At 45.9% G+C, this 71,846-nt stretch overlaps 2 protein-coding genes across 2 annotated transcripts; both read left to right on the forward strand.

The window, feature by feature from the left end:
• Window positions 1–17,951: 17,951 nt before the first annotated feature.
• Window positions 17,952–19,746, forward strand: LOC105293643 (interleukin-3-like). Its single transcript, XM_011362455.1, has 5 exons — window positions 17,952–18,140; window positions 18,239–18,274; window positions 19,277–19,369; window positions 19,490–19,528; window positions 19,648–19,746. The coding sequence occupies exons 1-5, from the start codon at window positions 17,979–17,981 to the stop codon at window positions 19,744–19,746; spliced, it is 429 nt and encodes a 142-aa protein (XP_011360757.1). The 5' UTR covers window positions 17,952–17,978.
• Window positions 19,747–30,476: 10,730 nt separating this feature from the next.
• CSF2 (colony stimulating factor 2) lies at window positions 30,477–32,747 on the forward strand. The gene is made up of 4 exons (XM_011362272.2): window positions 30,477–30,647; window positions 30,761–30,802; window positions 31,503–31,628; window positions 32,435–32,747. Exons 1-4 carry the CDS (start codon window positions 30,489–30,491, stop codon window positions 32,528–32,530), a joined length of 423 nt encoding a protein of 140 aa, XP_011360574.1. The 5' UTR covers window positions 30,477–30,488; the 3' UTR covers window positions 32,531–32,747.
• Window positions 32,748–71,846: the final 39,099 nt, after the last annotated feature.

The following is a 71,846-nucleotide window of genomic DNA, read 5'->3' on the forward strand; positions in this document are numbered from 1 at the left end:
GTATATTCTCTGCTCACAATACAATTGAGAAGAAATTAATAGCCAAAAAGAAAGAAAAAAAATCTAGAAATCTCTAAATACTTGGACATTAGAAAACATACTACAAAAATGACCCACATGTCAAAGAATTCGAAATGGAAATTAGAAAATATTTGAACTGTATAACAAACTACAACTTATCAAAACTTGTGAGATATTGTTAAGGCAATACATAGAGCAAAGTTTAGAGCAAGTATTGGCAAAATCCAGCCCACAAGCCAAATCCAACCCATGTAAATAAAGTTTTATTGGAACACAGTCACACTTCCATTTATTTATTGCCTGTTGCTGCTTTTGTGCTACAATGGCACAAAATTGAGTAGTTCTGAGATATCTTCCAAGCCAAATATATATATTAACTGGCATTTTACAGAAAAAAAAAATTGGTTTAGAGCCTTAAGTACATATATTAGAAAAGTATAAAGAATGAAAAGTAACAAGTTAGTGATACATTTAGAAGTTTGGCAAAAATGGCAAAATAAGCCCAAAGAAAATATGCGGAAAAAAAATAGGAGAGAGCAAACAGTAATGAAATAGAAAACGAGTATACAACAGAAAGGATCAACAAAGCTCAAAGTTGGTTTTTAAAAAAGACTAAAACAATTAACAAACCTCTATGAAATAATAAAGAGAGAAGAATTAATAACCAATATCAGAATCACCACTACTGATGCTGTAGACATTAAAAAGAGCATATTTTTAAAAGCCATATGCTAACAAAATTTAGAAAAATTGACAAATTAGCATAAAATTAGAACCTCAAAACTGACTCAAGGAGAAATAGAAAACATGAATAATCCTATAACCTATAAAATAATGGATTTGGTAAGAAAACTCTGACCCTAAATAGGAATTTCCACAGTAAATTCCACCAAATAGGAATTTCCACAGTAAATTCCACCAAACATTTAAGGGAGACATAGTGCCAATTTTATACAAATGCTTCCAGGTAGTATAAAATGAGAAAGCATTGCTGTGATACCAAAATTGCACAGACAATATGAGAAGGCAATATCATGCCATTCTCACTAGAGTGATTATGTACTTTATCACCCAAACCAGGGAGATAAAGTGCTATTAATGATGATGCCAGCATGACGATTATAAACTGGGGTGTACCAAGCAAATCAGGACATATGTTCACCTAACTCTCACTCATAAACAGATGTATTTTTTTTTAAATTAGGATATGCAAAGTAGCAATACAAAAAAAAATAGTAATAATGTATGATAACCATGATGGGTTTACCTGGACTACAAATTATTTTAACATTAGAAAATAAATGAATGTGAGTTACCACTTTAGCAGATTAGAGAAGAAAACACACATGATTATCTCACTACATATGGGAAAAAAAATCTGATAAAATCAACATTCATTCATGCTAAAAAATGCTGAGCAAATCCAGCAATAGAAGGGAACTTCCTTAATCTGATAAAGGATATCTGCAATGTACTTAGAAGAAACATCATACTTAATGGTAAAACAAATCTTTCCTTTCGAGATCTGTACCTAGACAAGGATGCTTGATACCACCACTTCTATTTGACAATGTACAGGATGTTTTCGCCTGTGTAGTAAAGAAAGAAAAAAGAAATAAAATATAAAAATAAGAAAAATAAAAGTAAAATGTTACTATTCACAGATTATGTATTTATATATGTATAAAATCTAAAAAAATCTGTAGGTAAAGTTTTAATATTGATAAGAGAGTTTACAAGTTTGCTGGATATAAAATCAATCTATAAAAACCAATTATATTTCTCTATGCCAGAAAAAGACCTTTCTTAATATGAAATTTTAAAAAATATACAATTTTTATTATTACACCTAAAAACCAAGTTCCTAGGAATAAATCTAACAAAAGTTCTCTACTGAGAAAATTTAAACTTTATTAGAGACATCAAAGATATATAAAAAAAGGACACATTATATTCATGGATTATAAGGATGCCATTTTACTTAAATTGATTTATAGAATTGATGCAATCTCAAAATTCCAGCATTTTGGGGAGTGGAGTAGGGGTGGGGGGGGGAGAAATTGACAAACAGATTTAAAACTAATGTGAATAAAGAATAGCTAAGTCATTTTGAAAAAAAAAGTCAAGGTGGGAGAAACTGCTCCACCAGATATCTAGATATAAAATCATATTATTTAAAACAGTATGGTAATGATTCAAGGAGAGACGAATAGTCTAATGGAACAGAACAGAAGCCCCAGAAAGAGACATACACCACATACATATGAATCCTCGAAAAACAACATAGATAATGATGGAAATTAATAGAGAAACGAACAAATGATTGTATGAGGTGAACAAATGATTGTATGAGGTAGAGCTCTGCTTTAAATTATTAATATGGAAATAATTTAAAGCAGAGCTCTACCTCATACAATCCCAGGTCAATTAAAGACATCAATGTGAAAAGCAAAATTATAAAGCTGTTAGTATACAAGAAAATCTCATAGTCTCAAGGAATTCCTAAACAAGATACAAAAGCACTATCCAACAAGAAAATATCTGACTACATTAAAACGAAGAACTTCGATTCCTCAAAAGATACTGCGGGGTGACAAGATAAAAAAAAAAGAGCAGAAGAAGACATGTGCAACATATATAATCCACAGAGCATTAGTATCCAGAATATTAAAAGAAATTCTACAAATAACAAAATTGCAGAATCTCAGAGAAAACTGGGCAAAATATGAAAAGTTACTTCACATTTGATGGAATTCAAATGGCTAATAAACATATGAAAAGGTTCTTAACCTCACTGATAATCAAGACAAGGCAAATTTAAACCACAATGAGACAGCATTTATGTTTACTAGATTGGTATAAATTTTGAAAATCTGACCATTTCTGACAATTTCACATGCTGGCAATGACATGCAGCAACGGGAATTCTCAAATACTCCTGGTGGGAACATAAATTGTACAACATTATGAAATCATTTAACATTATCTAGTCAAGTTGACTGTATTCCATAACCAAGCAATTCCACTCCTGAGTATGTGTATATACCACATAGAATAACAGACTTAGTGGCTTAAAATAACACAAACTGTCTTTCAGTTCTTGAAGTGAGAAGTCCTAAAATCATGATATTCATAGGGATGCATTCCTTCTGAAAGAACTTTTTCCAGCTTCTAGATGCCTCCTGCATTCCTTGACTAGTAGCTCCTTCTTCTAACTTTAATACTCAGTGTAGCATTTTCAAATCAATCTCTCTCTCTCCCTTTCTCTCTCTCCATCTCCCTCTCTCTCTCTGGCTGTCTCTCTACCTCTCTGATTTCTGCTTCCCTTATTTTATTTCCTCCAGATCTGACCCTTCTGATTCCCTCTTATAAGGACACTTGTGATTCCATTGGAACCACTTAGATAATCCAGAATAAATCTTCCCATCTCAAAATCCTTAATTTGTTTAATCACTTTTACAAAAGTAAGATAGCATATTCATAGGTTCCAGTGATTAGGACACGAAGAACTTTCACAGGGCAGAGGTGCATCATTCTGTCTAGTAAATATACGCACCAGAATAATGTTCATAGCATATTTGTTTGCAATACAAGCTGGAAACAACTCAAATCCATTTAACCTTTAAAAACAAGTAAAGCCAAATTATATTATTTAAGAATGTTTATGTTGATGATATACCAAAAAGAAAATCAAGAAATAATCATCATAAAAGACAGGCTAATAAGTTACCTCAAAGTGGGAGATATTTTGATGAGCACTGGTCACAGGAGTGATTGCTTTATAATTATTTGTTAAGCTGTGCATACATGTTTGGAACCCTTTTCTGTATGTGTGCTCTATTTCCATTTTTTAAATGTAAAAAATAAAATAAAATTTCTTGCACTTCAAATACTGAAAAATCAAAGAGAACTAGAAAACTTTTAGAATGAAGAGGGTTTGGCAAGATGGCAGAACCACTGCCTTTTCCACCAGCCTCTCTTCCTCCCACCCTAAGAGTGCTCTGTGGGAGATCTAAATCTATTTAGCTGATTTTACCAAGTGTCAGATACACAGAGTACAAATTTTCAAGGAGAGCCTGGGGCTGCACCAGATCTTGCTGTGAGCTATAGGTTCACAGCCACTAGAGCCATCCTCACATGGCACTTCCACCTACTTGCCACCCTACTGCCCGGTGTCTGAGCCCAGGATATTTATTATCCCAGGACTCCCAGACCAGTCAGTCCCTTACCCCTCCCCCACACCCAGGACTCCTAGGGCTCAGGGAGGAAGCTGACATGGCCTCATCATGGAAATCTCTGGGTCTGGTACACATGGTCTCATAAACGGGGAGAGGACTACGGGCTAACCAAGACACACAGGAAGGCAGGCACTGCCCTCTGGGTAAGTGAGGAGGCTGGGAGGGCCACAGAGAGGAGAAACTGAGTCTCAAGGTGAAGAGGCATTCCCAGGTTGGCAAGTGGCCAAGGTCTCCTAGGCTGAGGAAGGACAAGGGATCGGGGTAGAGAGAATGCTTTCCTTGGCACTCTGAGGGCCTTGTTGCTACACTGAGAGACCTGGGTAATGGGAAACCTCAGAAGTCTCGGACTCTATTGAGAAAACACCTAGGCTGGGCTTTTTATTTTATTTTTTTTTTGTGTGGAAAGATACATATGATGTTTTATATATACTTATATATAAAACATCAGATTTACCATTTTAACCATTTTTTTAAATATACAGTTCAGTGGTATTACATACATTCATATTATTGTGTAACCACCATCACCATTTATCACCAGAACTTTTTCATCTTCCCAAACTGAAACTGTACCTATTAAACACTAACTCCTCACTTTCCCCTTCCACCAGCTTCTGGCAACCACCGTTGTATTTTCTGTCTCTACGAGAGTGCAACATATGTCCTTTTGTGTCTAGCTTATTTCATTTAGCACGTAAGATTCATTCAAGTTGTAGCATGTATCAAAATTTCCTTCCCTTTTAAGGCTGCTTAATATTCCATTGTATGAAATCCACATTTTGTTGATGGACACTTGGGTTGTTTCTACCTTCTGGCTATTGCAAATAATGCTGTTGCTACAGACTGAATGATTTTGTCCCTCCAAGATCTAATCCCCAATGTGATGGTTTTTGGAGGTGGGGCTTTTGGGAGGTGATCAAGTCATGAGGGCAGAGACTTCATGAATGGGATTAGTGTCCTTATAAAAAAGAACCCAGAGAGTTCCCTTGCATCTTCCATGTGAGGTTATAGCGAAACACCGCCGCCTATGAGCCAGGAAATGATGACTCATCAGATACCCAATCTGCCAGCATCTTGATCTGGAATTTCTCAGCCTCCAGAACTGCGAGAAATAAATTTCTGTTGTTTATTAGCCACCCAGTCTATGGTGTTCTGTTAAAGCAGCCCAACAGACTAAAATAGGTGCTATAAACATTGGTGTACAAATACAGACTAGATGTTTCAAATAAGGAGTTAAGGCAACTTTGGTTAAGAAAACAACTATGAGAGAGACCAGTACCATTGCAACAACCAAGATCAGAGAGATCGTAGGCTCCAAATCCACTTCCTACCTGCTGTCAGTGACCTCATGGTCCTGTTGGCACAGACATCTGGGCAGAAATAAAGTGTGACATTCCTGGCCATGGATCTCCTGAACTCATCCCAGGCTCATGGAGTACTGGACAGTGGAATGACAAGAATGACAAGAATATGACACAGTAGTTAAATCTGAAGACGTTGAGTTGACAAAGTCCCTTGCAAACCTATGAGACTAGTACACAAGGAAATGTTTGGAAAACGTCAGTGCTCAATAGTCAAGCAAATGTTTCAACCTCATCTCCTGCAGATTTAAGATAAGCTACATAAGAAGCCAAATGCAGGGTCCCATGTGCCGAGGGGAGGAGGAGAGGAGGAGGGATAGGACTCGCCAGTCAGAGATCCCCATAGGGAGTCTGTGGGAGTTACCCATAGAGAGGTGAAAATGCACCCAAACCGTCCTCTCTCAGTCTCAGGGAACTTTCTCCTCTTCTGCAGGAGTGCAGTTTTATCCACACTTGACAGATCTCCTACAGAAGTTAGGGCATTTGAATTGGGAGGCAAATACATGGAAATAATTGGCTTTGAGTGAAGGGCATGGAAGGAACTTTAGCAGGGGCCATAGGCAGGGCTTACAATGCTCTATAACTGCAAGTGTCTGTGGAATGACTGCAACGTGGTGGGGACACGAATAAAACATCACGTTTAGTTTTGCCAATTACTCCCTTCAATTATGTCCCTTCCCACCACTCATTCGTGACTCCAGTCAACTTTTTGGACAGATTCCCAATTCTGGAGTCACTTGCAATATAAAAGAAAATCTAGCGCAGCTTAGAGACAGTTTGACACCTATTTCTTCCCCTCTCCAGGGCTGGCCAGCTCTGGCCACAGAGAGCTGGCATGGTGGGGGTAGGGGAGGGCATGGTCTTATCTTTCTCTCCTCTCCTCCCTCTTCAGGGCCCTTTCCTCACTGGAAAGAGATCTCTTACATGATAGATACTATTGTCATCCTCTTATCTGTTGTTAAGTTTCAGATGGGGCTTTTCTAACTGCGGGGCTCTCTGTGGCACCCCATGGAGCATGTACACACATTCTTCAGGACATGAAGCAATCTCCTGACTTCACAGTTCCTCATCAAGGGAAAACCCCTTGCTCTAGTCCCTGTGGTCGTCCTATAACCCTTCTTCATGGGTCCCCTTACCTGGCAGGTGGCCTTCTTCATTGGGGATTTAAGCCCTTCTAACTTCTCAGTGCCTACTTAGGCCATAGGAAACCATATATTTTTGCTCCATGAAACTGTGGGAGGACAGAAGGCTCCAGGGCCCTTTGTCCTAATGGCTGTCTTCTTGGCTCAGAGAGAGGCACAGGGTTGTCTTTTCCAGGGTAATGGGTAAGAGCTTCCTCAGCATCCTGTTAAACTGTCATTTAATCTTGAGGGGATAGTAAACAAGTAAATGCCCTCTAGGTGACAGTTAACTAGGTAGAAGGCAGCATTGCAGTTCCTTAGTGTCTGTCTACTAGAGTCTGATAGAAGGGGTTTAGAATATGAAAAATGGAAGTACGTTTCATATCATGTGGTTTGGGCTACGCTCACCTCATCCCAAAGACCTCCAGCTATGGCTCCCAGGAGGTGGAAGAGGGCAGGAGGGGTGAGACAGAACCAAAGGCTTAAATAGGAGTAAAGGGATTTGGGGGCGGGTGTCAAGATCCCAAACTAACAAGGACTACCTACTTGTTTCTTAGACTGGAAGGAGCCTTATGGATCCTTAATGGGGATTTCCTTAGGAAGAAAACTGGGCTGCATTTTCCCTGAGGCCTGGCCCAAGTGGGCTAACCACAGTCACCAACTGGACAACGGCAGGGGTGATGTGAGTAGAGACATGTCCAAAAAGGCTGCTCTGACAGTGGCAGGAAACTGGGAGCAGTGGGAATTTGGGCAGCCAGGCTGGAGTCAGAATGGGGGTACTCCTGGGAATGACAAGAAGCAGACAGAGCAGAGAGGTAATGGAGGCAGTGTGGGTAGTGGGGAGAGGGAAGAGTACAGGGCTGGGGCTGATGGTGGTGACTGAGCCATGGAGGAGGAGCAGGGTCTGGGTGGGCCCACTCAAGAGACGGCACGGGAAAATACCATGGAGACACTCAAAAACAGAGTCCCAACAGGAATCAAAACCACAGCATGAAAGAGGCTAACTGAGGAGTGTGGACACTGCAACCTAGGCCCAAATCTGGTGTCAAAAGCCTCTAGAAATGCAACACTGGGCACAAACTGACTCTTTATAAAGTGTTTTTTTGTTGTTGTTTTGTTTTTTTCCCAGAGAAGAAGGAACCCTTTTCAAATCCGAGTTACATGTGAAGATGACTTCACTCTCTCTCAGAGCTCTGCTCAGGGGCTCCTGAGAGGACTCCAATATTAAAATAAATAACTCTCCAATTGGGAGGGATGATTAATAACTGAATTGAAACCAAACTTGAGCAGTCCAGTTCAGAAAGGCAGACATTCAACAGCTGAGATCTGCGACAGAGTGAAGATTATCGAGGAGGCGGGTTGAAGACCAGGACCCGAGCCCAGCACTGAGCCCTGGGGGGTGTGAAGGACTGGACTAAGGGTGTCCACACAAGGCTGCGAGAGTTTCTGGGCAGTTCAGTGAGGACTTCAGGGCATCACCCAGGGTTTTAAGGGAGATGCTCAACTTCCTTGAGAATTCGTTACAATGTTCTGCTAGGATGTGCTCTTCTCCCTTTGAAGAAATCAGAAATTTGGGTCAGGTGTAGGGAAGGTGGAAGGGGCGTGGCAAGTGTCAGGCTTATCCTGGGCAGTGGGCCCCCCCAGGCCCCTGGCAGCTTACCAGGGATGTGGGCGTGGGTATGAGAAAGGTTTGCAGGAGTTCCTGCGGGCCAGAGGCAAGAGAAACCAGTCAGCCTTCTGAGGAAGCCAGGAAGGTAACAAGGGTCTCACTGGGAACTGCAGGGTCTCTGCGACTAAGAAGGTACTGGTGGTAGCTCTGGCCCCAGCTCTGGAGGGGTTGGTGGCAGAAGTGGAGGTAATGTCAACCTAAGAAATGTCCAAACTTATAGAGAATTTTTACAAGAGTTCATTTGAGCCAAACTGACAGACAACATGCTGGAGAGCAACAGTTTTGCAGCTGCTTTTATGCATTTGAAATTAGAGGGAATTTAAGGAAGATTACATGAAGAGGGGAAAAAAGGCAAGGCAGGGACTGGATTACAGGATAGTTAAGATTATGTGCTCCTAGTATTTCAAAGATGTGTTAACCTAGATGCCAGAAATAATGGACAGGACTTGCTTAAGGCAAAGATAAACCTTTCAGGAAAGAAATTATGGGCCTGGCGCATTGACTACCCACCAGGACCTGCCCAGTGAGGAATTTATGACCAGATCACTCTGTGAGATTCTTTTCCACAGAACCCACTTTTTTCATCCACAGTAGGGACTGAGGGGTGAAGGTGAAAATGCTGCTCCTGTTTGGGAAAGAGCAAGGCAAGGTCATGCACTCTTCTGGGTACGTGGAGACTCCAATGCTAGAGGAACCCTTCCCAGCCTCACATATCTCAAGCTTCTTCAGGTATTTATGACGGTTAAAGATGAATTAGAGAGACTGATGGAATTTCTCTAAGGTGTTCCAGAAGGCAGCAGGTTAGACTTCCGAAGGGTCTTGTTTTGCAGGGACAAAGTGTGTATAAAGTAAAGCTGGGGAGGAACTGTCCTTCTTGTGGTCTTATCTGCTATCCCTCCTTCCTCCTTTCTGGGGAGGCCTTCACAGCACTTTCCACCATCTCCCCCAGCCCTCTGCCTCACTAGTTCCGTCCTGTCCCAGACTCCGAGAAGTACCCAGCTGCTTCAAGAGCGCAGTACCTGAAGCAATCACAGCTTATTCTGCTAAAGCCTAATCAAGGCAGGGCCAGACTCAGCTCCTGTCTCCAAGTGGGTGGTGGAAGGGGCCTGGATGAATGGGGAAACTTTCTGAAGCAACCACCAGAGAACCAAAAGGAAGGAAGCCAACTTTGCCAACATAAAATTTTAGCATTCCCAAACTTGGGAAAAAACAGCTACTACACAACCTCCACATGAAGCAAAGAACAGGCTGATGGCAGTATTTGCAGTGAAGATGCCAGATAAAGGGTTAAGACAGGCGTGGCCATCCAGGCATGCCTGGCCCAAAAAGCAACAGATAATGGCAGTCACCCAGTGGGAGGCAGTGGGCCCTCAGGGCTGAGCTCTCACTTTGGGCACAGGCTGTTGATTAAAGTCTCTAGCTTCCTGCAGGTGAATAGAGAACCAAATAAGTGCTGTTGACCTGGGGCCAGCATGGCCCCAGGTGCTCACAAAGGTGAATTTAGAGATGATGCACCGGGAGCAGCAGATCTCAGGTTGAGTTCCAGAGGTGCCTAAGGGCAGGGGGTTTGGGAGGCTGAGGGGAAGAAAGAGGAGGAGAAATGGGAGGCAAGAGGATCTCCACATCTCTGACCTGCTGGGAGCTGCAGTGATCCTCCCTGACCCTACAGAAATCTGAAGAGGCCTGGCCTGCATCCTCTCTTAAAGGCCCAGTGGTGGGGGCAGGGTGGGAAATGGGGTGATTGGTGGGGAGAATTTATTTGAGCCAAAACTGACCACAATTGCCAGGGAGCAAGTTCTCAAATGCTCCAGAGGACAATTTTGCAGTTTCTTTTATGTATTTGAAATTAAGGAGAGAACTTAAGGAAGAGTACATGAAGGCGGGAGAAAGCAAGGTGGGGACTGGATTCCAGGATGGTTTACAAGATCATGTGCTCTCTTGAGGGCAGTTACACCTATTTCAAGAAGCTGTTAACTTAGATGCACAGAACCAAGCAGTGCCATCAGGTTTCACGTGTCCACCTGAGCAGAGAGCTTAGGAAAAAGCTGCCTGGGTGGGCCCAGATGGAAAGGCCTGGCCTCCTGTTCTGACCAGCTCTGTCTTTCCCTAGAGCCTACAGAGCCTCAATCTGTACACCCTCAGCTTTCTAGCTCATGCTGCAGGGACATGGTCACCTTGGGGCCCATCCATGCAGAGAGGACCTCCTCCCCACGTCCAATCTAAGAGAACATAGATGGAGAATCTGAGTTTAGAATGATACGCCTGGGGATGGTAGGGGAACCCAGGAATGGGGCAGCCTCACCAAGCCTGGCCTATCGGGGAAGGCTGAAAGAAGGGACAGCTAAGACCTGAAGAATGGTCTGGAGCCAGGAATGTCACAGAGGAAGTGCTCCCAAGCAGAGCTGGGTTTGAGGATGCAAATGTTCTGTCTGTTGACCTCAAGCCAACTGGCCACAGCTCTGATACTGGGAGTGACCATGTTCTTGTTATTAATAAATGTATGGGCACTCAGTGCCCGTAACTCTATTGTCTCCCACTTGGGACACAAAGATTTGGGACATGCATTCCTACTGTGTTCATCATATTTATCTCAGACAAAACTCAGAGCCAGGGGAGGGACAGGCATATAGCCCCATACTCTCCATTCTCAAAGAAGCTATCCAAAAACTGTGAGGTGACAATGTTGGGACTTAAATGCTAGTAACACAGCACTCCTGGCTCTTAAGAAGTAGTCTTCTAAATGGGTGAGACTTCACACAGATTATTAGCCATGAAGATGATATTGCCAGGTAAAATCTTGTCTGCCTCTCGGGAAGAGAGTGGGAGGCCAATGGGAGTGGCAGAGGGTCAGAGCTGTGCAGGGGATGGCAGGACCAGATCCTGGTGGAGCAGAGGCACAGACAGGCCCAGATTGAAGAAAGGCCCAGTTGGGACCCCTGTAGTAGAGATCTCACAGCATTCTCAGCTTCACTTTTGCTTGCCCTACAGTTTAACAATAGATTGTCCCCAGCAGCTTGACCCTAAGCTTGGAACATCCCCTGCCATAGAAAGTTGCCCTGAAACTTATGGTTAATGCCTTTATGCTTCCTGATCACAATCCTTCTGGTCTAGCATTCTTTCCAGACTGCTTCCATCTTTGTTCCCGAGTTGCCAATGCCACCGGATGACCACACTGCCAGAGAAACGGCTCCATGAAGCACAACAGACACCCTCATTACTGCCACGTAGCCCCTGGAATAATGCGCAGATTTTCCCTTAAATATCCTAAACTGGACTGAGATGGCAAGGCAGTTTTTGAAGGTGTCAACCTACTGCCTTCTCAGATTACCAGTGCTCTGACAATAAATGCTTATTCTACAACTCCCATGACAGTCTATTGGTTGACACAACAGGCAGCACAAGCCCTGGACTCAGTTGCCCTCCAGTTACAAGCTGAGCTCAGAGCCAGGCTGTCCTCCTATCTGTGCCCACTCTGTCCCGTGGGCAGTGGCTCTTATCTTCCTTGGTGAATGAGGTGAAACCATTTGAGAATATTTTTTTTCAAGGTTTACGGATCTTGAGTTCTAGAAAATCATGAATAAGTTGATATGTTTGTCATAGAAGTTCTGTGGATAAAAAAGGGTGTCTACAAAGAAGGAACCTCACAGAGTGATCTAATCATAAATTCCTCACTGGGCAGGTCCTGGTGGGTAGTCACACCCTGGCCTATAACTTCTTTAGTGAAAGGTTTATTTTTGCCTTAAGCAAGTCCTGAGCTGCCTTCCGTATTGACAAAAGCAGGCGATGTGGTCAGGGCCACCAGCGGAAGTGTGACTGAGATCATGGGCAGACTAAATCTGACCCATGATGCCAAGGAGAGGGAGGCAGGGGAGACTGTCATGATGACTGAGGCCTGGGGCCCCCCTGGTGGTGAGCACTCCAGAAAATCCCACTAGGTCTGTGGGGGTGAGTGACAGGAAGCAGCAAGTGTGCACCTCCGGTTGGATAAGCCCCAAGGGCTAGGACCTTGGACACTGTGCCCCACTAGAGAGAATCCAGGCCACAGATGGGACAGAACCAGGCCTGTAGGTAACCATCAGATAGGGCCCAGAGACCCTCAGGGTCTCTTTCCTACAGACCCCAGGCAGCAGTCCTGGGCTGGCTCTCCTGCCCCAGCCCTAGGAGGGCCTCTCATGCCTGCCCAGAGCTAGACACCCTCAGCTCATTTCCCTTCCTGACTGCAATCAGTCCAGCTTGTGGAAGAGGCTCTCCCTAGGCTGGGCTGATGAAGACGCCAAGGTGGAATCATTTTCATACAGAGGGCCGGGCCTCTCCCAAGAGTCACACAGGACTATGGCCTGTGGGGAGAGAAGTGAGGCTTTCTGTGATTTCACCCAAAGCATCTTCTTTAGAGTCAAGGCCAACCTCCAAGGAGATAACCAGGGGGAGGCCCAGAGTCCCCTGGTCCTGTGAGATCCCAGAAGGGCTATGGAAGGTACCCAGTTGTCCTCTACAGCGGCAGCTGGCAGTCCTCTCTGAATCACATTTGCGTGGTGGTATGTGACTCTCTGTTCCTCACACAGGAATAGGTGTTGGGTTGCACTCACTGGGCCTCTCCAGGGTGGCTGGGTACACCACCTCCTACCTCCCTTGCTCTGGCCGTCCTTGCTCCCTTCCCTGCCCATCAGGGCCTCCTCCCATGGTCCCATCATTCTGCCTCAGGGGCCTTCCATTCTACACTCTGGCCCAGTGAAGCCCTGAATTTTCCCAACCTCTTCGTACTTTGACCCCAGGCTGCCAGCCCTCAAGGTCATCCCCAGGCAGTCAGCTCACAGATTCCCAAATGTGCCACCTAGTATGCTTCTAATCCCATGTCCCCAAACCCTCAGGAGCTGACTGCCTATTTCACTGGGAACAAAGAAGCCATTGTCCACTCCTGCCACCAAACCCATAGACTCAAGCCACTGCATCTTCCCCACCAGATACACTGGGCCCATTCAGGCAGCCTTTCCCTGAGCTCTATGCTCAGGTAGGCATGTGACACCTGATGGTGAGAGCCCTCCCTGTGTACGTCCCCATCAAGCACCCACTATGCTGGCTCGCCTTCCAGCTATCTCACCCACTCCCAGCTCATCTCCAGCAGAGAGATATTCAAGCCTCAGTGTTTGGATAGCTCCTTCTCTGACTCCTTGACTCTTCCAGTTGCCCCTGTCTCTCTCCTTCCCTTCAGAATAAAACGTCAGTCTTCTACTCTCTCTGTCTCACCCTCACTCCCTACTCAGCCCATTGCCAGTGGCATCTGCCTCCATTACACACTAAAACTGCTACCCCCGACGCTCCAGTGGCCTTCCTGTCAATAATCCCAGAGGCCATATCTTATCCTCACCCTACTGTCCCCCTCCCACCAGCCTGCATCAAACCCTGATCTGTCACTTTCCAGTGCTGTTGAGGTGAGTGCTCAGCCTCTACGATCAGACAGACCTACTTGCAATCAGTCCTGGTGGTGTCACTTCCTGGCTGCACGAACGCAGCCTCCCTGAGCCTCAGTTTCCTCATCTGTAAAACGGGGATAATAATAGTACCTGCCTCATAGACTTGTTATGAAGATAAATGAGTTAACCCATAAAAAGAACTGAGTGCCTGGCATTTACTGAGTGCTGCTCATCCAAAGTTAGCTGTTAGAGTCTACCCTCATCCGGTTCTCTCCATCTCCACTGGCATCAACCAGATCCAGCCTCCTTATCCTCTATGGTCCAGAGACCCACCCCCACCCACGGTCCCCTCACTGGCCACCCTGCTGTCCTACCTCTTCCCAGCCTTTCTCCCCATAGTAGCTAGAGTGGGCTTCCTGGACCCAAACTTTCAAGGGACCACAGCCCTCCCTGGCTGAAAGCTCCCCAGTGTTTCCAATGTTTCTTGTCGGAAGCCTACATTTCCTTCTCTACGAAGGTCAAGATCTAAAATAGCACTACTCTGTGCTACAACACAAAGTCAGGACTTCTAAAGAAACATTTGCTGGAATGTTCAGCTTTCACTGCTTTAAAATTCACTGAGCTTTAAAATTCCCCCCAAAAGGCCATTTACATGGAAAAAAAAAAAAAAGAGGCTTTCCTCTGTAAGAAATCACATTTTTTGTGCACAAGTCCATAAAACTTTTATATAGAAGGTAACAGCGAGCCACAGTTGAGTAGTCAAGAAGACTTAGGTCTATTTATATGGGCAAATAATTTTCGACAAAAAAAGCCAAAAACATACAGTGGAGAAAGGAAAGCCTCTTCAATAAATGGTGCTGGGAAAACTGGAAAGCCACCTGCAAAAGAATGAAACTAGACTGTTGTCTATTACCACACACCAAAATTAATTCAAAATGGATTAAGGACCTAAACATAAGACCTGAAACAATAAAATGCATAGAAAAAAACATAGGAACTAAACTCAAAGACCTTGGACTTAAAGAGGATTTAATGAATTTGACCTCAAAAGCAAGGGCAGTAAAAGCTAAAATAAATGAATGGGACTACATGAAACTAAAAAGCTTCTGCTCAGCAAAAGAAATCATCAACAAGGTAAGGAGAGAACCATCCAAATGGGAAAATATATTTGCAAGCAACACCTTCGATAAGGGCCTATTATCTAAAATATACAAAGAACTCATATAACTCAATAACAACAAAAAACAAATGATCCAATGAAAAAATGGGCAGAGGACCTGAACAGACACTTCTCCCTAGAGGACATACAAATTGCCAACAAATATATGAAAAGATGCTCAACTTCTCTAGCTATTAGGGAAATGCAAATCAAAACCACAATATGATACCATTTCACACCTGTTAGAATAGCTATCATCAACAGGACAAGTAATAACAAGTGCTGGAGAGGACATAGAGGAAAAGGAACCCTTATACACTGCAAATTGGTACAGCCACAATGGAAATCAGTATGAAGGTTCCTCTAAAACCTAAGAATTGATCTACCATATGATCCAGCAATCCCTCTACTGGGTACTTATCCCTAAGACTTGAAAACCCATATCCAAAAAGATATTTGCACACCGATGTTCATAGCAGCATTATTCATAGTGGCCAGGACATAGAAGCAATCGAAGTATCCTACGATAGATGATTGGCTAAAGAAGCTGTGGTGCATATATATAATGGAATATTACTCAGCCATAAGAGGAGATGAAATACTACCATTTGCGACAACATGGGTGGACCTCGAGATAATCATGCTAAGCAAAATAAGCCAGACAGAAAAAGTTGAAAATCACATGATATCACTTATATATGAGATATAAACCTAAAAGCAACAAATGAGCAGGACAAACAAACAGAGATTCATGGACATGGACTATAGGCTAGTGGTTACTAGTGGGGTGAGGAAGGAAGGGGGAAGTAGACGGGGTAAAGGGGGTCAAATATAGGGTTTGGGGGAAATTAAGTGAGTAAAGGGGCTCAAATATATGGTAGCTGAAGGAAACTGGACTTTGGGTGGTAAACACACAATAGAATATACAGATATCAAACTATAATGTCCACCTGAAAATTATATAATTGTATTAACCAATGTTACCCCCAATAAACAATAAATAAATAAATAAATAAATAAAAGCCCTGGGTCTCTAGAGCCCAGACCCCTACCCATATCCAAGCTCAGTGTTTAAATCAGAACATCTTAAACATCACATGAATTGCCTGATGATCTTGTCAAAATGCAATTTTCGATTCAGAAAGCCTGGGTTAAAGCCTGAGGGTCTGCACTTGTAACTATCTTCAAGGTAAAGCTAAAACTGTAGGAATGAAGTCCCAGTTGAGAGTAGCAAGGCTTTCAGTCTGTTCCTCCCCATAAGACTGTGAGATTCTTAAGCAGAAGGACATGTCTGTTTCATTCACAGTGCCTGCACCCAGCAAGCGCTAAATAAAAGTTGGCTGAATAAATTGTGCCTAGTGGGTCCCCAGTCCTAAGGCTCCCCATATGTGGCCTCATTTCATGTGTGCCTTTGAGATACTCTACATGCTTTTTGAAGATGGTCTGGGCCCAGATCCCAGGCTCCTCCCAGCCCAGGGCCTGGCCCACAGCTGAGCCAGGAGCCATGTGTTTGGCTACAGGCCATTATTCTCACAGCAATACCCTGGGTCACAGCCTCTTCACCTGCCTCCTCTGCAGCCACATCCTGGTCCTTGTCTTACCAGATCAGCTCCTGCTCAGAAGTCTGAAACACCCAAATTCCCCTGCCTCAGCATAACCTGCCCCACCTCCCCACACTGAGTGCGTCACAATGCACTCCGACCCTGGCTTTTCCATCCTGCCTCTCTTCTTCCCCTTACCCAGTCCCAGTCAATTCAAAGAACTCTTCCCACGCCCCCATCACACTCACACCTTCACCAAAACTCCTGTCCTGGGCCAGTGTCAGGGCCTGACAGCCCCACGGGGCAAGGGTCTGCCTCTTCCTTCAGGAGCTACCCTCTGAGCCCCCACCTGCCTGGTTTTTCTGCTTCCAATCTGGCTGCTGCTTTCCTGGTCCTTTATGGCCTTCCCCAGGGTCAGTCTCTGCCTCTTCCTTGCTCTGCAAACCCTTCCCACTGGGCCTGCATCCACCAAATCCAGGCTCCAGCAAAGACTGGGATCCAGACCCCTGCAACACTGGCCCAAAATTGGCCCCCAACACAAGCCTAAAACCAGGGGGTTGCCTTCCTCTCTTCCCTTCCTTCACCCCTCAGACCTTGCCAATCCCGCCATCTAAACCTCCTCAGGCCAGCCCCCTAGCCCTATCTCCCAGTGATAGCTTCTTCAAGGATCCCTATCCTCAGGTCACTGAGCCCAGCTCCTCTGTGCCACCAGAGGGACTGCCCAGCACCTGGAGCCAGGCATCCAGCAGGGGCTAAGATTCCACAACACAGGACAGAGTTGGGCTGTGCTAACAGACTTTTAAAAGAATGGACATCTGGTGCCTGGGTTCCATCCAGGAACAGAAAGTGTCAAGGAGAAGCTGCCCAAACCCCATGAGGCAAACCAATGGGGGCTTTAACCCCAGTAACTCAGTTTTGGGAGGGGTGTCAAAAGGTGTGCTTCTTAGTGGATGAGCTCACACATGGATGGTTAGCTGTGTGACAGGCTGCTGGACAAACTCGTCTATTCCAGTGGGCCTTCACCTGGCCACCCACACAGGAGTAGGCTGTGCCAGTCGGGGTGGGCAGCAGGTCAGGGCTTTCCAGGTCCCACTGAGCAGGAGGCTCAAGGATGCTCAGAGTTAGGCAGTCCCTCACTTGTAAGAGAGGTCCTCTCACCTACCCGAACTCTGCCCAGTGGCTAGCCCATCTCTTACCCACCTTGGCAAAACAAGGAGATACCCTTTGAGTAATTTCTTCCCAAGTTTCACTGATCTCGAGTACTAGAAAGTGATGAATAAGTCTGTGGTTTGCTGTGGAGGTTCCATGTTAGATAAAGATTCTTCCGATGCCCGCCTCCCCCTTGCCTCATTTGTGGGCACTCTGCCGCTGTGCATAAAAGGAAGGAGGCTGTCTCGGACACTTCAGAATACCACGAAGGACCAGGACAACATAGAATACATCCTACCAGCCCAAAGATGAGCAGCCTCCCCATCCTGCACCTTCTCCTGCTCCTGCTCACAGCCCATGCCCCTCAAGCACAGGGGCTGCCCTTGCCAACGAGCTCGACCAAGGAATACGTCAACATGATGATGAGGGAAATTGAGAGCATCCTGAACAAACCGCCTTTGCCTCCACAAGTGAGTAGCTGGGACAAGGTTGGCACAGGGTGGGGACAGGCAGGCAGGTGCCACAGTCCAGCAGGACTCATGGGCTTTCTCTCTCTCTTCCTTTACAGGAACCCTTGGACGTAAATGAGATACACATCCTGAACGTAAGCTCAGCGCCGTACTTGGGCACATCTGGGTCCCAATCCACCCCCTGCCTGGCATACCTCAGACATGTCATGCCACTTTGCCTAGCCTCAGTTTTTATATCTGTAAATAGGGTTAAAGCACCTATTTCAGTGGGGTTATTATGAGAATTAAATGGCACAATGTGCATAAAGTTCCCAGGTCAGTGTGGTGCTTAACAGGTGTTCATTGTATTTCCCAGCCATAGCTATAATATGAAATGGTTTTTTTGTTTTTTGTTTGTTTTTAATTAAAAAATGAAAAGGCAGCTCTAGGTGAACAATACCAAAGGCTTTAAGCTCACTTTTGGGGGACGGGGAGCAGCCTCTGGACTGGCAGACTAACATTCCTCCGTGAACTTGCCTGCTTCCTTCCTTTCCCTTAAAAACTGAGTTATGTTTCTGCTCTCACCAGCCCTGGGCACTATCATTTATAGTTATTTTTCTAGCTGCAGTTGGCTTTAGTGATTATCTCACTTGCGTGCATTTCTTGGGTCAAACAGGAGGCTGAATCTCTGCTGAGTTTATTGGCCGTTTGTGTTTCCCCTTTTAGGCACGTGCAGTTCACATGCTGCACCCACTTCCGTGCTGGAGTCTCTGCGATTGTCTTCCTGATTCCTAAGACCCCTTAACTCAGTCAAGGCTTTAACCCTGTTATCTGGCCTCTGGGCTGCAAATATTTCCCTTGGCCAGCCCTCTACCCTTTGTAGAGCTCCTTTTGAAAAATGCTGTTTCCCTAAGTGCAGAGAGGTCCACCTAGGCCCTCTAGAGGCTCTGGCGGAGGGAAGTATGCCTTGCTATGGTATGCTCTCACCTCTATGCCGGTGCCCTTTGAGGGGATAACCTGGGCAAGGAGATGAGGAGGGGACTGTCCAAGGATGTCCTTGAAAGAAGTCTTAGAAAGCTGTGGGGACGACTTCAAGCAGGCCATGGGAAGGATACTCTCTAATTTCCCCCTCTTACATGTATTCTTTGTCCCCTTAGAATGAGGCCTTTCTGATGCTAAACCTGGATACCTTCCTGGAAGCTACCAAGAATTTGCAGGATAAAGGAATGAGAATTGGGAAAATTCTTGAGGTCTGTAAAGCTGTCTGAGGGGTTTTGGGATTCATGCCTTGGCCCTGCCCTCCCTCTGGGGAGGAGGGTAGCAGGGCCTGCTCCTTTTCTCTGACTGTCTGCCTTGGTCTCTTCCCACAGAAACTCAAAGAGACAATCTCATCCGCCCCCATGACCACGGTAAGCTACCCACTAAGATGGCCCTGCAGGTGGTGCTACCAGCCATAACCTGACCCCCAGCCTGTCATCTGTCTTCCACCCCAGCCTCATCTAACACTACTTTCCTGGTTTCTTTACAGGAAGAGCCAATCTATATCAAGAAAGGTAACTGGGACGATTTCTGGAGGAAAATGACTAAATATCTGAACTTCCTTCAGAACTACCTCAAGAAGTCCTAGAATTTTTGGTTCCATGTCCAGCTACCCCTCAGGCCTTCTCACCACAGGGCCTTGGGGCCTCGGGAGCAGCAGAACACGTGAAGACTCTGGGGTGTCTCTCACACAGTCCGGGACTGGAAGGGTTTTGTTTTCTTCTGTGGAGTCAGAGGAATTGTTAATTATTAATTTCTGAAATGTGCAGTCCCATTTAGCCTTTTGCGATTATCTTCTCGGTTTTATTCTATCAAGATTATTTATTTATGTATGTATTTATTTATTACCTTATGCAATGTGAAGTGTATTTATTTTAGCAAAGGAGCCATGTCCTGTTCCTTCTGAATAAGAGTCAAGAGGGGGATTCAAGGGCATCTTTATCTGTATCTCAGATTTTGAACCAGTTTCTATGCATCTGTGAAAATAAACCATACTCTGAACAACTGCTTTGTTGTGAGTGTCTCAGTGTGACTCAGGTCTTAATAAGTTTCTTGCCTGATAATTTAGCAGCCCTCTCCCACCTCCTCCCACCTCCTCACCCCTCGCCCCTCAGGCTGGTCAGATACTCAATGTTCCAGGCCTCAGGATCTGTGGACCTTGCCCATATCCTTAGGATAGGATAAAGGCCTTCTTCCACCTGTGCTTCTCTTTCCTTACTCTCACAGCTATGGATTTCCTCAATGCTCCAGCCAACAGAAGCAGAGTGGCTTCCTATATGAACCACCTGTTTCCTACCTCTAAACCTTTACCCATACTGTCATCTCATCTCACATGCTCTGATCCTGACTCGGCATGGTGAATTCCTGCTTCAGAGACCAACTCAAATGCTCTCTGACTGAGTTGTCCACACTACTCCAGGACGGACGGCACTACTTTCCTCCCAAAACTTGAAGTTCATACACTCAGCAAACAGTGGCTGAGCACCCATATACCAGGCCCTGTATTGGATGCTGGGGATCTGGCAGTGAACTAAACAGGTGCAAGAGGTCCAAGGAAGGTGCTTTAGACTGAATCTTCTGGGAAGGAGGTGACATATTGGTTTAAACCTGAATGACAAGAAAGTGTCAGCCGTGTGGCAATCACAGAGGATAGAGCTCTAGACAGAGGGAGCAACACAGTGTAACCATCCGGAGACTGAAATGGGCTGAAAGCATTCATGGAACAAGGGAAGACCTGTAGTAGGAGTGAATTTTGTAGGGGGCCCACAGCTCCGCCTCAGCCTCTCTCCCCTCCCTCCTCAGGCCTAAGTCCTGTGTTAGTGGCCGATCACTACAGGAGGTGAGGGTCAGTGGTCAGGCCAGACACAGACCTGATGTGGGGAGATCAGAGGGAGTGGGAGAGGGAGAATAGCATAGCCAGAACCCAAGGTAGGAGTGGTGGTGGTGACAGTGGAGGTGACACACTTGAGAGTAGGATGGGCCTTTTCAGATGTTCTGGGGGCTCATCATTGCCCTTCCTATAGAATACTCCAGCCTGCTCCAGGTTAGACTGAGATGAACATGGACCTGGCCCACTCAGGCTCACCCTTGACTCCAAACCCCAGACCCTGCCTGGGGCTGGCAAAACCAGGCCCAAGCACATCCCTGGGCTGAGGCCCAGAACCAAGTGGTGCTCAGTCCCCCATCAAATTGGGGCATTTCTACATCAAACTCAAGCACCTGCAGGGAGACGGCTGATGATCACCTGACCCAATGGAAGGCCCTGGGGTGCTTACCTCTCCCTTGCAAGTCTGTCAGTTTTATAACCTACCCCCGCCCCACCCTGCCCAAACACATACATCCCCTTCTACCAACCTGCACAGATAGGCCTAGTATCAAGTCTATAAGTCCAGTTGCCACCAGGAGGCAGCAAAGCCCCACAGTAAATTCAAGGATGGCCAACAGAAAGCCAAAGTTCCCTCCTTCCCAAATTCAAGGTGCCTCTTCAGCAGAAAAGTAGACTACCTCAACCAGGAATTTTACTTTGATTTTTGAAAATTATAACTTTTCATTGGGAAAGAAATATGAGAGAGCATATATGCTCTTTAACTGAAAAACTTGGAAATACAGGAAAATAAAGCAAAGAGAAATTCCCAGGAAGGCGAGGGCCTAAGAAGAGAACTCAGCAAGGCATCACCCACTTCATGCCACCATGTAAACCTTCTTACTCCAGGAAGCGGCTCTGCTTCCCCACCATGGCCTCGAATCTGTGTTTGACTCAGTTCAACAAACACCATGAGGACCCTTCATGGCTTGCCCAGGCTGGGGCAGTGTTGGGGAGACAATGAGTCAGGCTTCTGGGGACCTCTTGGCCTGTCCAGTTGGCCCAGCACAGTGTGGTGGGGGTTACTGCAGACGAAGCGATGGACAGACGGCTGTGGATCTCATCAGAGGTGCTTCCCACAGGAGGTGATGCACAGGACATTGAGAAAGGAGTAGCGGTTTGTCAGGAAGAGAGAGGTTTGTCAGGCAGATGGCACTGGGGGCAAGGGTATGGAGGTCTAAGAATTCAGGGAGAGCTGGGGAATCTAGGCAGTTTATAGGACTAGAGTGTGAGTGCCAGGTTGCCAGGAGGAGGCAGGTCCCCTAGAGATCCCTTGGTCACCGCCTTTGCCCCTGGAGCCAAGCCACTCCTAGCCTCAGGCACCTTTGGATATCAGCCTGGTTCCCTCTCCTGGCTCCTCCCTCCCTCATCCCAGGTCAGCCCACCCTGGCCTGGCTGCTGTGGAGACAGCAGGACTGGATAACCACGGCCTGAGGAGTTATGGGTGTATGGAGGAGGAGAAATAGGATGGAGCCACATCAGAGATAGGATGGCTGTGTTTAAAGCCAATAGGAAGGAGCCAGGACAGAGTGAGAGAGATGATGGAGGAAAGAGGGGCCAGCCAAGTAGAACAGGATCCTTGGGCTTACTGTGGGAGGGAGGGAGAGGCAGAGGTATTGCAGAATAGAGAGGAGGGCTGAGTTATTTCTCATCAGGGGCCAGGGCTCAATTTTCCCTTTGGAAACCTCAGATCAGGCTCACGGAGGCAGAGATGAATCAGGCAAAGATGCTGCTGCTCTCCTGGACTAAGGAGAGATGACCCAATGAAGTCATTGTCTTACATACAGAGAAACTGAGGCACAAAGAAATTAGGAGTCTGACTGCAGAGAATCTGAATCCTCAAGCCACAGTGCTTCGGCCAATGCCTACTGAGGCCCAGGGCCCACTGGGGGTCTCCCCTTGATTGGATCCAGGCCTCCAGAGGTACTTGCTGGCTCCACAGACCTCCTGGTTCTAGCCCCAGGGGCACGCAGCACAACCATGGTGCCTCGGCTCCATCCTCCATCCACCATACCACCATATGTTTATTGTCAAAATCCTCTACATGCCACCTGTCTTTCCTCCCATCCAGCATGTCCCTCCCACCCACATATACACAACGGGACTTAGAGCTTGGCCCCTGTGCTCTTGTCCCTGTACCCCTAATCCCACACCTCATGGAGCTTTTGAGAGAGACAACTGGCTCATAGCCATCACCTGCAGTCAAGGCCTTCTCCCTTTTACCCAGGTCCTAGAAGACCCCAGGCTCAACTTCCACCTCCAGCCTTGGCTCATACTGTGACACCTCCCTTTCCCTTCTATGAGCCCTCCCTGCTCTCCCAGGTCCTTGGAATCCTCGTCTGAGGCCTCTCACCTCTTCAGGAGGTGTGCCCTCGACCCCAGCTGCCCCTGGAACTTCTTTTAGCAGACACTGGGTGAGCTTCTTGGCTCATCCCTGCCCTGGAGGATACATGGGCTATGCCATAGACCAACCAGATGCAGCCAGGAACAGCACACTATGCCAATGAAGATGTACACTCCGACGTGGGCTGTGTCAGGAAGGTATAGAGAGGGAAGCCCCCTGGTGGGGGAGAGACAGCATGGCCAGGGCAGGTGCAAGGGGATACAGCCACAGCACAGAATAGGAGGAGCACCTGGGAGTGGTGAGTGGGCTGGTGGGCTATGGGCTGCAGAGCGCTGAGAGTAAGGGCCCACACTGGGTGATGGTGGTGGGTGCTCTTCCCTCCTCCTTCTAGAGTTTGTCCTGATCCCCGTGGGCCAGGCTGGGCCCTCCTGAGCATGAGTAATAAAACAGTGGAGAGCCAGTGCTGCCCCTTAAAGGAGCTATGAGCCTTGGATCAGAAAGCAGGGCTGAAACACCTAGCCAGGCCCACATCAGTGGGTGACTCCTTGTTCTTCTCAGGCTAAGGGCCAGACTCAATGGCTGTTTGTTCCTATAAGCCAGAGCTCTGAGCCTCTGGTAGCCTGGGACCACCTCCTTCCAGCCAGGACAGGAGTCTCCTGTCCTGGTGTTCTCAGTTGGCTCTTTCTAGGAAAATCCATGTGATCGAGTCATTTCCTAGTCAGCCGACCTCAGCACACCCAAGCTGCCCATCATGGTTTGCCTCCTGGGCTGGGTATGGGGAGGCATTGAGGCACTGGGGAAGGGTTTGCACAGGGAATCCTAATCATGGAATCCTAAATCCATCCCTATCACCAGGGCAGAAGAAGGCAAAGGAACCGAGGCTGGGGAGCAGCACCCAGTCAAGCAAAACAGAAAACATCTCTCCATGCAGCCCAGCACTCTACTGCAATCCACAAACTGGGCCTCCAGCCCTTGTGGAGATGAGTCAACTGGGGTTCCGAGATGGGAGTCACAACTCCAGGTCATGTGGTGGGGAGTGGCCAAGATTGAAGGCAAGGCTATCACCTCCAACTCTGTATTCATCAGAGGCAGCTGCTGTGACCCCAGGAGGCTACAGCAGGGGACTGGGTACGCCCCTCCTGGGATGTGGCTGCGGGAGAAGGAATGGGTGTATGTTATGAAGAGAGAGTTATGAGTTGGTGGCCCTAGCGCTGGTAGGAGAGATCCCCGAAGACCTCCTCCAGCCATCCCATAAACACTTTATGAGTTTCTCCTCTACCCCCTGCAACTCCTAACTCATTGTCAACTTTATCACTACTGCGGGGCCCTCAGTAAGTGGGGGAGTTGCTCAGAGAAAGAAAGGGATGCATAACAGGGAGAAGTGGCCTTGAAGCTCAAGGCCAGGGCCCTCTGTGACCTGAGGAGTCAGAAGCAAGAGACGTGCTTACCAAACAGGGCCTCAGTGAGAGTCCAAGGGAGGCTGGCACTTCAGAAAAGTCCTGAAGGAAGCTCATTCCAGAACCATCTGTCCTGCCCACATGGAAAACTGCATCTGCAACTTTAGTTCTGGTGTATCAGCTCCAGAGGGAAGCGGGTGTGAGAGCTGAGCACAGGTCCCCAGGCTCCCACCCAGCACCTTGGCCTGGACTCCAGCCTGACATAGAGGGCAATGAGGGGCACCCGCAAGACTGTGGAAAGTTGTAAAGGCATCTAGTCTAATGATTTCTTCTCCTTTTCATTTTTAATGTGGCCCAATAGCTCTTTCCCAAGAAGGCAGATAAAGGCAGTGGCCCCTTCTGGATGCTTGATGACACTCTCAGCTGGGGATGAGGCTAGGAGACAGAGACTCATATGTGGAGGATGCATTTTCAGCTCTGGAGGTAGTACTTGGGTAGGCAGGTGGGAGGCATAGGCGGGGGAAGAGCCTCAAGATGGGGAAGACTGTACCCATGGGGTGTCCTTGGCCTGAGTGTGCCATTGCTGAGTCCTGGACAAGTAGTAAGGAAACTCCAAGAACCAAGAAATGAAGGGAAAAACGCGGTCTCATCGTCCTTATTCAATCTTAGAAGTTGGCATCCTTGGACACTCCCCAAGGCCTGACTCACTCCATGAAGCCCTCCGGTGCTGGGAACTTCCTCTTTATCAATAATGTCCAAATGTCTGGACTCTGACCTCTCCCTGACATCTGGGTCCATGGCCTACAACTGACTGAGGTCTCCTGGCCCAAACCTCTCTGCCTACCTTAGGCCTCCCCAATCATAGCAAATGGCCTTGCTTTCTACCCAGCTGCCCGAGCCATAACTCCAAGTGTCAGTGACTCCTCACTCACCTCCTGTCCCAAGACCACATAACCGACAAGACCCCTTGAGGCCTTCGTTTAACTTAGTTCGCTCCTATTTCATGACCACCCCTCCTGGCCGTTCATTCTCTGTGTGCATCTTGGATGGTGCTCTTAACACTGTGCCTAGAAATCTGGGCCTTGTCCTCCCTGTCCTCTACTCAAAGTGACCACCATATGTGAGGTCTGAACACAGGGGGCTTCAAGATGGGACATACATGGTGGGCCTTTCTGGAAGTTTTGCCGTATGGACAAAGAGTCCACACATGGTTGGGAGTTAACTACCCTCAGACCCTACCAGATCAGTCAGGACTCACCAGCACCAGGGTCTGCGGACATTTGACGAGCAGGACCATAATGGGGTTTGGCCTGAACAGCCTGGCCTTTTGGAGGTGTACCTCTGGGGACCTAGGCACAGGAGATGTAGAAGGGGTCGACCTGGAGCTGCTACCACAAAGGCCAGAGATGTTGCTTTATGTGCCTGGTGTGGCCTGGAATGACCTGAACCCCCTCCCAGAGATAGACGAGCCACTCATGGTGCTGTCCTTGCTCTGGGGTCTCCCAAATCTGGCTGGAGGCTGGTCTCGCTACCTCACCATATCTGTCCAGAAAGGTGCTATCTGGGGCAAGTGGCAACTGTCCCTGAAAACATCAGCAAGGCTAGTCCTCTGCCCAGTTTGGGCTTCAGATACCTCCCCAAGTGATGGGGAGAGGAGAGGAAGGGTTGAAGCACTGCATATCCCTGGGAGAATCCCCCACAAAGTTTTCTGGGGCAGGTAAGTTTCCTCTGTGAGGCAACGATAATTACACCCATTATACAGAAGAGGAAGCAGAGGCTCAGGGAGGAGGAACTTTCTTGGGCTACCCAGGGGTCAGTGGCAGAAAGCCCAAGACTGAGACATAAAGAAGCCTAGGTGGCAGGCTCGGCTGGGGAAATTCTGCTTTTGGCCCTCAGGGCTTCCCTGGGATAGTCACAAGCCACTTTAGCTTTCCTGCCAACACCTGGAGAAGTCTCCCTTTCGAACTGTCCTGAGGGGGATGTCCCTTTGCTGTTCTAGCCAGGTGACCAGTATTTCCTGGTTTTCTGATCCCTGAGATAGTAGAAAACATTAGGGGAGCAGGGATGAGTTTGGGTTCAAATCCAGTCTCTGTCATCATTGACTATTTGGGCCACCAGTACAAGGACCTCCACCAAAGGGAAGGTGACTTCAGCTGAGATGTCCATGGAGAGGTCCCACGAGATGTGAGGCACTCAGAGGCCAATTTCCTTCCCCTTGTGATAACTGTCTGGGGTGGCCACAAGCCTATTTCCTCCAGTCTGTGGGAAGGACACTCAGAGGAAACTCCTTCCAGAGAGTTTTCTCCTGACCCTGTGGAAGGAACCTAAAGAGGAGTCACACCGTCCATCACAGTCCTGCCCCTGCCCTCCCACAGTCCCCCTGGGGCCCCTGAGTCAGGGAACTGACTAGACACTATCACTGCCACTTTCCATGCGTGCAATCTAGGAATGCCTGCCCATGTCATGGCCTCAGCCCTGATGTCATCTTTCCAGAAGAAAGATGTACGCCTGCCCACGAACCTTATCACCAAACTCACAGAAAAGACCTCTGTCCTTTGTGTGCTGACTTCGATGCCCACAGAGCATGCTGTTGGCATGGACCTCTCCTTGTGGCCCCTGCCTTATCTCCTTTCCTGCTCTCCCAGGGCCTGGGCCACTGGCCAGACTTCTGCCCAGCTATCATGCCCCTGACTCTTAAATACCACTGTTCTGGCTCTCAGCCCTTCTTCTTGAATAACCCTCTGTGGCTTACCGATCACATGGACATGGACCGCCCCAGGTCTGTCCCTGCACATATAGCCTCAGAATTGCCAAACCTTTCCATGGGCCCATAGACCCTGCAGACCTGCTCCTTTGTCCCCTGGGTCCCCACCTTAGACACCTGGAGAATAGTTCTAACTCTTCTTACTGACATCCAAAAGCACCCTTTGGGGAAGGGAGTGAGTAGGTTGATCTTGTTTCTCCATCCATAGCACTACGAAGTCCATAAAGGCAGAACCCTGTCTGTTTTTCATCATCCTTGTATCACCCTTGCCTGCTGGGACCAAGTAGATGCTCAATAAATATTGAATGAATCAGTCCATTACATCACCAATTCTTCCCAAGATTCTACCTCCTACATCTCTCTGGAACCTGCTTCCTCTTCACCATACCTGCTCTTCAAACCCTCTGCCTTTGTGCACTCTAAGTGCTTTCCCCCATCCCACCTTGCCCCTCCCTCCAAAACCTGACTCGCCCAACTACTCTACTTGTCCTTTCAGGGTATACGGGAAGGCAGCATCTCCCGGGAAGCTCTCTGGTCTCCTTGAACTCCCAAGCTGAGAGAAGTGATTCCTTGGAATTCCTCAGCACTGAACTTCCCCCATCCCAGCCTGGAACACACAGTGGGAGTGTCTACAGCTGTCTGTTGCCCCAGCAGACTGAGACTCTCCAGGACCAGATGTGAGGGTCAGTGGGAAAGTCCCATCTACCTTCTCTCCAGCACAGGGCCTGGTGCAGACTGGAGAATTTTGTTGACTAACTGTCAACTCATTTCCTGGAGAAAAGTGACCATCTCAGAGGGCCCACACCAGCTCTCTGCCTCTCTGGCACTAGTTTAGTTGCCGACTATGACCTCCACTTCCCACCACCCAGCCTCCAAGGCTGTCTGACACAGATCTCCACTCTGTGTGGCATCTAGCATCCCTGATCTCCTTTTGCCCTCTGAGAGCTCCCTGTAAGGGACGGAGCAGAAGCCTCATAGAAAAGGTGGAGGAAGGGCCAAGGCCCGGACATGCCATACTCTCACCCCCAGCCTGCCCCTCTAGGAACGTTCCACCAGGTTCAGAAGAGCAGGATGGCTTTATGGTGGGCCTCAGCTGTGCAGTGAAACTTTTCAGGTCCTGCAGCCCCAGTACTCAGTTCAGAGTTCTACCTACTCTTGAGGGCTGTCCATTTGAGCCCAACAGATATCCTGGCTTTTGTCCTACCCCATCAGTCTAGGCTGAATCAGCCTCTGGGACCCAGAAACATAGCACCCAATGTGGAGGGCTTCTCTCATATCAGAGTGGCACCTGCAGAGGCATGGGGGCTCACACAAATGACCTCATGTAAAATGCATCCCCACAATACACCTGTAAGTACAGACACATCCAACCACACAGGCACACCGACACTCGGAAAGGATCCATACCCCTGCAGCCATGAAGCTCACAGCATGGGGTGGCAAACACAAACATGTGCTGTCTGAGGTGGTGGGGAGATGGATGAAAAAGGTGAAAGAGAATAAGAGGTATATAAACTCCCAGTTACAAAATAAATAAGTCCCAGGGATGTAATGTACAGCATAAGGAATATAGTTAATAGTATCCTAATACCTTTGTATGGTGTCAGATGATTACTAGACTTAGTGTGGTGATCATATCATATGGTATATAAGTGTCAAATCACTATGTTGTACACCTGAAAGTGACATAATATTATATGCCAACTATCTTTAATAAAAAAAATTTAAAAACAAACAAAAAAACCCAACCTCGTGCTGTCCTCTCCAAACTCCATTGTGAAAATCAAACACTTGTCAGACCCTCAAGAGCCTGTGGCTTTCCCAGAAGCAGTTCCTGTTCCACAGAGAGGCCTCTGGAGCTGAAAGTAGGCACGGGCAGGGGACATGTGGGAAATTAAGCCTGGAAGACCTTGTTAGAGAGGACATTGTCCCCTGTACCTGGTGTGGATCCAGCCACGACCCCGCAACAAGCCCCTGAAGCTCCTGGCACCTGCCAGGGACTGTAGGTAGGAGTGCAGTACCCACCTTGGGGAGGCAATCTGCCCTGCAGCGGGGGGTGAGGCTCAGAGGGAAGAGTCACTCAGCTAGGTGGTGCTGGAGCCAGGATTCACACTCAGAGTTCTGACCCACCCCAGCTGAGAGTCTCAACTCACCTCTGCAGTGTGGGGGGTTGAATATGGCTGCGTAAACTAGGATTGGCTGTCAGATGGGATCTCACAGTGAAGGAATACTCTGCAATCTTGCTGGCTGAACAGACACATGGTTGTCATTCCCTCTGCTCACAGGGGCTGTAAGGAAGAGGTCCCTGGTTGAGCAGAGCTTGCTCACTGCTCTGGGTTCTAGGCTGGCGCCACGGTGAGCTATAAAGGACTGTGCCATTTGGCTGGAATCTGCCTAGGGGGACAGTGAGGCAGGCCTGTGAGAGTCCTCCTCACACTCAGTTCTCTCACTGTGGCCAGAGGCGCCGGCTCTAGAAGGGAAGGCTGGGATTGGAATGGGCCCCAGGGTGGGCACAGCCAGCCTAAAGCCCTCTTGGGGTAACAGGCAGGATGGAGAGCCTGGGAGTAGGCGCTTGGTTGAGTGTCTCCCAGGCCCTGCCCTGGCCACTCCAGGCCATGAAGTCCAAACTGTGCCCAGAGGTCCCTCAGAGGGATGTGGCAGCTTCAGCAGGCTGTCAGACTGCCTAGGGAGGGCTGGAGAGCAGACTCAGGAGGCGGGCGGGTGGGCTGCTGATTCTTGGAAGGGCTCATTAATGAAAACCCCCTATGGTGACCACCTGGGGGAAAGGCTCACCTTTCCCATGTGTAGCTGATAAGGGCCAGGAGATTCCACAGTTCAGGTAGTTCCCCCACCCTCCTGGTGTTTTGTGGTCACCATTAATCATTTCCTCTAACTGTGTATATAAAAGCTCTTTTGCCAGTGAGCCCAGTACTCAGAGAGAAAGGCTAAAGTCTTCAGGAGGATGTGGCTACAGAACCTGCTTCTCCTGGGCACTGTGGTCTGCAGCATCTCCGCACCCACCCGTCCACCCAGCCCTGTTACCCGGCCCTTTCAACATGTGGATGCCATCAAGGAGGCCCTGAGCATTCTGAACCACAGTAATGACACCGCTGATATGATGGTGAGTGAGAGAGGGAGTGCAGGTCATGCCTTGGCCACCTTGCTGGTCCACCTCGCGGGTCCGGACTAGCCCTGCCTGGCAGCTCGATAACACCACCTTTTCCTTTTCTATAGAATGAAACTGTAGAAGTCGTCTCTGAAATCTTCGACCCCCAGGTAAGATGCTTGTCTCTGCCTTGGGGATGGCTCCACTTTAGATGATCCTCTAAAGAGAAAGGGCTATGAACTTTCTCTCCATTCAGCTGGCTGCCAAGAGGAGGTATGCTCAGAAGGCCCCTGGCCTTTGCCCTTGTGGCAGTCACATGAGCTCCTTTATTATCTGAGTAGCCACAGACAGACATAGCATTCAAGGGGCCAAGGGTCACCAGGGGACAGGTGGGTAAGCAGTGATTAGTTTATGAGACAGGGGCTGTGGGCTTGGCACACTCACTATGCCCTGAGACCAAGCCCTGTGGAGACAGGGTGATGGCTACAGAGGGGCACAGAGGGGTTTTAGAAACAAGCCTTGCTTATTCACACAGCATGTCTGGGCAATGCCCTGCCCCTTCTCCCTGAATGGTTGGGGGATGGTAACCACCTTTCCTAGGGGCTGAGACCCTCTAGTGATGCCAGGCCAAGGGAATGTGGCTATGCTGACTAAGGGTAGCTTGAGTTGAGTGGTGAAGAGGAATCAGATTCATGCCTGCAGTGGACAGGGGGACAGGGCAGTATGTATGACTGGACCTGCCTGAGACTAGTTGGAAATCATTCTGTGCCCCTCCTGGGCCCTAATCTTGGAGAATGGGGATGAGAACAGGAAGAAGTGATGGAGAGGACACTTGGCCACTACTTACCACGGAATGGACTTTTTCCACAGGAGCCGACATGTGTGCAGACCCGCCTGAAGCTGTACACACAGGGCTTGCGGGGCAGCCTCACCAGGCTCAAGGGCCCCTTAACCATGATGGCCAGCTACTATGAGCAGCACTGTCCCCGTACCCTGGTGAGTGTCCATGCCTGGGCTCCAAGCAGAAAAGTCTCATCTAGGAATTGGTAGGGAGAGACCTTTGGGTGTGGCTGTTCAGGATCCCAAAGGGTTTCTGAGTCAACTGATCTGTAACGATTAGACCCTCCAGAGAGGGAGCAGCCCAGCTCATTTTCAACTCTAGGAGCTAAGGCATAGAACTCTGAAGCTGGCAGGGCTCCCTAGTGGGAGCTGCTCTGTTCTTGCCCTTGTTGTCATTAATGAGGTCAGAGGTGAGGCAAACCCAAGGAAACGCAGGGCTCGCCTAAGATAAAGAGGAAGTTCCTGGGCACAAGTGCCACCTCCTGGCAAGACTTTCCCTTGGCCCTTCAAGGGGCTCCTGGATTGCATGGAAGCAGGAAGGGAGGCATATCCGGAATGTAAAAAGGTCCCAAACACTCCTTTCCTGTGAAAAGTGAGTGAAGCTTGTGGCCATAACTCCTACCCTGTCCTTTCTGGGCTTTCAGAGCCAACCTTAGCAGCCAAGTTGCTCTGTGCTGGCCTGGGACCAAAGAGTCAGCGGCCTAACTGCCCAGCAGACCAGCCTCAGGCTGGCACTTTGTCAGGTCCCTGGCCCCAGCTGCCACTGGTAGAGCTGTGCACCCTTTGGATAACACATAGGTGGCAACATGTAACCTGACCCAGGTCAGCAGGTGGACCCCAGATGGCCTTCTGGCCTCTGAGTTCCAAGAGGCAGCACATAAGCAAGCTAGTGATGCCCCCACATTACCTACTTGTGTCTAGACTCAAGTTTTCTTTTTCTTTTTTCTTTCTTTTGCTTTAAGGAAACTTCCTGTGCAACCCAGATTATCACCTTGAAGAATTTCAAGAAGAACCTGAATGACTTTCTACTTAACATCCCCTTTGACTGCTGGGAGTAAGTGCAGAAGTGAGGCAGACCAGTTCCAGAGCTAGCCCTGGGAGCTTACCTCACAGACCACTGCCCTCCCACCCACAAGGAGCCCAAGAAAACTCAGCGCTTGCCTAAGATCTTCACCTTAGAGGGACCACAGGGTGGACCTGTGCCACGGGGGCCACAGATTTGCTCTGAGCCATGCTGACCCATACGGGTGTCCTAGAAGGGAGGAAATTTTTACATCGGCAGGGACCAGTAATATTTATTTATATATTTATGTATTTTAATATTTATTTATTTATTTAAGTTCACACTTAATATTTATTACAGATATTTTATCATAATAATAAATTATTACAAATCTGTTCTTATTTGTGTAGTGTTGCAGTTGTTTTCATCATAAGCAAATGCTAGAGGTGCTCTCCTCCCCACAGGGCAGGGAGGGGAGGAAGCAGGGAGGTGGGGGAAGGGGCAGGGGCACTGTTAGAGGGGCAGTGCTATTGAGCAGAGGGGAGGGGAGAGCTGGCCTCGGCACAGCGTTTTGCATACCCGGATGTGCTTCCTGGAATGCTCAAGGCTCCCACCCCAGAGGGAGGTTTCCAAGTTCACTTAGAAATCCAAGGGACCCAGCCAGCCAGTGGGAAACCTGCTCCAGAGAAGGGGCATCATCCTTCCCAGGGAGGCCTGGGGTTTGCTCGAGCTTGGCTGGTCGCTGGTTGAGTAGGTACCCCCTAAGGTCAGACGAAGCACCAATGCCCCTCAGAGACTACACCCTGCCCCTCAAGCTCAGGGCTCCGACCACTCCTAAGATGAATCAGCAGATGGACTAGCCAGCTGTTCAGGGGGAAAAACCAAACCACAGGGGTCAGAACTCAGCATATTTACCAAACATTCCCCAAAATGGGTGATCTTAATCTTGAGAGTCAGAATGTAAATTCGTAATTTGTTGGTACATGGCTATAGTGTGGCATTTTTCTGAGCTGGTTTTGTTTTCACATGAAGTTTTGCATCCATACATCTCCTAAATTCATAGCCTTTGGGATGAGAGCATAGCAGCTCTCCTCCCTCTCCCTGCTTTGCCAACAGTGCTGGAGGCCTTGTTCCTGAACCTGTCCTCCCTCCCTGCATATCCCTCCTGGGGACTGTGAAGAAGTGGGTATGTCTCCAGGTGTCAGGTAGGCAGTGGGGTAGGGGGAGTCCTCTTCCTAACAGGTAGGCCCTACTGGCTCTCCCTCCATCTCACCTGCTCTCTCTGGACAGCACCAATCCTGGCCAAAGACCTGTCCCACATGCTGGCAGAAAGGTCAGGACTCTGCGATGTGAGTATGAAATAAAATCTCAAAGACCACGCCTGAGTTTCAACAAACACAAGAATCCATGAAGTGTACTGTGGTCATAGAAAATGCATGAAAAGCACATCTCACCCAGCGATAAGGTCCCCTCTATCTCCCACGTAAGTTGGTGATGACTTGATAAGAGAGTTAGCGTTTCCTTAGACTCACATATATAGGTACCCCCTCCCCACAGAAATGCTGCCAAGCCCAGGGCTCGGATCAGCTTGGAGCCACTCTTAAGTCATACCATGTACCTGTATATACTCCTGGCTTGTGTGCTCTGGGGCTTGGAGAGCCATTCTGCCCTGATGAAGACAACCAGCGAGTCTCTCTATGACAATCACACAGCGGTCTGTGCTGAGATTCAGCATGAACTTACATCTGACAACATTACATACAAGGTAAGTCTGGATTTTCATTAAACATCACTTGGCTCTCAGTGGCCCTTTGTGTTTCTGACCAACTTTTCCTGCTTCCAGGGTTCCTTTGAAAGGCCCCAGAACACCAGTAAGGTAAGCAGCAGTCACCACATGGACCTTTCTGACCACATTTCAAAGGGATAACCCCAGTTGGCACCTAGGGCAGATATGCAAACAAAAGATATTGGAGAGGGAAATCTGGGGAGAAAGCTGAGAGTTTGAGGATGGTGCCTCCCACCCAGTCAACAGATGAAGCAATGGTCAGGTCCTAGGCTTTGCTGGGCTCTCTGCTCACCATCCTAGGTCGGCCCTGGGTCTGAGGAGAGACCAGACACCAGCTGCACAGCTTGCAGTGCCCACACCTCTCCTGTAGGAGAATTAGGGTAGGGCCTGAATGTGAGTCCAGGGCTCCATCTGGCCAAAGTGACTAGGGATGGATGAGGCTAGGGGTCAGCTGGTGCTCTGCTGTGCACCACCAACATCCTAGTGCCCCTAACCCTGTTTCAGGAGTCATGCTATGGGGAATTTATAAAGGACTTCATCTCCACCTTGAACAAACTTCTTACAAAATATGACGATAATCACCTACGAAAGGTTTATAAGAACATGAAGGAACTCCCCCAAATTTGCACAAAGCTACAGGTAAGTTGCTGTTTGTTCTTAGGGGAACCTGGGACATCATTTTTCTTATTATCATAAACAGAGGCCCAGCAGGGCAAAGGGCATCTTATGGCCCCCACTTGCCACATGTGAAGCCTGTGGTACTACTTTCCAATCCAAAAGAAGCCCACTTGCAGACAGGAGCTAGGACTTAGGGGAGTGAGAGCTCAGAGGTCATGCTGAAGGTTTCTGTCATGCCCTCTGCCAAGCCCCCCACACAAGGGTCAGTGTGAAGCAGGTCTGAGATGAGTCAGAGCAGGTCTTGTCATAGACTCAGCCTGGGGAGAGGGAAGTGCCGCTCAGTGCTAACCCAGATTGGGCAGCCAGTCCAAGCTGGCTCTGGTTTGCCCTGCCCTTAGGGCCCCTTCTGGGCAATGTGGAGATGGGCAGTGGTTTGCGGGGGCATGTTGTAGGAAAACATGACTGAGGTGCTCCTCTCTCTTTGCCCACTGCTTGCATAGTCAGTCCCCTGCGTGCTCTCATCCTGCTCATCCTCATGTTCCTGTCCTGGGCAGCTATGGGACCTGCCCACATGCTGCTGGCTTTCTCCCCAGGGCCATGGATGGACCTCAGACAGCTGGCCTCCAATGCCCTCCCTAAGACAGATGGGGAGGGCCTGCTGAGCTACCCCCTAGGGGATGGGAGGGTTACTACGTGACCCTTTTGGCTGGGAGAACAGAGTTTGCTTTTATTTTTTTTCTGCTGAGAAGATAAATATATATTTTTTATTTAGCCAACAGAATCACCTAAGAACTGTACTACTGAGATAAGTAATTTCTCACAGTTCAAGAAAGCCTTACAGAATGTTGTCATAGCTATAGAAGGATGGAAATCATGTAAAAAGACCTAGGACAGCCTCTGAGACTCTGTCCTCCCATGGGAGCCTGGTGCACGTGGTTAGAGCTGCAGAAAATGGGATTGAAGGAGCATCAGGAACAACTTACATCGGGGATGGGTGGGAGCTTGCTGGCCCTCGGTGGGCAGACAAGGCTGCAAGTGGGAAATGGAGGGGATGTGCCTGAAGAAATATTTCTGTAACTGATACATCAACACCACTGCCTTAATAAAGCTGGGGTATGGGAATACTGGTGAGTGGGAGTCATGATACAGTCCAGTCTCCTTGGGGCTTGGAGAGATTGGAAGGGGAAGGGAGGTGGGGTTGATGGTAACGTAACCAGGGCTCCAGACCTGGAGGGCCAGGGGTCTCTCAGAAGGAGGGGCCTAGGAGGGTGAGTGGGAAGCCCACCTTATCTGCCCCTGCACTACACCTCCAGTGCTGTGAACACACAGTAGGAGCTCCATCAATGTCTGTGTAGCTTGTTGCTGCCTCACTTGTCCCTGTGTCCCTCAGATCCTTTCCTAGACTGCCTTGCCCAAGCTCGGTCAGCACCCATCCACCCCCAGACCCAAAGGCCAAGCCTCAATACTCAAGGTCCTCCCTCCTTTGGTCTTTACTACAGCTCCTAGGGAGCTCTAAGTTTAATTCACCTCATTGCCCACATTGAGGGTTCAGTATGGCCACAGAAAGGTCAGCTCTGGTTAATGGCTCAGGGGAACTGGGGCCTTCAGGCTACTAACAGAGGACTGAGCACAGTGGGGGACCTGAACAAGGTAGGGCCCACAAGGGCAACGGACAGCTCCAAACCCCCAGCTTCTTCTAGATCAGCAAAGAGCTATCTGGCTTCAAAGTAAAGTCCCTCATATGGCCTGCAAAACTCCTCACAACACACTCCAGTGTCTCCTTGGCATAACGGCCCCCTCCCTGACTATTAATTTCCGAACCCCTGGAGCACAAGGCCCTGCGCATGGGGGATCCGCCAGCTACTTGGGCCCTGAAGAGCTGTCAGACCAGGCTACCGAGCTCTGACCCATTATTCTCAATTCTAACTCTAATCAACTGAACGGTTTATTGGAGGTGAGTGGGATTGTCCCACAATCCAAACAGCTTCCTACTATGGTTTAAACCTCTCAGACCATGAGCTTCTTCACCAAATCAAGAAAGGTAAAAATCTATTGTTCTGGAATATAACTAGGTATCAAGCTGTAACCACAACTTGGCCCAGGCCAGACCTGCAGTCTTCAACATCTACCCACTGACAGACCTTGCCAAGCTGTAAAGCCTCAGTCTGTGCCTGCAGCCAGTGTACAGACCCACCACAGTCCTACCCATCCCCACCCCTCGCTCTATGATTCCTAGGCTACCCCACCTCTAGGGGCCACATCAGGCTAGAGGTCAGCAAGTATGACTGAGAAAAGCTGTCAAATTATCTCAGAACACGGAGGGTGGACCTGTGACTTGGGTTTGGGTGTCAGGGCTAGTATGGGGCCAGGGGTCAAGGGCGGTTTCAGCCCTAAGAAAGACCCCAGTCGAGTCCCCAAGGGCAGTGAGCTCCTGTCCCTTGGGCACACCACACAGGTGCTCAGGGTTCTGAAGATCACTCTTCTGTGACAGGCAGTAGAGTCTGAGGGGTGCATGGCAGGACAGGGTCGCTCAGACCCACCACTTCACTGACCCAGTTTCCTCTTAACTTGAGGCACCTAACAGTAGAAGGTTGGGGGCTTGCATGTACATCCTTGTCATCTCACTGCTGTGTTCGGAACAGCAGAGGATGTATAAGCCTAGCCTACCAGTAGCTTGCTGTGTGACCTTGAACAGGTGCCTCAGTCTCTCAGCCAGAGTCCATAAAGGTGAGGTAGACTCTAGCCCCTGAGGCCAGACCACAGCCTAAGTTCAGGGTCTTTGTCAAGCTAGAAGGCCTCAGGGCATCTAGCTCAACTCTAGGGAAACTGAGGTTGACAGAGAGCCTCTGGTGCCTCTCTTAGAAAACAGGAAAGTTGGGAAGGTATAGGTATGAAGGTGCCTCTCCCGGGAAACAAGAAAATTGGGAAGGTATAGGTGCAAAGGTGGTCATACCACAGTGAAAACTGCCTTCATCTCCCTGACAGCCTTAAGCCCTGGCAAGGTCACCAAACAGCTACCCATGAAGAGATCGTGCATTGAGGGCCACTTGGGTTTTCTATGTGCCCTAGTTTTCCCTCCAACTAGGCTCAGATCTGGATAGTGGTAATGGGGAGCCTGCTGGGGGCTGGGACCAGGTGGGAGGGCCTTTTGGGTACAGCTCCGGAGATCCAGGCAGGCCTGAGCTCAGAGTTCCCTGGGAGCTTACTGGCACTACTGCCTCAGGATCTAAGGAGAGGCTGGTACACTGGAAGGTTGGAGCTCTGAGCTAGAAGATGTATAAGCTAGAAGATGTATAAGCTCTGAGCTAGAAGGTTGGACACCTAAGCACAAGAGGCATGGCCCTGACCCCCAATTGGCTGAGATTGGCCCTATATACCCCATTTTCCTAGGATGCCAGAAAATATGTCCAAATTATATCCCTCCATAGAAGATAATCATGGGCAGGCCTGGGGCAGGCCCAGCTCAACCCTGAGGAACTCCTGACTTTGCTAGGCCCACTCTAGACCAGGAGGGAGAGTGGGGCTGGGTGGCCTGAGGAGAAAGGCTCATTCACACATCAAGATTTCTCCGGACAGTAGAATAGTTCCCCCCACTCCCTTCACAGGACCTCCCCAAAGGCCACCTCAACTCTCTATCATCTCTGCCTCCTACAGGCCCCATTCCCCCTCAGAAATCAATAGGACTGATTCAGATATCAAAGGCATGCACTAAGCAGCAGTGCGACCCTCTCTCATATGCTAGACCTTGAGAATGGGAACAGTTCCATTGGCAGTCACAGTCTCTGTCAGAGGCCATAATGTGGCCATATCTTTTGACTCAGCATTCACATTCAAGGGGATCACACTGAAGGAGAGAAGCTTCATCCACAGAAATAGCCAATCTTTCAGTCCATGAAATAAAATGATAGACATGAGGCTAACACTGCAACATGGCAAGGCACCTATAAAAGGTCCAGAATGGCATCAATACTAGGATGATCCTGTGTGAACCAAGGGTTGGAAAGGAATTGGGATGATACCTTGGGTAGTGGGATGGCACATGAGTTTTCTACTGGATTTTCTATCCTGTGATAGCTGTAAATGTGGCCATGGTTGGAACTGAGGAGAGAGGCTAAGTGCCAAGGACAGTGGGTATCATCATGTGGTTAGTCCCCTTGCTAATAGAAAATTTGCATCCTCAGTGTCTCCAGCTAAATGCAGGTCCTCATGGTGGCTTGCATTATAACAACTGGTCCACCAAATATTGTTCAGCCAAGAGGCTGGTGATTAGCTTACAATGCGGGCTGCTCCCCACAAAGCCTAGAGTGCTGGTACCCTCTTTCTGGGATAGTATGGACAGCAGAAGAGGCCTGTCTGCTCTTCCTTGTCAGGCAGGACAGCTCTCTGTGTGGGCCTGGAAGTTGTAAAGTGCTATCCAGGCATCCTCAACTAACTTTATATTTGAGTTGGCTGGGAGCTACACATCTAGCCTGTATCACACGGCTCCAAGTGGGCAGGACGGGCCCTGAAAACCAGGTGTGGTATTCCTGAGCCCTTACTCCTCTTGCTTCCTGGCCATCTGCACACATATATGTTTGGGAGTTCTCAGTTTGTATGACTAGAACTGGAAGGCGGGCTGCATGGACCAGGCACATACTGTGCTAACCTGGGCTTCTGTACAAGCTGCTGTTTGTGTTGAAGGCGCATTGGCTGATTGTTCTGGATCCAGCAGCTCCTGCCCTAAACCCCTGCATCGTGTTACACAGGCTTCACGAATAACAAATCTGGCATGCAGCTATCTTCTGGGCCTCAGTTTTTTAATCTGTGAAGTGGAGTTGTGGCAGGAACAAAGATGCCCCAGCCAGAGACCAGCCTGCCCTGACACAAGGAGTTCTAGACAGATGTGAGCCCTGCTGCCAGGAGGCCCAAGGGGAGAGCCAGGAAAACCAGTTTCTGCTGAGAATGCCCTGATGCCCCTGTTTCTCTGAGGAAAAGGGATCCAGAATGATCATGGCATCTGGGTCCACAGGGCAGGTAAGAGCAGGGACAGCCCCCAAAACCAGAACTGAGATGTGAAGGGGCCATCTCACCTACTGTCAGTGCTGGAAGCTCCCCACCCCAAGGCCCAGAGAGGCCAGGGACTTCCATAGGACTACAAAGAAGGTGAGCTAGATAGAATCCTCAGGCCTCGCCCCAAAGAAGTCCCCTTCCAGACCCTCAGAAGGGCTGCTGGGCGCAGACCTCGCCTTCGCAAACAGCTGACCAATTTCCCTCCTTTGAAGAGACCCTGAGCTATGGCTGCCAGGAAAGATGCAACTTCACAAGTTATTTTTCACTGTGGTTTGAGATAAGAGCAATGAAATAGTTTCATGTTGCTGCTACTGATGTTATCTCTGGCCTAGACCTGCTCTTTCAACTTAAGAGATGATTACTTAAAAAACCTTTCTCCTTTTTTTCTTTTTTAAACTCAACTTCAAAGGAAGATGAGCATAAACTCCCCAGGTTCTACCCTGAAACATACTTCCAGGGCTCTCACCAAAGGGGAAGGTCAGCATTTCCTTAAAGATCCTGCAGTTCTTCTGGAGGTAGGGAAAAACCTTTTTAAAATTATGTTCTTTTTAATAGAAAAAAACACACAAAACTTAAGTATACATTTCAGTGGATTTTTATATATGTTTAAACTGATATAATCAGCACCCAGAGCAAGATACAGAACGTTTTCCAGCACCCCAGAGGCTTCCTGTGCTTTCTCCATCCTAGTCAGTACCCATTCCCCTAAGTATAGCCACCATTCCAATGAATCGCCATAAAGTTGTTTTACTCATTCTTGAACTTTAAGTAGAACTGTAGACTGTGCTCTTATGTTTGACTTCTTTTGTTCAACACTATATCTGTGCAATCTTTCTAGTTGTTGCATGTAGTTGTAGCTTGTTATTTTTGTTTCTGTGTACTGTTCCATTGTGTCCCACAACGTATTTTCCCATTCTACTGTCGATAAAGCTACTATGAACATGCTTATACTCATTTTGGTGAGCATATATATGCATTTCTGTTGGAAATGCTGGGAATTGTATGGAATTACTGGGACATAGGAGAAACTGGATATACATATTTTAGCTTTAGTAAGTAGTGCCAAACACTTTTCCAAGGAAGGGTCTTTCATAAACTTTGTTGTTTGTTTTTATAGACACTGCTTGTCCATCAGACACTAGGTCTCTTCCTCTACTTTCACACAATCTAAAGCTGCTTCCCAAATTTCCTCATCATTATTGGAAATTCTTCTCTATACTGTTCAGTCTGACCCAACTGTGCACATTCTGATAAGCCAATGCTAGAAAACAAAAGCCAAATCCAACTAAGTCTGGGCCAAGGTCAGAGCTTGCTCACAGAGCTGTGAGGCCTGTCCTTTGGGGACCTTGGCTTGGGCAGGCTGCAGTGAAGTTTTCTCATTGAAAAGAGAAGAAATTAGCCAGTTTATCACTCACCAGTTCTTCATGCTGCCACAGTTGTGAAGGGGCTGCCTCCAGTTCCAGTGTCTCTTTTTTGAGGGAGCTAGCTCAAGAAGGGCCCAGTCTGACATGGATGTGGATGGTGTCTTGCCAGCGCATTGCAGAGTGCAATCATTGTCCCAAGTCTCTGACTCCGGAGGGAACTGTGATATGCCATCATCCTAGGGGAGAGACCAGGCCAGGGGGCTCAGCGCTGAGTAGTGATCTGGGTTCCTCTTGGGGTCTCAGTCCTAGTCAATCCTACAGCCTTGCCCTGGCCCAGCCTACCTCTCTGATGCAGATGACCAACTCAAATGCCACATGGGTACTCATCTCTAGACAGACCTCTTCTGCTTCTCTCCCCATGGATTCATGCACCAATTATTTGATTCAACAAATATTTACTGAGTGCTTACAAAGTATCAGGAACTTTGCCAGGTTCAGAGGGGAAACCAGCACTGGAGTGCTTACATTTTAGGGGATTAGTCTGGTTGTGTTCCATATGGGCTACCTACTGGCTCAGCATAAACTCCGAGCCCTTTGGTCTGGCCTAAGACCCTACCCTGCCAGTCTGGTTCCTATGCCCTCTGCAAGATCCCCTAGTCTCATTGCTCACAGCCCTCTGTCTCCCTCACAGCAGCCCTGGGCCCCAGGAACACAAACCAGCCACAGCTCTCTCACCATCCTTCTGCCCTGTGCCTGGAATGCATTCCAGCCAAGTGGCTGATATCTGTCCCCCTGCAGACTAGTGTCCAGTGAGAGGTAGACATGTCTTCTATTGGGGCATCCTCCTCAACACTTACTCTGGGGCTTGCCTTCCCATGTCTTAGGCCACAGGGGTGCACTGTGATCTGTCCCTCAGGCGACTGTGAGATCTCTGCTCTGAACTACTGCTCTGTCTCCTCACTGCACAGGTGCCAGCAGTGGCTATGTCCAAGGTCTAATGAAAGTGAATATCTTCTCCCCTCGGATTAAGAGAGATGCACACAAGTTTTATGGAAGTCAGAATGGAAAAGCAGACAAATTTCCCAAAGTTTAGAAAATGCTCTGTGGAGCAAAGATAAGCACCAGGCTATAAGGTACTTACTACACAGCCAGGGATGTTATCATTATCCTTATCAACAACATCTGAGAGGTGAACCAACAGGGTGACCTTGGGCCATTCAGGAGCCAGGGGAGCTGGGAACCTAACACCAGTACAGCTGCCTGCTCCCTTTCCCACTTAACTGATTTGGGAACTGTCTCAAAGGAAACAGAAGGGAGGGAAGCCCTGGCAATGTGTCACACTTCCTCCAGCCCAGGCCTGGGGCAGCCCCATGGTCTCCTGGTGGAAGCCCTGGCTCCTGCCCAGTCCTCTTCTGCCAGTGGGGCTGGATAAGAGTAGAGTCATTTCATGGGCTAGGAGGGCAGGCCAGGGAAACCACTGCTGGAGCCATAGCTCCAAGTCAGAAACTACTCGATAATTCAGTCTCCCTCTCCCCTCACACCCCAGGGTGTTTGCCTTGACTGACCCCCACAGCTCTCAGGCCTCTTCTTCCACCAGGATCTGAGGCAATTGTTGTAGGCCCCTCCCAGGTCCTCAACTGAAATAGCAGCTCTAGTCCTCCTTAGGGCTGGGGGCAGGGTTGCACCCAGCCCAGATTCACAGAAGGGCTGTGACTCAGATAGACCCTAAAACTCCCTCCACCATTCCAACCCCTGGAAATGCATATCAACCAGTGTTGGAACCCAGGTAGAAATCAGAGAAAGGTGCAAGAGCCTCGGGCCATGTCCCTGGGCCACAGTCACAACAACTCAAGGATGGAAAGACACAATCTTGGGTTCCATGACCAAACAAAAATACCCCTAATTACTATGAACCCCCACAAAGTTGGCCAGTCTGAAGGTCTACAAGTCACAGGCCAACACACAGAGTAGGCCTATGATAGTGATGGACAAACAAATAGGCACAGCTCAGGGCTTCTGACCATAATAGATGGACAAACATCTGTCTGTCAGTGCCAGGAACTGACAGAGTTCCTGGCACTGACAGACAGATTCAGCTAGAAATTGTAAGGGACAGAAGACCTTGTCTCCTGGCAGTGACTAAGACATAGCTGCTATTGTAGTCACGGTAAAAGGTAGTAGTTCTGTCCTGAGCTCAGCCACAGCGATTTCTGGATTTTCTCCTACTTGGCACTGTGATCACAGGCTTTGAGAGATTCTTTCCAGAGCAATAATTTCCCCTTCCCCATGATCTCCAGGAAGGGAGCAGGCTGTGGCCCTCACTTCCATGGAGCCAGACTCAAGAATCAAGCCATTCCCTGTCCCCACTTCCTCTTCCTAGCCTTGTGGCACAGACAGAGATTAGCATGCAGGACTGCTTGAGGAGAAGGGAAGGGGAAATGGAAGAGAAAGAAAAAGGGAAGGAAGTACGATTGAACAGAGGAAGAAGCTGGATTCAATGCAGTCACAACAAAATCTTGGCTGACCCACAGGAGAGTTCTAGATTTGAAGATGGCCCTTTGGAGTTTTTCTAAATTGGGGCAAGGAGGAGGTCAAGTCTTTATTCTTTCATGTTGATCAGTAATTAGATGTAGGCTGTCCCTGGAAAAAGCTATGACTTTAGGTGTGGCAAATATTTTTAGCCAAGGAAATCCCCAAAGAGAGAGATGCCTACAGAGAGATGTCTTCCAGCAGTACTCTTAACCTGGGTGAATAAGCCCTGACTTCTGAAGGGCGTTCTAGGCAGCACATCATCACATCCACTACAGTCCACACCTTGAACTGCTTTGATCTACTTCTTCATCTAACCACTTCTCACAGGTTCTGGAAGCTCCTCCAGGATTCCAGTGCTATATTGTTACATTTTTAACAACTGGCTCTCTGAAGAAGAAAAAAAGGCCAAACCTCTATTTGTAACATTTGTAAATTGTCATGATATAAACACCCCCACCAGGGTTGATTTGGAGCTCCTAATGGGTTGAAAACTAGCAGGCAAGAATTTAACAATGGACTCTCACAAGCCAGGTTGAGCCAGCTCAAGCTGTAGCACACCAATGGTTCTGATGGGCTTCACTTTCTGGAGAACACTTAGAACAGGAAGGCTAGTTGAGATGAACGACAGCCCCTACTGTTGTAGATTATCTCATAGCTGCAATTCATACTCATCTTCTCCTCTATTATCTATTCCAGATTCCCCCCTATCCTCACTGAGCACATATGCTCATCCTGTTGGCTTCTCTGGTGGCATGACCCGACCCCTGAGGGGTCTGTTTCCTGGTCTGATTCCATTTTAGTGCAGGGTTGCTGCACCTGCCTCTTTACTGTCAAAATAGAGGGAGTATTAAAGAGGCACCCAAGTGGATCTTACTATGTAGCATTGTGCAGCAATAGCCTTACCTTCTCCTGATGATCAGGCTCACGTGCTCCTGCTAAGATGATGACTGCCTTTCTTTTCTGCTGGTCTTTGGCCACAAGGAGGTCAAAGTACCCTGGCAGCAGCCTTGACTTATAGTTTATTAAGATGCTTGCTGTGACCTCTGGTGGAAGTGTTTCCTCATGGGGAAACAGGATCTCTAAACCCACAGGGTCCAAAGTTGCAGGGATGGGAAGCACAGATTTCCCAAGTGGGTCACTGGTGCTGATGGTAAAAGGAGCCATTCCTGCTTCTATTTCTTGGTTCTCAGACCTTTGTATTATACCTATTGGGACATGGCTCCATAAGGGTCTCTGACATACTGAGAACTGTGTTCTAGATGATGGCTCCTAAGATGGCACTGCAACTATGTAAAGTACCACTTGTAAAGTACCACTCCTAAAATGGCACTGCAACTATGCCTTCAACAATCTGTTGCCCAACACTATCAGGCTGGCAGTTCCTGGATAGTGCAATATGTGATATGACCAGTAGACCTTATGGTTATGAACCCACTCTTCCATATTCTTTGCTATAAAGTGGATCCTTTGGTTTGACAAGATGTTACATGAGATCTCATGCTAATGGAGCAAAACTTCTGAAAGCCCTTGGATAGTGGTTTCACTGACGCCTTGCAGATAGGAAAGGCAACCCCATACCTGGAATGAGTATTTATTTTTGTCAAAATGATTCACTGGCCCTTCTCCGGTGGTAAGAGGGCCAATGTAGTTAATTAGCAAACAAGTGAATTGAAAACTGGTTCAGATCTGGAAACTTGGCAAGGGACTTTTGATTTGGATTACTGGACTCATCATCCTAAACTGGTTTCTTTTGATTGTAGAGAATGAGCAGTATTGATATCAGTAAGCTTAGTTCTGTCAGTCCTGACCTATAGAGGACAGCCACAACTTGACTTCTTATTGATGCTGGTGCCCGTCTTTCCAGCATATTCTTTATTGTTTTGGTATCTTATGGGCCCTTGGGTGCGTTTTCCAACCTTGCTTAGTATATCTCCTCTGTACGCCCACTTCCTCCACAGTCTGTCACAGCAATTCAGGCACATCTCACTATTTTCCCATGCTTCTAGGAGCCATTCTAATGGTGCATTTGTACCATCTCCTGGGGTCCTTGCCACAGTTTTAAATACTATATCCTTGGAAAGTGATCCCATATCCATAACCTCTTTTTTCCAAATTTCTGTTCCATACCTCTTGATCCAGAACCCAATCCTGTGTATACTCTCCCAACTCCTGTTAATACTTGTTAGCCAGCTCCTGCATTTGTTTTGAGGTATAGATCCTTTCCCCCCTTAGCAGGTCCTGGTCCTGCACATCTCTGGCCAGGTTATGTTGTGACTTAACCCTAATTACTGGCCTAATGGCCAAAAGTGGAGGTGGGAGTAGATCCTGGGAGAATGAGAGAACATGTCTTGCAGGACAGAGGACTCTGCATCATTTTTAGTTAGGAAAGAGTTGGAATCCCCAACTCTTACTAGGATTGAATGCGCCACTTATGTAGGCTCAGAGGGTTCAGGGTAATCTGAAGATTCAATATTTTCAGGTGCAACAGAGATCCCAGGTATGAACCTTAAGATAGAAGACCTGTCTTGATTGGGAGTTTAACCTTCAAATGGAGTTTCATACTTTGCAAGTAAGTCCTGGTTATCAGCTTTTTCCTTCTCTTCCACTGAAAGAGATGGGAGCTCTTTCTTTATACTTAGCGTTCAAATGCCAATTAATCACTGTAATCTTTTCATTATCTTTTTTCTAAGTCAGTCAAGCTTAGCAATAGTTAACCAATTCCATTGTCCTCAGAGAAGGGCTGGGTCCTCAATGGCAGCCAGATGGGTAATCCAGTTCCAAAATCTTATCTTGGCACCTAATTAACAAAAATCACTCCTAGAACCAAACACCATAGATTAGGTGCTCTGGGAAGCAGGCTCTGGGTCAAAGATCAGCATGCAGGACCTTTATTAGGGAGAGCTCTTGGGAAAAGAGAGGTTGGTAGGCAGAGGGAAGCTGAGCTGCCATGCAGCCCCAACAAAGATTCCAGCTGAGCCTGAGGAAATCTTCTGGGATGGTTGGTTCTTCAGAGTTTTACCAAGATGGGGAACAGAGCCATGCCTTTATTCCCTCACACTTATCTGTCATTACATGTGAGTTCCCCATGATAGATTTTATTGCTTTAGTTTATAAGCCTCTTTCCTATTGGGACACATAAATTCAGGAAAGGGCCTCGTTCTGCTGTTCTCATTGTAAGTCAAAAACCAATTCCTCAGAACACACAACTTCAGAGTCCACCTTACCTCCCTAACACTGAGTATTCACTGTGCCTCAGCCATCAGGTATGACGGGCATCTATCAGGCAATGAACAGAATTAGCCCCATCTAGGTTAGGCAGTGGGGCAGTCAGGTATAATTCCTTGGACAGGTAGTTCCAGGGCAGTTTTTGAAGGGAGGGAGCAGAGCAGGGGGAGGAGGAGGACAAGGAAGGGAGGAGGAGGAGTAATCATTTGCCAGGTGGCAAATTGCAGGGAAGAACATGCCTCTGACAGGATGCCTTACAAAGAGCCCTTCATTCATTGCAGGAGGCCTGGTGAAAGGCATGACAGGGATGAGCTGATACTGGGGTGAAGGCTGAAGCCAGATGGAAGAATTCTAGGCCCAATAGCTCATAGTTAGGGTGGCTCCATAATTAAGGAATTATTCCCCAAAGAAGAGCATGCAGAAGTATATCTGGGAATACCATGAGTCTGAGGCGCTATTTATGTGGTAGCATGTTAAAAAAAAAAAAAAGGCAGGAACCCTGGTTGGAGGTACAGGCCCTGATTTTGCCTTTAGACCACAAGTTTGAGACATTTAGGGTAGCTGAAGAGACAGAGAACCAAGTACCAAGGAACCTGCAAACCTAGAAGGTGGGCAGAGAAGGAGGCAGCTGCAGAAGAGGCTAGTAAGGATTAGTCACAGAGGAGGGAGCTGGGAATGGTGACATCATGGAGGCAGGGAGCACCAAATGGTCAGAAAAAAACCATGATCCTGGAGAAAACAGTCAGTGCAGGGTGGGGTGGCATATGTTGGCAGGGGCCTTGGGGTAGGTAGGGTTGGGGGGACGATGGTGATGTGTGTGATAGAGGATAGTTTAGGGACTGGGGACTGGGATCTTTAGATAGGCTGGATGTTGAGCAGGATTTACATGAGAGCAGCCCTTGACCTGTGGGTCACTCCAGCCTCCCTTCCCAAGCTTTCCTCAGAGCCTTGTTGGAGCAGGATGGACAGGAACCATGCTCAGGTCCAGGTGCCAGCTCATGCCTGGGTTTCCCCAGGGGGTGGGTCAAACTGGTCCACCCGTCTCTTTTGGCAGTTCTGAGCCCTTCTCCAGCAGGGCTATCTCTACTCATTTTGAGGGCTTTCCAGAGAACTATAATGCTTCTGTGCCATGGGACCTACAGGAAAACCCCAGCTCTGACCCCCACCCCTTGACTAAGGCCTCCAGAATCTGGGCCAGAGGTTAGGGTGAGGCAAGCCACTGAGTCAGGACAGCGGTTTCTTGGCTTCTTCAGTTTGTGTCCACTGATCCTCTACCACCCCCACACCAGAAGAGGATCCTGGTAGGAGAGGGAAGCTGAAGAGTCACTGAAATGACATCATTTCTTTAATCCTCACCACAGTCACGTGAGAGAAAGACCATGACCCTCTGGTGTAACTGCAATTTCAAGAAGAAAGTAACTTGTCCACAGTCACACAGCCAGAGTGGCAGAAATGAGACTTGAATCATCTCAGAGACTTCTTGCCAGGTGTTCTTCCATTACCCTTCCTGCCATTTGGCATGAACTAGTCAGGGTAAGATACTGAGAGGAATGCCAGGTCTTTGTTATTTAGAATCAGGAGGCTAGCTAGGTACTGTCGCCTCTAAGTGTCTGCCCCATGCTTGCCTCAGGGCACTTAGCTCAAGCCTTGCCTGGCCCATCTTCTACCCCAAGGCTGCCTCTCATACCTCATATCTCAATCTTCCAGAGCCTCACTCTTCCTTGCTCCTCCAGCCCCCAGTTTGCACTGAGACCCTCTTCTCAGACATCCCAGACTCTTCACAATCACCAGTGTAGTGGAGCCATTTTACCAAACAGAGAGACTAAAACACAGAAGAGCACAGGGAGCTGGGGCAGAGAGCAGACAGGTCCAACACTTTCCCTAAGGCAAGCCCCAAGCGTCCATTAATGACAAACAGAGACAGTAGCCTCCACAGTATAGACAAGGGTGAGAAACCTGGGGCAGCCCCAGCTCCAGGGCCGTCAGAGGGGATCTCCTCTCCTTGTTCCCACAGGAAGCATGTGGTGTTGCCTGGCCAGCCACAGAGGTCTGGGCATCCCCATGGAACAGCCTCCCCTCTACACCCTCTGGTCCTCTCCCCACTTGTATCACACTGGCAGTCACGATTCTTATCTCAGAGCCTGGCTTCCTGCTGCTTTTAAAGAGACACATGGCCTACTGGCTGGCTGTCACCCTGCCAAGAGGCCCTTTCCCCATCTCCCTTGGTCATAGGAGGCTCATGCCTTGCTTACTACCAAGGAGAGGCTCTCTCTTCTCCACTCAGCACTCGGGTCATTCTTAGGACTGCCAAGCATCCCAATGACTGGAATGTGAGCTCTTCTGAAAGATAGACAGAGGAACAGATGGACTGATTGATTCATTCAATAAATACTTATTGAGCACCTACTTCTTACTATATCAGGCACTGTCCTGGGCACTGGAGAAAAGTGGGAAACAAGACAGATTCTCTGTCTTCTTGGTGCTTACATTCTAATGGGGGAGACAGACAGTAAAGCAGTAAACAAACAAACAAAAAATTCCCAGATAATGTCAGAGATGAGAGAAATGGAGGTAATAAAACAGATGATGGCACTGAGACTTTGGAGTGATCAATAGGAGACTTTCTGAAAAGGTGACATTAGGCTGAGACCTGACTGACAAGAAGGAGCTGGATTTGCATTTTTAAAGAATCACTCAGGCTACTATGTCAGCCAGAAGCATCAGCAGGGAATCAGTGAGGAGGTTGTTATAACTGCCCTGCCAGGATGATGGTCTGAACTGGACAGCAGAGGTAAGGAGAGGGAAACTAGTCAGGAAAGGGGTCACAGGGAAATAGAGGACAGAGGATGGAGCACAGGAGGAAGGCAGGATGCAGTGCTCAAGATCTTGGCACATGGAAGCTCCTTGCCTCACGTTTCCCATGCTTTGCACCTCAGCTGGCCTGGGCTCTTGGAGGCCTTTGGCAGATGCCCTTGAAAAGAACCAGAAATATTCAGAAGGTATAGGGGACATATGGTGAGAGAGCCCTAGGCCCTGATCTAGCTGGGCTCTGTCCTCACTCTCTGGGCTCCCTGCCTCTGGTTACATGAAAAACTGAACTTGAGATGCAGCAAGTGCTCTTCTGCCTGATGCTCCTGTACTTGGAAATACCAGAAATTTGAAGGATGAATACTATAGTTGCTGTCCGTTGACTGCCTGCCACTCAGCACCTTGACCTGACCATGATCCAGCCTGACATCCTGAGGATAATGTAGTCACCAGGAACCCAAGTTGGCATCCTCTCCATCTGAAGCAGCTTCTGAGCTCCTGGCCATGGGAGAGGAATGTTAGCAGTTAGCAACACAGAGCCAGGAATTGGGTGCTGGCAACAAGGGGAGGAACAGTCAATAGTCAGCAGAGGCTCGCTGCTCGCCACCTACTCACACCATTGCTCACCACTGTAAAGAGCACTCCTCTACACTGAGCATCCAAAAATACCAAAGATACCAGAGCAGGAGGGCTGAGGGGTCAAGGTTAAGGGGCAGAAATAGAGGCAAAGACATTTGCAGCATAAATGGGAATATCAAGCACTGTGAGGGCATTCAATGTTGGGGCAAAAGTGGTCCATTAAGTCACTCCATCAGCACACCTCAGTGGCTTGGTGAGGACAGGAGGTATTGGCTTCGTGATCCATCCAGTGATCTCTCTAGTTAGCTTAATCCTCTGCAGTGGGATGTCAAGGGTCAGAGGTATGAGAATTGTGTCATTTTTCAAAAATTGACTGCTCTAGATTCTTAAGAATGAACCCAGGGAAACACTGTCTGATCAGGACAATACCAGGGCTTCCAATCTAGAGGGCCCCAAGGCTCAAATGTTCTGCTTCTGCACAATTTGATAAGCTTTCTTGAGAGACCATGTGGAAATTTAGCATGTTTCTTGAACTATTTCACAGGCCAATGAAGCCTGGGTGTTTCAGATTCATTTGCTAATGCCCACACTGGCAAGTGCCCACGAGACAAATCTTCAGAATATAAACAGAATAAGGATGAGCTCACATATGCCAGTCAAAAAGGCAGCCCTAAAATTGAACTTCTGGATGCAAAGATTTTGTTATCATGGATCCGTCAAAGATGTCCCATGCTTACCTGGAGCCCTCACATGATCAACCAGGATATAGATACATAATAAAACTCTAGAGTTGTTCATACATTTCTGCCTGGAGTAAAGGCTCTGTCTGAGAGTGAGTACCCTTTTAGCAGGTGAGCTCTGGGTCTGGGCAGTCAGCAACCTCAGCAGAAGATAGAAGTTTGGGCACTTCTGAGACAGGTTATCTATTTTCCTAAGCTATCACCATCTCACGTGCCCCTGCTTGGCCTGTCCCATTGTGGTTACAGCAGGGTCAGGCTGTCTCTCAGATGAAGCAATGTAACCACTGAAAACATCATGCAAGAAAGCCGATCCATCATACGGGCTCCACATAAATCTTACTTGAACATTTCAGAGCTTTCTTAGCAATTACTCTATTATCTTAAGAATGATATGTTTATTGTTAAAAAAAAAAAACCTAAATACGTAAAGTACAAATCATCCCATATCCAGAGATGGCATTTTGATTAGCATCCCTCAGGCACTTCTCTTTCCTCATTCAGAGTCAAGTATATATTTACACCCTTTGTAAAAAAATTTCTTAATATACATATTATAACCTCTTTCGTTCATTCAGCAATTGTAACGTGCCACAAGCCAGTACTTTTATTCAGAGTCTAATGATTCAAAGAGCTAAGAGAAAGTTGTGACCTAATGTTATATCAGCTAACTATCTTTTGATAATAAAAAGTGTAGCTTGTGGAGAAACTCCTTCCCTTAATCTGTTTATTGTTATGGGGAGGTCTTGTCTCATGCTCATATGACACCTGCAGAGTGACTAATATAAATGGGTGAGTGCACAGATGAGAGGCTGCCTGGGCCCCGAGGTGCCACCGATGTAGAAACTCACTATCACATCAATGTGTCACCAACATGGAGAAGCTTTTGACAAATCAAAAGACCCTTTTAGCAACAGTGAAAGTTTTCTGAAGGGTGAGAAAACCTCCTGGGAGGAGACTGTTTTGGCATCTGATTGGCTCATTATTTCTACAGAAAGTCAATTAATCAAATTGGCTTGGATGACCCCCAGTTGCTCATACTTCATCCGCCTGTATGAGAGAGAAAAAGGGAAAGTGACAATGAGTGCTAGTTATGTGCTAGTGCCATGTAATTCACACATTATTTCTCACTACAGCCCTGTGAAGTAGATGATATTATGCCATTTCGCGTGTTCCAAAATGAACTCCTGATCTCTCCTTCAAACCTGCCTCATCCCTAGCCTTGCTTATCTCAGATGATATCAAGTCCTTTCCAGCTACCCAGAGCAAAACTCTTGGAGTCATCACTGACTTTGTCCTCTCTCATATTCTACATCTAATCCACCAGCAAATCCTGATAGCTCTCTTTTCGAAATATGTCCCGAATCCAACATTTCTCACCATCTCCACTGCACCCACAATGATTCAAGCCACTATTATCTTCTGCCTATAATATACCTCAGTGGACACCTAACTAATTTTTCTGTTTCTACCCGTGCCCTGGTCTATAGTCTATTCTCAACTCAGCAGCCAGAGTGATCCTGTTACAATCTAGGTTATTCAAACTCTATTCAAAACTCTCCAATGACTCTGCATTTTACCAGAGCAAAATGCCCTACAATGGCCTACAAGACTCAAAATCATCTGCCCCTTCACCTTTCCATCACCTCTCTGACTTCTTCCCCTGTGCCCCACCCTACTCATCCATGCCTCTCCAGCCATGTGGCTCCCTTGCTACTACTTGAACACATCAGCCTCAGGGCCTCTGCACTGGCTCTTCTGTCTGAAATAGCCTAACTCCTTTACCACTTTCAAGTACTTGCTCAGATGTTATTTTCTGAATGAGATCTGCTTTGTCCACCCTATAAGACTACAGTCTCTTCCACCATCACTCCCAGCACCCCAAACCCTCCTTATCTTGCTCTATTTTTTTTCTATAGCACTGATCACCTCCGCACATGTTATCAGGCTTGTTGTTTATTTTGTGCCTCCTATGCTATGATACACATTTCTGAAGGTAGGAATACTTCTCTGTTTCCTCTACTGATGACTTGCACGTACATAAACTGGTATCTGGTAAAAGAAGTTGCTCAAGCTATGTATGTTCGATAAATGAATGAATAAATGAACAAATGAATCAACCAACCAACCAACCAATCAACCAACCAACAAACAGGGGCAAAATGAGGTCTGACAACTAGTAGGTTGACAGAGTCAGGAATTGGAGCCCTTGGACTCCGAAGATTATCTATTTCTATTTCTACCGAATGCCTCTCAGAAAGAACGAGGCAAGGAATCCAAAAGCAAACTGACTTATGGGACTTTTGCCTAAATGACAATCTGGGGACACTTTAGAGATTGGTGCCCATTCAAGGCTAGTCCCACCTCTAGCTCCTGCCGCATCTTCACCTAGATTCAATGCACAATTGCCAGCCTGGGTAGAGGCCCTGAGTCACCCCAAAAGGCATTGGTTGCCGTCAGCACCATTGTTTAAGGTGGGGAAATATGAGAAACGCTATGAAAAGAATTCTATGAAAGAAGGTTACAGTAATGTCTGGGGCTTGCCCACCTGTGTTATTTATAAAAGTCACTTCCCTGTGAACTCAGACTCCTGTTTTTCTGAAGGCAGGGTGGCTACCTCATTCCTACCTAGGTATACTCTCAATTTCTTCTCTGTAGTTTGAACACCATGAATCACCATTTACCTGACAAGTCTTCCTCTAAACCTTCCCCAGAGGCAGTGCCTACTTGTTTGCTATTTCCACCTCCCCACGTATAAGCCATGCTCTTCCTGACTTTTCTACCCTGAGAAGACAGTACAAAGCTTGGAGGCTAAGTTATTTCTCAGATCCCTCCTCTGACCCACATCAGTACCAGGGGCCTGGGTAGGGGTGTGGCGGGAAGCCCTTGGAGGCTTTCAAACATCTGGGAGATTGGACCAACCCTTGGTCCCTCCAGAATCAAGGCAGCACCCAAAACTTCAGAAAAAGAGGGGTTACTTTCAGACAAACTAACAAACAAACCCCTGTGGCCATAGACTGTTTCTAATAGAAAAAAGACCGGGAAAAGCCCAGTTACTCCAGCTCCATCCCATCCTGCCTGCCTCAAAGGCAGCAGCTCCTGCTTCCCTGTGTTCTTGTCCACCATACACATGCCCTGACTAAGAGATCATCACAGAGGCCAAGCCAGAGACAGCTGCAGGCTCAGGGAGGAGGCCTGCTTAGAGGCCAGAGGGGACCCCCACTCTGGCCCTTTCCATTTAGGCAAATGCCACCAGCTGGCAACTGAAATGCATAACTGTCCCTCATAGCTTTCGAGACCAGCTCTCCTCAGCCCTCAGCCTGGCAGTGCTCCACCAACTCCAAGAGCAGGAATGCCCCTTAGAGGTACCTAGTGAGCCCAGCTGCTAGGATGACACAACCTAGGAGTTTGGAAGAAGGGCTAACTAGGTAAAATCTCCACAGAGGGGTGGGCTGCACCTAATTCTGTCTTCCTGAGTGAAGCCCACCCTGGGGATCCAGGTGTGAATGCCACATAGCTCCATCTTTCCAATGAATGAAGAGCTTTGGGCCTTGCATGGCTTTCTAAAAGTGTTTTATGAAATACCTCCATTAATGTATGCTTTTGGCTTAAGACATTCTCTTTTAAAATGAAAATGACCCAGAAAGGTTATAGGCTAGGCCCTCACAGTTATTGATACCACAGAGTACATGGGTCTTAACCTGAGTGCATTTTCTAGGAGCTACACTGCTCACATCCCTTCACTGAAATATTAAGGGATTTCTTGCCCAAACTAAATCTCCTGGGGAGGACAAAGTACTAAAATCTTGGAGTGGGGCTGTGAGGCTCCGCAAACATAGTAGATACGCAGAGGGCCCAATTTCGCCATACTACTGATGGTCTTCCAGGGCTTCTAGACTGATGCTGAGGCCTAACCTGAGGAGGCTGGGCTGCCGCACTGGAGTACAACCTCTTGTCAGCCTGCCACAGTGCACAAACCAGGAGCAGGGGGCAGGGATCATTTTGGTGACTAATAACCTAATTGTGGAAAATTACAACTTCCTGAGCTGGGTCTATCAGAGGTGGCCACAAAACTCTTTATGATGTGGCCAAAAATTCCTTCTGCCACCACAGCCCTTAAAAATAGGTCAAAGACACCTTCTATGGAACTCTCAAAGCAAGGCTTAGCTCACACCATCTAACTCTATGTCATTAGGTTATAAACACTAGAGCTTTTGTGAGAGTGGTCTACTATTCTCTGGGTCTGAGTCCAGCTTTGGCTCCTGGCTGGTCATCAGTATTGCACTGCGTGTTTCTCCTCAGTGTACTGACTGGCCAAAGAGAAGGCTGCCTGCTGTCTCCCCCTGGAAACATTTGTCTACATCTTCTCTGGGGGAGAAGTGTCTTGAGTATCAACCAAAACTTAGAGGCCTGGCCTCGTCTCTCAGGTCACACTTCACCTAAGGCAGGGCAAGAGGTAGACTAGGCACTGGAAGAGACCTCAATTGTTTTCCCCCACTTTCCAGAGGCCCCAAGCTTATTGCAGGGGCACATAGCTGCCTGCTGCCTGGATCAGATATGCAAAGCTCTTTCCCTGAATGTTGGGTATCTCATTAGTACTGTGGTGCAGGGGCCAGCACCTAGCCTGGCTCTGATGCTGCCTGCACTAACTGTGTAACCCTGGGCCATCTCTCTTAGTGAGGCAAGGCCCAGCTTCCACTCTGAGAATGGTGGCAGAATTCTCTGCTGTAGAGATTGCTGTGGAAGCCCTAGAGGACAGGACAGCAGATGAAAATGGGCTTTGTAGACCCTTGTGGAGGTGAGCAGGGAGCCCCAGCCTTCTATTTTCTGTGTGCAGGCCTATGCAGAGATAGGACCATTCAGCTCTGAGGGTGCCAACCAGTGGGGCTTAAACTCTAGGAGGACAGGACTCTGAAAGTTCTGTGCCTATTCCTCTGCTTCTTTTGTGTCTGCTGCTACCAGCAGGAGCCCCAACCTCTAGGGCCGAAGTGGTGATGGGATCTCTAGCATGGCCATTGTAGGTCTGAGTGCCTTCCCTTCTAAGAGGCTTGGGAGGGGCTGACCTGGAAAACACACCCCACCTAAGTGACTGCCATCTAAGATCATACCTCTCTCGGCCCAGAAGCCTCATGTCATCCCTGGCCTAGGTGGGGGTGGATGGCCCTGTCCTGATAGGACCCTCGGAGCCTCTAGGCAGTCCTTGCCAGGGATAAGAGTCCCTGTGTCAACTTGGCCTACAGTCAGCCTGTGCTGAGTCACAAGAGTCTGCCTGGAACTCAAGGCCAAAAATAATGACTCAGGCAGCCTGGAATCCAGGGAAAATCAGCCCTGGCTTTCCACCTGAGAGCTCTTCTCAGCTGGACATGAACTCACCCAGCTAGACAGTGACGACGACAGTGGGAAACTGCCAGTCTCTCATAGTGGAGGGGAGCAGAGGGCTGAACCTTGAGCCTGAAAACACCCCTGAAATATTCTTTGAAAACCCTATATCAATTCATCTAAAATTAGCTTTTAGCATCTAAATCACTTCCTGTTAAGGAAACCACAGGTCTGATGCTACAGCCATCACCTAGGTTGCCTCTAGGGGATGGGGGAAGGCGTATAGGGGTGCCACACACAGAAAACTATGACAATCCAAAAAAGACACAGTAGTCAGGTCCCCATAAGGCTGCTGCGACAGGGACCAGGACTAATGTGAACACATGTGTACCCATGTACACATCCCTGCATATGCTCTTGTGTAGGCAGGCCAGAGCCCTCTCCATTGCTGCAGAAAAACTTACCACACGCACAGCCCAATCACATCTCTGTCAGGCCCCTTCCGAGCATGGGACTTATCTAAAGAAGAGGGCGGGTGTTTAGCCTGATTAGAGCCCTACAGTCCTGTCTCTACTTCTTGTGGCCCCAGCTACTTAATGCCTAATAGACTGCAAGCAAAATTATCCTAGGGCTTAGTACTTGGCTTTCACTCATTGTTTCAGCCAGCTCTTTGTATGCTAGGACTACTAGGAAGCATCCTTACTAAGGATTATGCCAAAAACCTATGGCAAATATAATTTAATAGTAAAACATTAGAAGAAACACCATTAAATCCAGAAACAAGACAATATCTGTTAACCATGCTACTTATTCAATACTGTTGAAGTCTTAGCCAGTGCATTAAGAATAATAGCTATAAGGATTGGAAAAAAATAAAAAGATAAATGTGTAATATGTAAATCAATGATGATGGTGATGATTGTTATTACTGCTTGCTTTATGAAATGCTTTACCTATCTTAACTCATTTAGTCTACCTTATAACCTAGGTATTAATATCAAACCTATTTTTACAGATGAAAGAACTAAATAATAGAGATGCTGAGGTACTTGTCTAGTAAACAGCACAGCCAGAATTTAAACCCAGGTAGTCTGACTTAAGACTCTGTGCTCTTAGTCAGCATACTATACTACCTCTTGCTGATGTGAGACTCTTCACGGAAAACCCAGAAGATGAATAATGTGGCCAGATATATTAACAAAGAAAAAACCAAAAGCTTTTCCAAATACCACAAAAGTCGGTTCTCTTCTAATTAGTCTATAAATTTTATCCCAAATCTATCAAAATAAAAATCCCTAGAGAACTTCTCATGGATCCTGAGAGATTGATTCTAAAATTCATACAGAAGAATATTCAAGATCATTTGAAAAAGAACTATGGTGGAATATTTGCCCTATGTTATAAAGCAAGAGGAATTAAAACAGTGTGGTACTGGTACATAAATAAGCAAATAAATCAGTAAGTCAGATGAAGAATTCCAAAAGAGACCCATGTATATTTACAGAATTTATGAAGCAAAATAAAGTATAGATTCAGGGACAGGTGATAATGCTGACTTGGACTCTTTTCAAGGATGCTTTCATTTTGGTTTACTCCTGAGGTAGCTATTAGGATACAAGAATATTTGCGAGATGAGGATGCATATGAGAGTTGTGGCTCCCCATTGCCCTTCCTGCTTTTTACAAAGGCATCCCACAAGTTCAATGATCTTGGCAGTCTGTATAGAATGAGATGTCCACCAGGTCAGAAAAGCCCAGAAGAGCACTCACCGCCTTTTTCCATCCTGCCCACTTCAGCACCAGAAACAGCTTACACTACCAAAAAAGCAATAATTCTGCTCTTCAGTAAGCACATCACACACGTGTAATATGTGTACTCTGAAAATTATTGAAAATTATTGTTGCGAGTAATTTGGGCTATCTATCCTTACCTAGACTAAGAGTCTTGTTCATGTTTACTCTGGGTCTTTCAGTAAGCAGGCTTGAGACTACCACAAGTGGTGTTTCACATGAAACAGATGACTCAATAAACAGTACTGAGACAACTGTTATTAAATTGGTTAAGAATATTTTAGCTTTAAACAAAATTCAACTCGAACTGGCTTAAACAATAAAGAAAATGTACTGGTTCATGTAAAAAAATGTCCAGAGGTAAGCTGGATTTCAGAACAGGATTGATCCAGCAGATAGATCAATGATGTCAGCAAGAACCTAATTTCTTTTGCTCTCTCTTCTTTGCTCTCCACTGCACTAGTTCATCTTAAGACTGGCTTCCCTTGTGGGAATAAGATAATTGTCAGTGACAACTGAGTCAATAGTAAAAAGAAAATCTCTTTCTCAGAAGCTCTCAGCAAATATTATTTCATGCATCACGGGCCCTAAAGGGTCATTTACCCATCTGAACTATTCATGCCCTATAGTCAAGGGATGGGATGAATTGATTGTCTGAAACCAAGTAGGATCCACTTTAAGAGGTGAGAGTGAGAGTAATCCCATACAAACCACATAGCTGAGATATTAAGAATACTGTTAGCAAGGGAGGACGTAAAAATAAAAGTACTAGGGAGACAATCAACAAAGCTTCCACACAGTTATCACTTACAAGGAAAAATAAAGCTAGATACCTCCTTACTCCATTCAGTTAAATAAATTCAAGTATTTTAAAACCCAAAATATAAAGGGTAAACATAGTAGAAAAAATACAGGATAATATGTTTCTGACCATAGGAGAGAGGAAGTCAAGTCATTTAAAAAATTGATCATTTTTTAAAAACTGATCATTTTACTCCATCAAAATACAATACTTATGTATAATAAAATATACTATAAAAGGCAAGTGAGACATTGGGAGAAAACATTTGTAACATTTGTAATAAACAAATAATTAATATCAGAGCATAAGTAGTATCGAAAAGTTAACAAGAAAAATCTTAACTTAAAGAAAAGGACATAAACAAGTAATTAATAGAAGAAACAAAAATGCTCAATAAACATATAAAAGATGTACAGCATCACTAAGGAACTTGGGAAATACAACAGTAAAAAATTCTGTACACAGCATTTGATAATATCAAGACAATGGTTTCAAAAAGCTGTTGGTGGATGGGTACTAACATCAGTGGCTGTTAGTGGGTCCAGCTTTTCTCTACAGATCAAGTTGACAGACTCTACTAAATGGAAATATATATACCCCATGACTAATTTCTTATGTTGTATCTATCTAAGAAAGATTTTTGCTTATGTGCTTAATGAAGCATATATGAGAATATTCATGTAGCCTATTTGTAACAGTGAAATTTGAGAGATAAAATGTTTATCAGCCAGAGATGAATAAATAAACTGAAATATGTTCATGCTAGAGAATATTGTGCAGCAATTCCAAAATGCACATGATCCCTTTGAACCAACATGGAGAGATCTCTAAGAGATGTCACTGACTGATAACTGCAGTGTTAAGTACAATATATCATTTATAAAAAAGAGAGAAAAGCTGAAAAACCACAAAATAATCCTATTTTCTATAGATATACAGCATCAGTAAGTAAATTTATAGAGAAAAATCCAGAAAGATATACACCTAGCTAAGAACTGCAGTTACTTATGGGAACTGGGAGAGAGGATTGGGATCAGGTGAGGCACTTGAAGGGCACTTTATTTAGCTTTATGACTTTATAATCTTAAGACTAAATAACTTCCTTTTTTATAGGCAGAGAAAACTCTCTTCTTGTAAGATGTTACAAGAAGAGAATATATTCGTGCATCATTTGGGGTCATTAAAAATTACCCAAATTTTTACAAAAATTACTTAAATTTTTATAGTCGTTAGGAGTTAGCCAAGCAAAGGCTAAAGTTTTGAGCCTGCTCCCTCTGTAGCAGACCCTGTGGACCAGAGGTGACTTGACTCCAGATGTCTCTGCTCACTTGCCATGTCTCTGCCTAGGCCTTGCTGCCATACTCATGGGCCTCCCTGGCCCCTGATGGTGGGTACATGGGCCAGCTCTCTCCTGTAGCACAACTGAATGCCCACAAATAGGGGTTGGGGGTATGCACAAGGTAGTGGATAGCCCAGGGGTCGGATGGTAAGGGCTCTTATGTTGAAAGAAGTTCAAAGACAGAAAGGAAGGAAGGCTATGGAAGGTCCAGCCCTGGCAGGCAGGTACCAGCATTCAGATAATCTGTGTGCCTCTTCCCATGTCCTCACCTTGCTTCTCAGCAGCACTCCTACCCTCCACTAAGCTCTCTGCCCAGACTTTGAGAGACTGTTCCCCTCAGCAAACTTTGAGTCCTGGGCAGAAAAGGGGTAGGGCCAGGCTCAGAAGAATGGTCTGCAATAGCATCAGGGTCAGAAAAAGAGGTGAGTAGAAGTCAAAAGAGAATAGGTTCTGGATAAGGACCAGGGGTAGGGGCAGGGGTCTGCATCAGGAGCAGAGGTTCTATTCACATCTATGGGTATTAGTGGCAGATGAAACCATTACCTACCTCTTTCTCCAACATAGACCAAAATGCATTTTACTAACAGGGATAATAATCCTAATTCCCACTTCAGCTAACCAAGTAAGAGGGGAAAGAGCATGCCCACAAGGCCAGGGCAAAGAAAGTCATTGTTTCCACTGGAGAGGTACAAAAGGAGCTCGAGCAGAGGGCAGAGCCAAGGCATGGTCCAAAGGCCTAGGCCAAAACGGCTAGAGGTGCTGATGCTACATCTGCAGGAAATGGAATCCTGGGGGTGGTGTGGTAAAGAAAAAAAAAAACCCTCTGGTTTTTATAGATCCTCTCCCAAGGTTACCCAAAATGTTCAGACCAAAGTACCACCCTCACCTCCCTCCACCCACTCTACAATGACTTCAGAGTTGTGAGAACCAAAGTGCTCCATCCCAGGAAAAAAAGAGACTTCCTTTGAGGTTAAGGTGTGAAATGACAAAGGCTACAGCATCTAAGGCAGCCTTCCTAACGCTGAGACTCCCTGGCTCTACCTCTAGAGCCTCTGCAGAGACTGAGGTGAAGGTGGGCGCTCTATCAGGCTCTTAAAAGGAATAGATAAGAAAAGCTTCTATTGCATCCTTCTGGAGCTGAGTGATCTGGCATTAAATGAGAGGGGTTCAGAAATGGGTTTATTATTTATGACAGGTCCAAAAGGGCACAATTTGAAAGAATGGGACTTCTTTGCATAATAACATGAGGTATTAAGTTTATTGTGGGTAAGGAAAATTATGGAGCAGTTTGAAAAATGCTTCTCTCTTATGGGTGTAGAATATCCAGACTGTCAGAATTAATGGTAATTGTGTGCATGTGTGTGTATTGTGTTATATGTGTTTGTCTAATCTAATAGTTATAAGATGGACACAACTGGAATAATAAAGAAGTATATCTACTTCATACAGTGGCAATGAAGAACTTGAACTTGCCTTGGAGTACCTACATCCACCTGGACAGTCCTGCTGGAAATTGGCAGTATTATTCTAGACTAGCATTTCGTGTGTGTGTGTGTGTGTGTGTGTGTGTGTGTGTGTACATATATATAACCTACAGATATCCAATACGGGAGCCAACAGGCACATGTGGCTATTGATCACTTGAAATATTAAGACAATAGAACATTTTAAATTTTATTTAATTTTAATCAATTGTTCATATTTAATTAAATAGCCATATATGGCTAGTGGCTATTGCATTGGACAGCACAGTTCTAGGCTGAATATGTCCTGTTTGTTAAAAGCAGACTTTGCCAGAGTAGAAAATGCATAGTAGAGAGGTTGGTAGCAGAAAACACTATAAAACACATAAGAAACAAAGCCTTCATGACATATGAAGCCAGGAGCAAGCACCATGACAGCATAAAACACTTTTGGCACCTCAAATCTTCTTAATTATATGCTGCACACACACACACACAAAACCCTTGTACAACTGATGTTTTCAGAAAAGTCCAAAGAAAGGGGGTGTATTAGTGAAATGGAGTGACATGAAACATGTATTGCTAACTTAGAATGGTAGAACAGTGTGATCCTGATAGCATCTGGGTGAAATCTTCATCTCCATTCCCATTACTGAGAAGCCCCATTTTGGCAAGTGGTCAAAAGATGTACAATAGTGGACATGGTGTTGGGATTGAACAGCCCTGTCTCTCATAGGGTGGAAAAGGTGAGAGGTGAGCACTTCATTGGGCTCTTAAAAGAAATAGATAAGAAAAGGAGGCAGAGTATTGGGTTGAGAGAGCCTTCAACTTTCTAACCATTAGACTATATAAAGATCTCTTGAGCCCTCTTGGCAAGGTGGTTCTTCAGATGGTGCAAAAAAAAAAAACAATCTTAGAAGTTTAGATAGTCAGTGTGTCTAATATTCACTCCTTGCCACCCACCCCCAAGGCATGGAGTGCCAATATAATCTTCCTTCCATTTGTTATTTCTTTTCTTAAGACCAATTTTTACAAGCCAGAAGACAATGACATCCATTTTGTATGCCTCCGGGTCAAAGTTCAGGATGCAGAACTCCACTTTGGGAAAACTCTAATATCTCTGCCATATCTGGCATACTAGCTAGGGCCCAGACTGCAGTAGCTATTAGCAAGTAAAGTATGTAGTGCTGACCTTGTTATTGCTTTGGGGATGGTAGGAATTCCTCCAGGGACTATCTCAGGAGACTGATCCACATTTGGCAAAGGAAGAAACAGAGACAAGAGATGGGGTGAAGGGAGAAAAACACAAGAGGGGACATCCTGCATTCTTATCCATCTTATACCAATGAAAGTGTACTGATGGAGCTTCCTGAAGCAGTTCTAACTGTAATTCTTTCTTCCTGGCTCAAAGGAATCCAACACCTTCCTGCAGTTCCAAGATAAAGGCTAAAATCCTATCCTTAGCAGTCAAAGCCCAGGCTCACTGGGCCATGGTGTACCTAGTTTATAACCCACATGTCTTGCCTATCCCAGACAAAATGATCCTTTTACTTCTCCCACATACATCAAGCTGATAAGGGCCTCTACATCATCTTTGTTTCAGCTATTCCTACCACCTAATTCACCCTAACTGCATTTTTCCTTTTTCCAACCACTTCTTTAAGACCCAGCTAATACTGTGCCCTTCTGGAAGACTTTCCCAACTAACCAGTTCAAAAGGAGCTTTCCTTTCTTATAGCATATCTAGATTTCTTGAGAAATTTCTTCTTTTGTTAATTCTTCAAGTGGCTAATATCCACTAAGATGGAGTCCACTGCAGGAATGGGATGCGCTTTTATCATCTCTGAATTTCCCATAGCATCCAGCCCAGAGCCAGGCATGTAGCAGTCACTCGGTTTGCTTTTGTTCATTTTAACAAACATATTCTGAAAACTAACTCTGTGCCAGGAACAATGCCACGCATTCCTGCCAGAGTTGATACAGATAACTGAAAAGTGGCTCTAGTTTATTATACATTTACCCCAGTTCTTTTTAAGACTTGAGAATCTCCCTTTGATGAAAGAGACTATCCTCTATATCAGACCTGACTCTTCCTTTACCACAACTTCACTCCCTATAATGCTCTTGCATATCTCAGAAGTCTGAAAGCATTCAAGGAGAATAGACATAACCTATGGTCAAACACACTTTAACTCCTAGTACTGGGCAAACTCAGGCCTTCCTCTCTAATGATAAGCAAACAAATCAATAAAATCTGAGACAAACAAAAGAATTAGCAATTCAAAAGAAGTGACCCGAGCTGAGGAATAATTTTTCCAACATAATTCCAAACGACATTGTGATGAAAACAATATAATCAGAAAAAAAAGTGTGGAGAGAAAAAAAACATGATTGCAGAACTTCAGACTTAAAATCCCAATGGAGGCAGAGAACAGATGACTCTATTCTACAGAAAACAGAATCAGTGAATTAGTAAACAAATTTGAAAGAAATTCTGAGAAACTAAAGGAAAAACATTAAGAAACATGAGACCTGGGAGAAAATGCCAGACAAGGCAAAGTGAGTATAAGACAAATTTTAGGAGAGAACTTATGAGATGAAGACCTAATGATCAAAGAAATAGCTGAAGAAAACTCCTCTGAGATGTGCAACATTACAGATACCAGGGATACAGCACTAAAACACTCATACAAGGTACTCACTTTCACTGAGCAAACACAAAAAATCATCAAGAATATTTCAGATATTAGGAAATGCTTTAAAGGAAAAAAAAACACAATAGAATGACTTGGTGATAGAATGGCTACTTTAGACTGGGTAGTCAGGGAAGAATTCTCTAAAGAGACAAATGCACTTAGTCCTGAATGAAAAGAAGGCATTAGTCATGAGAAGAAGCCTTCTAGGTACAGGGACTACCTAGTGCAAAAGCCCTCAGGTAGTTAAGATTCAAGATACCACAGAAGGTAGAGGCTGTGCACACCTCCTCCAGCAATGACACCAAAATTATAACAAAACTACAGAACAACCAATACGCAGAGTCGCCAAAGGTCTGGCTGAACAGAAGCCTTACAACTAGGTCACCTCAAAACAATAGGAGGGCTGGAGACATGAAATGGCCCAGTCCCACACCACATGTGGCAATTGAGAATCAGGAGAGTTATCTTGGCTGCAGAGCCACCTTCCCCACCTGAGGAGCAAGGGGTCCTGGGCGTACACTGGGCTCCCCGCCCACAGTTCCAGTGCCAGGAAGAGAAGTCCCCATGACCTCTGGCTGTAAAAACAGGTGGAGATTGCAGCTGAGTAGGACAGAGGGCTGTGGGAAGTGAAGACCTTCCTCTGAGAGGGCCCACACCTGGCCTTACTTGCTAATGGACTTGCTTCGCTTTAAGCTCTAGTGCTGGAACTGCTTGAAGGGTGCTAGCGACATATGGGGACATGCTGACCTGTCAGGCATCAGGGCAAGGGCTGGAGGGGTGGCTTGCTTCCAGACAGAGGTTCAGGCAGAAGCCACTGTTCCTTTGTTGAGCCGGTCCCCCTCCCAGCCTGCAGACACAGGTGCCATCAACCTAGATAACACAGGTCTCTCTGCCCAGGGGATTCCCTGAGACTCCACCTTTTCCAATTTGTGGCCCCACCCAAGCCACTTGCAATGATTTATTCTTTACAAATGGGCTATCTTGGCTCCTGGGGAGAACTTTCATAAAATCTCTCAAAGGCTCACGAAACACAAAGAAGCTGCATCTGGCCTCAGGCGTGCACTGTACTTCTTGCTAAGCAGCCCTAGGCACTGCACTAGTGGCAGCCAGGTTCTGTTTCTGACTTGGCCTCTTGAGGTATCTACAAGCCCAGCACAGGTGTCAACCATATGTGGATGGCTTGGTGACTCTTAACAGGTTGCCCCAGAGGTGCACAGGCTGTGGCTGAACTTGGCCTGCAGCTGAAGCCCTCCCAGGTCTGTGTCAAGGGGCCCCACAGCACGCCTACTACATAAAGCCACTCTACTAAGACCAGGAGACTAAGAAGCCCTACCTAATACACAGAAACAGACACAGGGAAGCAACTAAATGGGGAGACAAGGAAGCATGTCCCACATGAAAGAATAGAACAAGGCTCCAGAAAAAGAATTCATCAAAATGGAGACAAGCAATATACTAGATGCAGAGTTCAAAACATTGGTTATAAAGATGCTCAAGGAACTTAGGGGAAGAGTAGATGAACTCAGTGAGAACTTTAACAAAGAGATTGAAAAAAAACCATGAAAATGGAGATGGAAAACATAATAGGGAGCCAGTCAGAAATGAAGAATACAATATCTGAGATGAAGAGTACATTAGAGAGAATCAACAGAGTGGATGAAATGGAGGACTGAATCAGCAACATAGAAGATAAGGTAGCAGAGGATACCCAATCAGAACAGCAACAAGAAAAAACAATCCAAAAAAAAAAAAATGAAGATAGTTTAAAAAACCTCTGAGACAATGTCAAGTGTAACAACATTCACATCATAGGGATATCAAAAGAAGAGAGAGAACAAGGAATTGAAACCCTAACTGAAGAAATTATGATGGAAAACTTCCCTAACCTGATGAGGGAAATAGATATACAAACCCCAGGAAGTTCAGAGAGTCTCAAACAAGATGAACTTAAACGCCTACACCAAGACACATCATAATTAAAATGCCACAGGATAAATTCAAAGAGAGAATCTTAAAGCAGCAAGAGATAAGTAATTAGCTACACATAAGGGAGCGCCCATAATTTAGCCAATTTCTCAACAGAAAATTTATAGGCCAAAGGACTTGACACAAAATATTCAATGTGATGAAAACCCAGGACCTACAATCAATATTACTTTACTCAGCAAAGTTATCATTTAGAATTGAAGGACACGTAAAGAGCTTTCCAGATAAGAAAAAGATAAAGATGTTCATCACCACCAAGCCAGTATTACAGGAAATGTTGGAAGGACTTCTTTAAGAATAAGAAAAAAATATGTATCAAAAGTCTAAATAAAGTATGGCAATAACTACACATATATCATCGAGTACTTCAAATGAAAAAGAATTAAATGCTTCAATCAAAAGATAGGGTGGCTGAATGGATACGAAAATAAGACTTTTACATAGACTTCCTACAAGAGACTCACTTTAGATTAAAAGACACATACAAACTAAAAGTAATAGGATGGAAAAAGATATTTCATGATGGACCTAGAGAGTAGTGTGCTGATGGAACAAGTCAGAAAAAGAAAATGCCATATGATTGCACATATATGTGGAATCTAAAGAACAAAATAAACAAACAGAAACAAACTCATAAATAAAGAGAGTAGTTTTAGGGTTACCAAATGAAAGGGAGTGAGGGAGGTCAGTGAAAAAGGGGAATGGATAAAAAGTACAAACTGGTAGTTACAAAACAGTCATGGAGATAGAAAGTATAGTATAAGGAATATAGCAAATAATATTGTAATAACTATATACAGTGTCAGAGGGGCACTAGATTTATTGAGGTGATCACTTTGTGAGTTATATAGATGTCTAATCACTATGCTGTACACCTGTAACTAATATAGTATTGTATAACAACTATAACTGAAAAATAAAAAAATATTATTCATTAAAAAAAAGGCTTCAGGTAAAAGCATGGCATAGTTACGGAGAAGAAATGAAGCCAGTATTGCTGGAGCATAGTGAGCAAGAGGGAGGGTGGTATGAGATGATGCTGGAGAGGCAGGCTGGAGGTAGATTATATAATATAAATTAAGGTAAGAAGTATAAGCATGAGAAAATCCATGGAAGAATTTTCAGGTGAAAAATGGTCATTTAGGCTGCTGAGTGGAGAATAATTGTAGTAAGGTAAAAGTAGAACAAGATGAACAACTAGTAATCTCATTCGGTAGTCTACAGAAGGGATGACAGTAAACTTGGACTTGAATTTTCACAGTAGATATAAAATAAAGAGATGGATTCAAAATAAAGAGATGGGAAAAGATAAAATAAGCAAGAAAAAATGAGAAGCAGCAATAGAAAAAAGTAACTGAATGAAATCAGGGAGTTATTTTGTTGTGATATTCCAAAATAAAAACATTCATAATATTTCTGGCTGAATAAAAGCTTACAAAGTAACTAAAACAACCATGAAGAAAGGTAATTCAAGAAAAAATTGGCAAAACCATTATCATAATAAATACCTTAATTCAAGAAAAAATTGGCAAAACCATTATCATAATGAATACCTTTATTAACAGATCAAGCAGACAAGGATACAGAGAACTTGACTATTACCAATAATTAATAAAGTTGGTTTAATAGCGATATTAAACACTATATCCTATAACTAATGAGGATATATTCTGGTCAAAAAGTCATAAAAACAACCTCAACAAAATTCTTAAAGTGGAAATTTAATTGCCCATATTATTTGACCACAATGTTATAACAATAAAAATAAAGATCAAGAGATTAAATTAAAAATTCATTCACCTTGACATTTTTTAAAAAGTCACTATCTAAATAATTGTAGGTCAAAGAGGAAATCAGAACTGCAAATAAATAAAAAGAAACACCACATATCATGCTACATATTAAACACATGGGACAGATTATGGAAAAAATCCTTAAAACACTAAGAATCTCAGGATGTAGGAAACTGGGAAGATAACTGATCACATCTAACAACAATAGCTGGATAAACTACAAAACTGTATCTTTTCCTGAAATCATCGGAGATCTGAGGGCAATCAAAAAGCATAAAATCTAAGGAAAGATAGGTGCCACCAATGAAAGATGAAACATGGCCACAGGTTCACCTGTGGCGAGCACTAAAGGAAGAAACACTGGACACCTCAGAAGTAGGTAAAATGCATGTAAATTTTTTAAACAAATTACTAAAGGTGAAGTATGGGTTATGTGAGAGTATGGGACCCCTGGGAATCACAGACACAAAGGAAATTCACACCTCTCACATACTCTCCTCTACAGACCTTCACTGGATTCTCAGAAAAAAGACCGGACCTCTGTCCCGGGGACTTTCTCGGTGATCCTGACCCTCCTCCCCTCCATAATAATCATTTTCTTCTTTTATCTTTGTTGAGTCCTGGGCAGGAGAGTATTATGCCACTCCCACAATGGTAGAATACTTCTAAAAATCTGGGGTCAGATCATTACCTGACTCTACCACAAGGCAACAGAGTTTTGAGCCTGTTTAAGACTGAGGCTGGACCAGGACAACACAGAATCCCCACTGGCACCCACCACTAGGCTAGCAAGCATGAGTACCAAGTAATCGAAGAGTACTGCTGGGGAGGGGCAAGAGTGTATCAAGAAAATCCCCCCGAGGTCCAAGTGCCCTGGGAAGGCTCAAAGCTGCAGATGGAACAGGAATATATATTAAAAAAAATTCTAGAAACTCAGCCTCTACCCTAAGCTAGGGGTACACTTAAGAAAAACATAAAAACAAAACAAAACAAAAAATCCTCAAACTCTATATACTAACTAAATTGACTCCAATCCCCCCATTAATGGCTTAGGAGAAGAATTGTGCACACTTCCAGAAAAAAAAAAAACCTATTTACATAATGATCTAACACTCTATATTACACATAAGGTAATATGCAATAAAAATTATGACATAAAAAAGCAAAAAAATAAAGCACTGTTAAGAAACAAAGCAATTATCTGAAAAAGGAAAACCCATATCTGACAGCCAATTTAATAGATCTACAATAAATAAATTAAAGGCTTAAGGGAAAAAAAGAATGACAAGTATAAACAAGTGGGAAATTTCAACAGAAATATGGAAACATAAGATGGAATCAAATGGAAATTCTAGAAATAAAAAAAAAAAAAATTAAGAGAGCTGAAGAATGCCTTTGACAGGATCAATGCAGACTCAACACAGCCAAAAAAAGAATCAGGGAATTTGAAGATAGGGTAACAGAAATTACTCAAAGTGAAACATAAAGAGAAAAAAGTGTATGTATGTATGTATGCATGTATGTGTATGTATGTATATGCGTGTGTACACATACATACACACATACATATACACAGAATAGAGTATCCAGGAATTCAAGAGCTGTGAAACAATATCAAATGGGCTAACATATGTATAATTAGAATCTCAGAAGGAGGAAACATAAAGAAACAGAGGAAAACATTTAAAGATAGGTTAGCCAAGAATTTTCAGAAAATAATGAAAAATATAAGAGATACAAGCTCAAAATCACAAACAGGATAAATACCTTCCCCATCCATCATGCTTAGACATGTCATATTCAAAAGCTGAAAACCAAGGATAAAATCTTGAAGGCAGCAAGAGAAAAAAGAAACATTACACACAGAGAAGCAAAGATAAGAATTATTGTAGACAAATTCAGAAACTATGTAACCTGGAAAACAATGAAATGAGATCTTCAAAGTGTTGAAAGAAAAACAAAGCTGGCAGCCAAAACTCAAGACCCAGAGAAAAAAATATTTTAAAACTGAAGAAAAAATAAGTTTAAAAAATATTTTATTTTTAAAAACATTTTTAAGTTCACAAAAATAATTGAGCAAAAAGTACAGAGTGCCCAGATACTCCCTGCCCCTGCACATGCACAGCCTCTCCCACTATTGACGTCTTGACCCACAGTGGTATATGTGCTACAATTGATAGCCTACACTGACACATCATTATCATCCAAAGTCCATAGTTTACATTAGGGTTCACTCCTGGTGTTGTACATTTTATGGTTTTGGACAAATATATAATGACATGTATTCACCATTCTAGTATCATACTGAATAGTTTCACTGCACTAAAACCCTCTGTGCTCTACCTATTCATCCTTCCTTCCCCCAACCCCTGATCTCTTTTACTGTCTCCACAGTTTTGACTTTCCCAGAATTTCATGTAGTTGGAGTCATATACTAAGCAGCCCTTTAAGACTGACTTCTTTCACTTACAAAACCTCTGAGATAATGTCATAGGGGTATCAAAAGAAGAGAGAGAACAAAGAATTGAACTTTTAAGGTTCCTCCCTGTCTTTTCTTGGCTTGATAGCTCATTACTTTTTAGTGCTGAATAGCAGTCCATTGTCTGATGTAACACAGTTTATCAATTCACCTACTGAAGGACATCTTGATTACTTTCAAGTTTTGGCAATTACAAATAAAGTCGCCAAAAATATTTGTGTGGGTGTAAGTTTTAACTCTTTTGGGTGAATAACACGGAGTGTGATTGCTAGATGATATAGTTTAGTTTTGCAAGAAATTGCTGAGCTATCTTCCAAGGTGGCTATAAAGGCATTACTGATATAGTTTGATTAATAAATACTATATTTGTTACTATTTTTCAATTTTTGTTCTTGTTCTTTTGTTCCTATTTTTGTCTTCCACTTTTTCTGCCTTTTGTGGTTTTCCTTAAGTATTTTATATAATCCCATTTTCTTTCTTAGCATGTCAATTATACTTTTGTTTACAGCTTTACTGAGGTATGACTGACATACTATCTTTTTAAAAACTTTTTTTGGTGATTTCCCTAGAGTATACAATATGCCTTTACAATTAATCCAAGTCTACTTTCAAATAACACTATAGCCCTTCACAATAAGGCATTTTCTTCCTGTCTTCTTTCAAGATTCTTTACCTTTGATCTTCTGCAGTTTGAGTATCATATGAGTAGTTGTAGTTTTCTGGTATTTATCCTGCTTGCCATTCTCTGAGCTTCCTGGATCTGTGGTTTGGTGTCTGACATTAATTTGAAGATTTCCTCAGTTATGAATGCTTCATATATTTCCTCTGCTCTTTTCTCTTTTTATTGTCCTGGAATTCTGATTATGTGTATTTTATACCTTTTGTAGTTGTCCCAGTTCTTAGATATTCTGGTTTGTTTCAAAGTTTTTTGTCTCTTTGCTGTTCATTTTGGTTAGTTTCTACTGACATATTTTCAAGCTGTTTTTATTCCTTGTCTGTGTCCAAT

This window comes from Pteropus vampyrus, unplaced genomic scaffold (genome assembly GCF_000151845.1).
Source record: "Pteropus vampyrus isolate Shadow unplaced genomic scaffold, Pvam_2.0 Scaffold74, whole genome shotgun sequence".
NCBI classification, from domain to species: Eukaryota; Metazoa; Chordata; class Mammalia; order Chiroptera; family Pteropodidae; genus Pteropus; species Pteropus vampyrus.

Excerpts from the sequence above, each read along its gene's own strand:
- LOC105293643 (XM_011362455.1), top strand. The coding sequence starts at position 17,979 with ATGAGCAGCCTCCCCATCCTGCACCTTCTCCTGCTCCTGCTCACAGCC. Across the intron at positions 18,275-19,276 it reads ATGAGATACACATCCTGAAC|AATGAGGCCTTTCTGATGCT; the intron begins GTAAGCTCAGCG and ends TTGTCCCCTTAG. Across the intron at positions 19,370-19,489 it reads GAATTGGGAAAATTCTTGAG|AAACTCAAAGAGACAATCTC; the intron begins GTCTGTAAAGCT and ends CTCTTCCCACAG.
- CSF2 (XM_011362272.2), top strand. The coding sequence starts at position 30,489 with ATGTGGCTACAGAACCTGCTTCTCCTGGGCACTGTGGTCTGCAGCATC. Across the intron at positions 30,648-30,760 it reads ATGACACCGCTGATATGATG|AATGAAACTGTAGAAGTCGT; the intron begins GTGAGTGAGAGA and ends CCTTTTCTATAG. Across the intron at positions 30,803-31,502 it reads CTGAAATCTTCGACCCCCAG|GAGCCGACATGTGTGCAGAC; the intron begins GTAAGATGCTTG and ends CTTTTTCCACAG.